The sequence below is a fragment of the Hevea brasiliensis genome, chromosome 13 (assembly GCF_030052815.1).
Source record: "Hevea brasiliensis isolate MT/VB/25A 57/8 chromosome 13, ASM3005281v1, whole genome shotgun sequence".
Taxonomy (NCBI): Eukaryota; Viridiplantae; Streptophyta; class Magnoliopsida; order Malpighiales; family Euphorbiaceae; genus Hevea; species Hevea brasiliensis.
Window position 1 is genome coordinate 81803014 of NC_079505.1, and position 67396 is coordinate 81870409.

Here is a 67396-nt window from a genome sequence, read left to right on the forward strand (position 1 = left end):
TTTTAAAATATAAAGGGAAGAGGAGTGCAATTGTAAGAATAATTTAGTTCAAATAAAAAAAAAATAAATTGATTTAATTTAGAAATTCAATTCAATTTATTTGAAAGCTTGTTTGATTTATTTTCATTTTAAAATTTTTAGCTTAATCGATTTATGTTTTAAGGATTAAGGTTTTTCCATATCTTAAAAAAAAAAACTCGCCACAACCAAGAGCCAAGCTCCTTTCCTTTCAAACGTCTACCTCACAAGACCATCATGAAAATCTTCTTCTTCCTTTTTTTTTTTTTTGTCACCTCTTTGTTCATTACCCAACCCTTCTCACGAAATCATCCCAGAAATCCTCTTTAGAGCACTAGTTAAAGCTCTAGACAACAAGGAGAAAGCCTAAGAGAAAGGAGACTGAGAGCAGACATGTTGCTCTGCCTCTCGATGCAACCCATTGCCACTATCACATGCAACCCTTGCAAGAACTGCCTCTCTATCCTTGTCTCTGAGCCTTTTTGTGTAAGCTGGATGATTGTATCGTTAAACATGATACTTTTTTGGATTGATTTATGCGTTTTTGCTGGATTATTATTTTTGAAAGTTTTTCTTATTTATTTCAGTTCTTTGGATTGAACAATTCTTTATTAATTGGATTTTTTTTAGATGATTGCTTGAAATTGTGTGTTCAATTATGTGTTAATGAAGATTATTATTATATTTTTTTACTAATGAAAATATTATTAAATATAATGATTATTCTTTTAACCACTTAAAAAATTTGGATATCATGTAATAACTCAGAGAGCACAACATTAAATATCTAATTAAGTACAAATTATTTTTATAATATTAAATTCAGTAAAATGAACGAGCCTTAACATGAAACGAAGGGACAAATTCAATAATCATCAATTTAAAATATACACATTATGAAACGTTATTAAATCCACAGAAAGTCCAAACTCACAGATGCAAAATAAAAATCAAAACCAGTGACATACAATACTAATCAAATCTATTCTAATTACAATAAATCTACCAATCAACAAACCATAAAAGAAAATCTCATATCATATTATTGTATGATTATAAACAAAAGAATTGGGAGGAGAAGAGAATGAATCCATTTAACGTTTGTGGGTAGTCTTATGATACTTGTCTTTGATCCAATGGAATCCGGTGATGGTACCTTCTTTGACCTTCTTCATACCAGTTGAAGCAACAGCTTTGGTTTTTCCAAGTCCTTCTCCAACCTTCTGCTTGTATTTGGCTGCGGAACTGGTGTTGTTGCTGCTCTTCCTGTTCTGGTAATCGTAAACAGGATCAGGGCCGTTGTCCCATTGATCAGCCCAAGATGTTTCGTAGGAGCTGCTCCCGTTCATTCTTTTTCAACAAGGTTTTGGCTATGGCAGATTAATTTCTGAACCAACGGAGAACGAGGAGGATTTGTTGAGAGAGATTTGATGACAGGTAGGTTTTTTGGAGGGAATCTGTGGAGGCAGAGGATGGCAATGGGATTACAATTTATTGGGTGTTATATTGGCGCCTGGAACCTTAATCTGGTCCAACTCGGCATACGTAGGGGTTGGAATTTTCGACTAATCAATTTTGACACTTTTGCATAACTATTATGAATTTTTTTTTTAATATAAAAAATTTAATGGACTTAAATACCCTTTGATTTTTTCAGATTATATGACCATTTGTCTTCTTATATTTTGTACCACTCTTTCGTAATGAAGCTGTTTTTTTTTTTTTAGTGAGAGGATTATTATGGTTATGTGGTAATAGATGACGAAAATTTAATAAAAAGAATAAAATATTTTTGCTTGGATTGAAGACTAAGTCCTAATTTAAAGAAACCATTATTTTGCTTTTTTTAATAAATAATATTCGAGGGATAGGTGGAGTTTGACATGATGAGTGGAATCAGCGAGCAAGGGCAGAAAGGTAAATAAAGAAGAACCGCGCGCCTAAACTTCTAGAAACATCGAAAATTAATAGTCAATTCTTTTGACAATTTAGGAGCCACCTGATTCGTTAGCGTAGCCCTCATGTCCTAGAAGCTTCATCTCCCCATATACACGTATTCATACTCTACGGCTACCTTTTCTAGAAGCCAGGCCAGAGGTAATATTAAAAAAAGAAAATAAAAAACTAGTGTATGAATTAGTCCGTAGACACGTGTATTGTGAATTAAACAATTATTTGCATATATTTTTTTTATATGATAATTCACTTTAGGTTTAATTAGCAGAAAATTCAATTTAAATTAGATGGAAGGACTTATTCATTGATAAAAGTAAATTAAAGATATTAATATCATATTTGATTTACCTGTTAGATATAATTGATACCCGATAGACACTCAAGTAAGTGAATTAAAATATTTGATAAGTTTAAAAAAATAAAGCTAGTAGCTGATAGGTAATTGATATGATATCCATTTTGTATCAACTCTATTTTTAGAGCTATTTCTCATCAGTCGATAGCTGATTTTATCTTATTTTTTATTTTGACCATATTATCTTTTTTTATTTAACTCAAAAATTAATATGATTAATACTTTTATTTTTTTTATTTATAATTTTAATATTTTAATTAATACATTTTAATTTTGTTAAAATATTTTTTTAGTAATAACATAAAATATAAAATATTTATGTATATCTAAAAACTTAAAATTAATTATAAATTTTTTCTTTATCAACAATAATAATTACTTTATTATTTTATCTATACTTTTAAAGTTATTTAATTATTTTTTAAAAATTTTAATTATTTTCTAAAAAATTTTAATTATTTTCTTATTTCAATAATAAAATAAATGATATAATATAATAGATTAATAATTATATATTTATTTTAATAATATAATAAATGATATAATATATTAATTTAATAATTATATATTTATTTTAACAATAAAATAAATAATATAATACAATAAATTTATAATTTTATATTTATTTTAATAATAAAATAAATTATATAAAATATAAATAGTAACAGTTAAATATAATTTTATTAAACACTTAATATAAATCAATCATCATCAGCTATCAGCTATCAATTATCGACTAACAGTAATAATTATAAGTAATAATTATAAGCTAACAGTTAGGGTTATTAGCTGTGTTCAACAATTAAACTAAACAACTCCTAATTAATTTATTTTATTAAATATAAAAATTAAAATATTAATAATGATAAAGTTTTTGGTCTCCATATTAAATTACACAGAAAATAAAAAAAGAATTGTTTATTATTTTTCCGAACAATGTGTAACTCTAGATACTTCCCATGCGGGAAAGTCAAGGATTTTGATTGTCCAGCACAGGGTGAGGCCCTTACTTCTTGATTGAAATTACTTGGAGAGGGAGATTTTCTTTTCTTCTCTCTCATTCGTTTACGTTTTTTATTATCGTTTTTGGATTAGCATATACATATATATGATTCTCATATACTTTGTTGTTCACATGGGTAATTGGATCAGATGCACCTTGTCAAAGTTCTTCCAGATAAAACTGAAGGGATGTGATTGTGAGGTCATCCAATGCCTCAGCCGTCACGTTAAACTGCTGTACATGCAATAATATAACGCAGACTTTGTGGCTCGTTCGTATTAAATTTCATAACATGGAAACTATCAGGGATATTTAATTTTATATCAGGCCTGCACAAGTACTTCTCTTGGAGCCAACGGGAAATAATCAGAGCATTTCCATTACTGCCCACTGGGAAGTTGAGGTCTATTAGGTTGGTACGCAAGGCTCTCCCGCTCATTGTGTCGGGCAAGTCGCTTTGCGCTTTCTAACCAAGGTGTCCTAAAAGAAACACCTCATGGCATGTTAAGAGTTTGTCCATGTCTTTGACAAGGTCCAACAACCCCATTGACATCATTTGACTGATAGGATTCAATGATATCTCCATGAACAGGTCATTGCATATTATGCTAAAGCCTGTCTTGTCAGTTCAACCAAAGTCACAGCTGCGAATACAGTAATGAACAAGAAAAGGGGATAAACCAAAACAAATCAGAAGATTGCCTAACAGGTAATAATTTGAGAATTAGACAAATTGCTAATATATCCGGTAAGAGCTTTTTAAAGTCTAAAATGCTAACCTAGAAGGATTGCTTCCCGATAGTTCCTCCCCACTTGCAATGAAAAATTCTAATGCACGTAAAACTTCAGAAGTTGAATACCACAGATGAGGATGATCATATGAATCGGGATTTTCTTTCAGGATTGTGCTTCTTGATACTGGTTTGCAATTGTGGCAATGACTCTTCTGCCGTACTGAGATAAAGAAAGGATCCAAATTAGGGACTGCTACAATTACATCCCTGTTTTTATCCTGCTACAATTGAAGTTACATAAAGTTTTTCACAGAAAAACACAACTTTGAAAATGGACTGGACACAAATGCAAGCAACCGAGTAACTGGATGGATAATTTTAATCCGCATCACTGCTGCATGATATTTATGCAACTGAACACTTCACATAGATAATGCAAAAAGGTGTTAAATGTAACATAATATGTAAATATCCTTAAAGAAGATGAGGGAAGTTATAAACAAGACAAGACATACATGAGATGTATACAATATGAATTTATAAAAAGGGCATCTAAATGCGCAAGACTTTCAGCATTGCAACTCTGCAATGGGTCAAATGTACACAAGCCTCTCCTGACCTTGCAAAGAGGCCGTTTATGTGGTTTTAAGCTATGACCTCCCAAATCTCAATTGAATTTCCATAAAGATGAGCAAGAAGTCCAGCTTATGCACATTTGTGGAAGTCCAAGAAATAAAAGGCAATAATTGCATGATAATTAACACTAAGAGTTCATTTATGTCATAACATGAGGAAAAAAATTTTGGTATTCAAGGGTAATGCCTTGTTGAATATAGATCCATCCATGCTTGGAAAAGGAGGAATTAGTGACAATTCCAGGTTTGATCTTCTATATCAATCGATTCATTGTTACATTCATTTTCAGAAAGAACAACTAAAAAGAGAAAAGAAGGAAAAGAATGATTATTGCACAATTGACATAAAAGAAGACACTCAGAAGGTGAATTAACATAGGTTGAATTTTCAACAAGCTCAGAGATACTAAAAAACCAGTATTTTTTTTTCTTTTTTTTGAGAAAATACTACCTGTTAAATGAAATGTTGTAGGACTAATCACTGACATTAACTATTACTGTTAGCAGGGTTTCAAACAATGGTATTGGTCATAGATTAAGCCTGAATCAGCTGTTGCTATGTAAAACTATGGTCTTTACAATATTGGCAAAATGACTCAAAATCAACATTGGACCAATAATTTAACAAAATATACGGTATATCAATAAAATGAACACCTAAACCTTATTTTGCTTAAAGGTTACCCTTCTAAGTAAAAAACGAGGTCCAATGTTTAGAAATTTTGGTGCCAGGGAAAGTTTTTTGGGTTAGGAAGAAAGAAAAGTGAGAGGAGCTGGTGGATGAGTTGTAGCAGGTGGTTGCCTAGAAAAGCAACATGAGTAAAACAAAAACCATAGTTAAAACTTCTATTGCGGTAACAGAAGCAAAATGGCCTGCAATGGCTGTTGTGGCCAATAAGGCCATTTTAATAATCAGCATGCTTCAAAAGTCATAGTCATGGATCAGTAAATATTGTTTTGCCCCCTTCAAATTCCCACTAATGGACAATACTTAATATCCTGGTGCTTAGTGATGCATTCAGTGGCAGAAAAAACTGGTCTTGGACCTTCTAAATAATAACAGGATCAGATTGCCTATAACTCAAACAAGAAGCTCAGAAACCTTATTTTTGAAACGTGCTGGCAACATTCACGGTTCAAGTCTAGTAATGAAATCCTTAAAAGTGTATACATGAAAGAAAAGTGAAAATGACAGTTTACAAGCTACACCACTGGAAAAGACATGGGATCAGATGATGACCTCCAAGTGACAAACAGAAGGACGCTTCTCAGTTCTCTCAATTGCATTTATATAATGTAAACATACATGAAGAAAATAGGAAAAGTTTTGGGCTCTAAGATTGCATTTATATAATGTAAACATACATGAAGAAAATAGGAAAAGTTTTGGGCTCTAAGAAAAAGCTTGACGTTACCTTGACATCAACTTTATTATGTTGAAATGCCATTTCAGACATGATATCATGGGCAACAGGATTCTGTTCTATACCTTCCATTGACATTCCAATACCAACCTTCAGAGAAGGAAATATATAGACTAAGAAAAATAATTGCATAAGATGTTAAGATAATTATTGTTATTAACTAGTACTAGTACTCAAACAATTAATTACTTTAGAAGAGAGAGAGAGAGATTTTTATGAAACATAACTAGTAATCCTGCTTATTTGGAGGCATCAGCATCAAAGACACCAGTGAAGGACATCTTTACACATTGTAAATAAGTAGATTCTACATACAGAATTAGAACTTCCCTATAGCTTTACTCTATGATATGACAGTCAAAATCTTATTCACACTCTCAGAAAGTGAAATTGAAGATTGCATCCGGCACACCACAAGGAAAATTGCAAGAGGAATCTGCCATTTTGGTCAGCAAATTATGTTTATAAAACCTTAACATGATTCTTAAGCATAGCTCCAAATCCAACATCAGTTCATTCCACATTCATGTGTGAATTTTAGTTTTCCCATTTATAAATTTGTCAACGATAGTTTTCAAATGGAAAGATAAAAGATATATAAGCACATTTACTGAAATCTAGCTTGTCATATAACATGATGGGGCCACAGGACCATCACAAACTTAATTAGACTTGAATTGAATCAAGCAAGGTTTGTGAGTCAGCTACCATTGTTGAGTTTTCAAGTGCACAAGCTTCAACAGGCCCACAAGCTATTGACTCTAAAACGTCCACACAACTCTACATTTCCAGCAAAGACGTGTAGCATACACCTGTGAAGCAAAGCACCAACGATGAGATAAGAAGATTCTGGTGAGAGCACGAGACAATATTTCGATAGCCGGCGAGAGAGAGAAGCAGTGTGAATAGTTGAAGAAAGGAGGAGAAGTGGAGATGGGTTTGTTTCTTCAATTTGGAATTTGAGGTCGACGTCGTTTTGTCTGCTGCGGCACTAGTGGCTGGCCTTGGTCAAGCCCGTCATGGGCCCAAACCTTTAATACATATTGGGCCGACCCTTGTCCTTTTTGACCCACAATAATGTGAATACTGAATAAAAATAAAGGTTAATTATTATATGTACTCGCAGAATTAAAATATAATATTTTTTCTCACAGAAAAGTGAGTTATTTCTATAAAATAGAAAGTGAGTCTCACATGATTGTAAGAGATAGTGCATATGCACCGGGTACACTTAATAATTTCTCAAGAATAAGATGTTAATTAAAATTATGAAATATGATTAGAGGATAAATTAATTCATCCACAATTCTTTGGATCTACTGTGACAGAAACATTAGTTCAGGCTTGATACCATAAAATTATTAGGGTGAAGGGCTATAGTAACAATGTGTTTGCCACACAATGAGAGAGGAAAGTTCTAAGATCTAACATTTCCATTCCCTCATATGTCAATACTACTAAAGAGAGAAGCTAGGCTACAAAAGCACACACGCCACGCCATTACTTCAATGGAGGAAATCTTCAAAGCTAATTGAACCAATAGTTATGTCATAATGGGACCACAAGACAAGATATATACATATGTATAGGGTAGTGCAAGTTGTAATAGCGGCCGATATTGTAATGGGTAGAGTGATGTAATGAGACATGTAGATGGCTACATTTGAATATCCTCACTAGCTAGTTAGCCTTTATGTTGCTTTCATTCGAATAGGTTTCTAATGCTTCCATTGAAATTTATTTGTCCCCTCATCACCTTCAACATTTAGTGTTAGGGTAAATCTGAATTTATTTTGATCAGATTAAATTAGATAATAAAAAATAAAGAAAATAAAAACATTACAAATTTACATAATTCGACGTAAATTTATATTTATGATAAAAAAAATTAAAATTTTCACTAATAAATGAAGCAAAATATAAGATATAAAAACTAATATAGAATAAACTAAGTCCTGAATTTACCACAAGAATCAAAACGAAAAATCTTTGAAAGAGCTAGTTTTATCATTTTATGATTCAAGTCAGCAAATATCTTAAAAAATTTGGAGCTTTAGGTGAAGCATATTTCAGTTTCGGAGAAAATTTGGTCAGTTGATAAGAATTTGGAGGGCAGACTTCACCGCCAACCTATTGATCTGTAAAGGAAGTTGTTTGTGGACCAAACACTGTTTGCCTAAGAAGCATGACAGGGATTAACCCATAAAAGAAATCCACCCTAAGGAGCGCACAAACTTACTTTATGCCTAACGATTGGACTTTATTTATTTATTTATTTTTCAATAAGATGATGGAGTGCACCAACTAAGCAAAGATTAAATAGATGCATCTTTTGTTAATTAATAAATATATATTATTTAAGATTCTATCTAATGATTGAAAGAATAAAACTAATTTGACAGGTTCGAACCTTCACTTCCTCAATTCCCTACTTAAAAAAATATGATTGAAAGAAAAATGAATGAAAGGGTATTTGAATTAGTAGTTGGAGCCCCTAATGGTCAGTCATTAACCCTCAACAATTCACAGTGCAAATCCAAGTATCCAACAAGGTGTCATCAGTTTCTTTGTTGGTGGTTGTGAAGTAGTTGGAGCCGTTAATGCCTTTATCTCGAGACAACTTCATAAAAAAAATTTAATCGTTTTGGGTACTTTCCATCATAATTTTAAGTTTAAATCCTAAGAAACTCGATAATCATGTGAAAATAGAGCATGGATGGTGAGAATTATATGGAAGACATGCTCATAGATACGCAGCATAGAATTGTATCATTTCAGTTCGCCGGCCTCCAGGTACAAAAATACCAACCAAAGGATATGGTGACAGAAGCATACCTTGCCTGCCCATTAATGTCTACTTTTAAGATTAGGTTCTCTCCTTTTATGTGTCCTCTGCTGCACATAAAGCAATCGAGTCTCCATCAATCGATTGGGTGTTGGAGAGATTACATATAGATAACATATGATATTGACCTGGTAAAAAAAGGAAGATTTTAGATAAATGAAGGTCTATGTATATTAAGATAATGAAGGTCTATGTATAATTTTGTCTGCTTTATCATCCGATCTAAAAGATGAAGTGGATGACTCATCCTGGAGATTGCATATGGAAGCAACCATGTGGATGCTTGCGACAGTACATAGAGGATTATTTCAATAGTGGTGGATCGAACCTTGCTTAGCCTAGCAATGAGGAATTGAGGATGAAACTTACATCACTATCCTTTCTTTTCTGATTTTGATGGATATATGAATCATTTCGCAAATTAAATACCTTCATAGATCTTTCAATGGAATTATCAAATTTTCTGTTCCCTGAAACAGTGCAATAACAAATAAATGCCTTCAGGCTGTGCAGAACCAACTCGAACAATCCACCCAGGTGTTATAAAGGTTAAGTGGGCCATTCTTGCTTCACTTTTTTGCTAAACATGCATTTTCTATTAATCTAATTGTCTCTTCTGTTGTAATAATAACTTAATCTCAGTAATTCTGTTCATTCTCTGTATAATTAACTCACTTCACCATCTTCTACTCATTCTCTTTCTCTCAGACGTTGGAACCATGCCATGCTACTCGATGTATGATTCCCAATCCCAGTCTAACCACCATCAATCAAACCTACCATCTCTTTGCTCACAGCTAAGTCTCCCGTCAATTCCTTCCCTCTCGTCCTCATCACAACGCCATCACCAACACTTTCTATCCAACACCCACCACCACTGCCTCGCCACTCTCAAGGGTCACACCACCTATGTATCCTCTCTCACCCTAACTGAAAAGTTCCTCTACAGCGGCTCCTCAGACAAAGAAATCCGAGCTTGGAAGCGAAACCATCTAGACTCGGAACTAAATCATGAAAACCAATGCAACAACATTGTAGCCGTGGGGAAAGGTGCAGTGAAGTCCCTAGTAGTTTTAGCTGATAAACTCTTTAGTGCACATCAAGACCACAAAATCCGAGCATGGAAAACCAGTAGCCAAGAACCTGATATACAGAAGTATACCCATTTAGCCACGCTACCCACACTTGGTGATCGAGCTTTAAATATTCTGTTACCAAAGAACCATATTCAGATTAGAAGGCACAAAACATGCACATGGGTTCATCACGTAGACACAGTCTCTGCACTTGCCTTGTCAAAGGACGAGTCTCTTCTCTATTCCGTTTCATGGGATAGGACACTCAAGGTATGGAGGACAAGTGACTTCAAATGTCTGGAGTCAATATCAAGTGCACATGATGACGCTATAAACGCTGTGGCAGCTTCAAGTGATGGGGATGTTTATACTGGATCAGCAGACAGAAAAATCAAGGTGTGGAGGAGGAGTTCAGGAGGGAAGAAGCATTCCCTAGTGGCTACATTAGAGAAACACAACTTAGGGATTAATGCCCTGGCACTAAGCACTGATGGATCTATTCTGTACTCCGGTGCTTGTGACCGATCAATATTGGTCTGGGAGAAGGACGATGGTGGTGGTGGAATGGTGGTTGTGGGTGCTCTCAGAGGGCATACACAGTCCATATTGTGCTTAGTAGTTGTGTCGGATTTGGTGTGCAGTGGTTCTGCGGACAAAACCATAAGAGTTTGGAGATGTGATGATAGGAGTTACTCTTGTTTGGCAGTTTTGGAAGGGCATAAAGGCCCTGTCAAGTGCTTGACAGCAACAATTGATGGACACAACCCATCTCATACATCGTACCTTATTTACAGTGGGAGTTTGGATTGTGATATCAAGGTGTGGCAGCTTAATGTCCCAACAGATCAATAGCAGAAACTTCTTCAACTATGCCTTGCTGTGGTTATCAAAGTGTGCTGTTCCCTGCTTTTTATTTTACTTTTTTTTTTCTTTCTCCTTTTCCTTTTAAGGTTCTTTGTAGTTGTTTCAAGATTAGAGTGTAAGAATTGCGACTAATGATCCAGAAACTCTTCAGAATTACCGAGGGTCTGTTTTATTTAATTGTTTGTCATATGACTTTTACCTTTTAAATATGGATTAAAATTTTTTTAATTTAGTCCACTAATTAAAAGACTTCATAATAACAACATTGTGATCCTTAAAGATACTAAAAAATAATTTAAAATAAGTTGTAGAATATTCAAATATCTTAATAGTTGAATTAAAAAAAAAATTGTTAAAAAAGATATAGCAATCCCCTTTTATTCTATTAAGTGGGAATTGTGAAGCATCGATTTAAAATACAAAATAACCATTAGCTGCTAAACTAATTTATTTTCTTTATTTAAAAAGTATGGTAGTCAATTAACCAATGTCTTTACTGATTTGCTTTAAAAAAAAAAAAAAAGTGTAATGGACCACTTTTTCAGAACACAGGAAACAAGTTGTCCCAACTCCTAACTTGTCATTTTGTTTTGTCTTTTAATAAAAGTTGCAATAAGTTGTTTGTTATTTGAAGTTGGTGTTGGAAGATAGTGCAATGGAAGCTTCCCTTGGAAAGATAAGAGAGGCATGGTACATCTCCCTTGTCTTACTTTTTGAGCATAAGCTTCCATGGCTCTTTCACTCCATATACTTCAATAAGATTGATATAAAAATTTTCCCTCAACATATTGCAAAATGTCTATCACGTTACATATGCATTTCTATACATTTGCTGATGTAACTAAAATAAAATAAATGCCAATATAGTACTTAGTGCATATAAAATTATTAATATAATTAAATTTATTCATTTTTTCCAAAAATATCTAATTGAATATGATGTAATGTATGTATGTATGTATCAACCAATTATATTGAATTAGCCACGCCTCCCCATGAAAGGTGTTCCTTAAAAAAATATTGTTGATTTATGGGACTCAATGTTATAGGACAGTAGAGTAGGGTCACAAGCTTACAATTTAAATATGAAACAATATGGTTTACAATAATTATTACATGCTTTTTCAGAAAAATGCCAACACATTTAACATTTAGCTAAAGTTGGATTAATAAGATCGTACCCATAAACCAAATCCAACTTTTTAATTTAAAGATGCACAGCCAAAGCAATATATGCTCAGCAACTCTCTTATTCAACATAAAGTTTTCTCCAATGGGGTTTAGGGCCAAAAGTAACCCATTAAAATAATAAGAAAACATAAAGCAAAAGAAAATGCTGTTGGCTACTTTCGCCACTTCCAAAACAGGACCAAAAAAATTGCATATCTATATACACACACATATATATACATATACAAACTGAAGAAATCTTTCTTTGAACAGTTGTCAAGATCTGGAATAATAAAAAAAAATTTACAAACCCCTTACCTTTTGCCGATTATTCTCAAAATTGAAAACCGTAGCAATGTATTGGGGGGGAGGGGGGGGGAATAATGGATTGAATATTATGTTTCTCCTATACATGTTTGGTGAAAGAAGAAATGATTGATAGAAAAAATTAAATAAAGGACATTAATAAGACCAGTCCCATTATTTGTAAGGCAGCCAAAAAGAGAGCAACGAAACAAAAATTAAAGAAACATGCATACCAGAAAAAGAGTATCGGTATGCTACCTTTCAACCAAACAAACATTTTAGATACTACATTATTGTGAAGGAAAAAGAAAACCCAAATATAATAATGCCCAAAAGATAAAATATTTACGTCTGAAGTTGCTTTCTTTTATATATAGCTTACTAATTTCACAACATCGTAGTTGCAGCTTGATTTTTTAGGGATCTACTTTGAACACATTCAGCTTGAGTGATGATATCATTGGAGCTTCAGCACTATGATCCATTCAACTAATGACAAGTGGAGAGGAAGTTAGGTAAAGGTAGGTAAAGGTCGTTTTTCCATGGCACCATTATTCTAACCTACTCTTTCCTCTGCTTCAATCAAAACCCATTCTTTTATACCACACAGAGAACATTAGGGTATGAGACTCATCTACTATAGTATAGACCTCTAAAAGATAATAAAAATTATCATTCTGTTTCATCTCCTACAAAATCCTACCTCTCTAAAACATGCTATCATGCGTGCATATGCCCCTACCACGTGAAATAGAAGAAACATCAAACAAATGCTTGAAGATTTTTAACCAACTATGAAATAATTGCAAGAAAGTAAACAACCTAAGGTCACAGACAATGACATTTAGCTCTGAATGTAAGGATGCAACAAGATTTTTTTTTTTTGCAAAAGGCGCTTTTAAACCCCTAACAATGATTTTTAGAATCAAATAAGTTATTATTAATTTAGTTGATCATTTTAAACCCCTGACAATTACTCTTAATATCAAATAAGCTCTTACCAATTTAGTTTATCCTTTTAAACCCTTACAATTACTTTTAAAATTAAATAAATTCTCATCAATTTAATTGATCCATTGAAATCCCGCTTTTACAAGCTCCCACTTGACATTTTCTATGCTCCATTAAACGTGAGCTTAGCATGCTCAGTGCTACTAAGTCATGCAGCGCCTGAAGCTCCTTTTCTATATTCAACATGGGGCATGCTGAAAAGTACTGAATTTAGTACTAAGCATGCTGAATGAAAATATCAGTGTATAACACCCATATTTTCCATCATTTTTTTCTATTAATGGAATAAAATCGCAAAAACAGAGAGAGTGAGAGAGCAATAAAGAATTTAACTCTTAGGTTATGTAATAAAAATGAACGTTAACTAAATATCCGTCCATCACGTGTAAGTCACGTGATAGAGATTATGCTTCTTTAACTCAAATGTTCAATATTTTGACTTTAAGAGTAATTATTAGAAGCTTAAATGAATAAACTAAATTGATAAGGGCTTATTTTACGCTAATAGTAATTGTTGGAAGTTTAAATGGATGAACAAGGGCTTATTTGACTTTAAGAGTAATTGTCAAGGGGTTTAAATGTATCAACTAAATTGACAAGTGCTTATTTGACTCTAAAAATAATTGTTAGGAGCTTAAAAAGTCTTTTTACCTTTTTTTTTTGCGAGATGCAACAAGATAATTAGAGCAATCAAATGTTCACATCAATGGCCAATATCGTCCAATGATGTCAAACATATATAATGTGTCTTAGAACCATGATATTAGAGAGAGAGTTTCGCTATTGAGTAATTTCTTGGTGTAAGTAAAAAATTTCCTTCGCTATTATACGACTTTAACTATAACCATGAGAGAGAGAGAGAGAGAGAGAGAGAGAGTATAAGACTTTAACTATATCTTAACATTAGTATTACTTACTCACAAGGTTACATCTAGTTTATCATGTAAAGCGAAATTATAAAGTAAATGAAAAATAAATATTATTTCGTAATGCATGGTTTTTATGGCTACATATACATATGCACATTTATGGCTCAGTGAGTAGCAATGTGATATACTAAAACTGGAGAATCAAAATGGTCATCAGTTTGAGTCACATTTTTCGCCTAGCAGATATTTCCACAAAGTATATATGAATTTATTGCCCACTGAAAAATGATCCTTCTAAATTCTTTAATAAATTCCAAATAATCACACTCAAGATTCTCATTCTTTCTTCCCTAAAGTGCATTGTTTTCCCCTGCTTAAGTTCTAGCTCGAGTATTTCATCTTTTATAGTTTATTAATCTGTATTGCTGAAAGCAAATGGCTCTTAAATCATTTCAGCACAGGGCAGCAATGTTCGTCTTTGATTTACACTTCATAACGAATAATTCACAAACTGAGTTGCATAACTTTTGATTATAATTCAGATACTCATTCCTAAATTCATAAACCAGTAGTTACAAAAAATAAAAAAAAAAATGAAAGTGACCAAGTATTTATCTTCTTATACAAACAAACGGTATTAACTTACAACCATTTGAGGATACACTCTTCCAAGCAAACAAAAACAAAATCAAAGAATAAAGACTGCACGACCAGTGCAAGTCAGCCACTGATCAAACATTAAGGTTCTACAACACTTTTACCTGCTTCACTGATTATGGTAAAAACTAATCTGAAAATAGAACATTCTATACAAACATTTTATGAGGGTGCAAGAGGCATAGTAGTTAGGGGGAAAAAAGATTGGGCACTACAATGGTAATTTTGCCGGAGTACCTGGATCACGTGGATACTTCCTTGGAGTGGGCTGATCTTTTACACATATGATGGCTGTACGCTGCCCATATGGGCTGTGTGATTCCACTGCATATGGTAAAGGTGTACTAATATCACTTCTATGAGGAGGCTTAAACATGATCAAAAGAAATGTCCACCGTAATGTTCCACGCAAGGTTGACATACATATCTCATTCTCTTTATGTTTTCTGCTCAATTTTCTGGTTCTTAGGTTGAAGGCATAAATTTTAACCAGGACAAAACAGCACTATGAGCTCCATCCAATGTTATACATGTTATAATGCAATAAGCTATCCAATTATGTGTTACAGTTGGTAAAATCTGATCAAAGCAGCAGCCTTTTCATTGTTTATAAATAAGAAAACAAAGATGGCATATTGGACAAACTCATAGACTAATACAAATAAGGAATTGTATTTGAGAAATGAAATAACTCATAGGAGTTCTTTCATCAAATGCATGAAGGACTAATATCTCAAAATCGATAATACAGGACGCATACCTGAGCAAAGTTGAAATATAGATGCGCCCATCAGTTGGATTGATTTTTCTGCATTTCGAACTTCCACCTGCCCACATTTAACATATAAAAAGATTACTGATAACTCATATTCATGAAAGATCTAGGGAAATTAAAAATATAAAAATAAATGGAATAGGCATTTTTTTTCTAGTAATTACATGAAGAATTTGCACAGACAATGATTGTAAAAATCATTATATTTCATCATACTAATTATGCACATTGCACAAGCCTTTTATTATAACCCGCCAAAGAATTTGTAGAAACCACTTTATTCTTCAGCTTTTAACAGTGATGAGTGAAATACTTATTCTATAATGAAATCCTTCCTACTGAAATTTAACTTCAAATACTAAACAAAAGAACATACAAGAATTTTCTGTGAAATGAACATCCCAACGTCTCTTTAGTCAATTATCTATGAATTTTTGAAAGGAACCAAATTCTCACATATTACTTTACTACATTTACTACAAATCTTATGGGGTTGATCTCACATATTCTATTCTTGCATTTTGGCGAATGGGATGAATCTTTAATACACTTGCTTTGTTTCAGATTGGTGACATCTCGTACAAGTGAATTCTTTGATTGATCCTAGTTCTTCCGTTCATCAACTCCTAAAACAGAAAACCCCAGTAAACAATAAATGCTACCTAAATACTTTCATCTTTCCATGAGACCATCCACAAGAATGACCAATGCTTTGTAATTTATAGCAATTGTCAATTTCTAAGTATCCTCTATCAAAGAGAGAACAGTAAAAAAAAATTCACTGGTTCCCACGACCAAACAGACATAAACAAAGAAACTAACAATTGTCAATTTTGTATGATTATATCTAAACAGGTTTTGTATGCATAACTGTGATGCTCTTTACAATAGAAAAAATTATTTTTCAGTAAATATAGCAATGAGGTAGGAGTTCCAAATCCAGAAAACATATACATACTTGGGGATCATGGCCCTTCGCGGCTACAAACAACCCACCTACTCGAACTAGAGGAAGACAATACTCCGCTAAAATTAGGGAGGAAAATCAACAGTAACAGTTATTTCCTTCGAAGAATTGCAGACATAAAAGAAATTAAGATATGTAGCTTATGGGAATTACCTAAAACTCTCATTTCCGCAACTGCTCTGGCAACTGCAACATCAAATTGCTCTCTAAAGGAATCATTCTGCCCTAAACTCTGTCCTACAACAAGCTTCATGGAATGAATAACTAGCAAATACCTCAATGCGATCTTTTTTCCCCCTTAGTATTAAGGGGATGAGTCTCTGAATGCCAAGCCAGTCCAGTCAAGGAGACTCAAACCTCATGTGTGTCTAGATTTTCAATAATGCACGTATACAATTATATACCTTATTAACGGTGGAATATGATCATTCAAACAATGCCTGCCAACAAACAAGGTCATGAAGTACTTAGGTAAGGAACAATACCTCTGCTCTACCCCTTACAACTTCAACATTTGACAACCCAGTAACGCTCACTGCATGCTCCAAGAAAACGCAACGCTTGTTCATGGACTCCAAAAGGGTTACTTTCCAACCTACCCTTCATTCAAAAATAAAATGCCATCACATAAAGCAAAGCGAACGAACCGACACATAAAAAAAGACAGAGGAAAAGAAGACTAAAATCACCAGGACAAGCAATAGCTAAAACCAGTCCAGGAAGCCCAGGACCAGTCCCAACATCAACAAGTTTGAGATTGTCAATCGAAGAGTTGCAATGCGAAACATAAGAATCACGAATAGGAGGTAGCATTGCAAGTGAGTCCTCTATATGCCTTTTCATGACTTCATTCACGTCCGTGACCGCAGTAAGATTCATTTTCTGCAACATTACAGCAATTATAAACTATACAACAGAAGAAAGAAATAAATAAGTGCTTTATGTCTTTTGTTGGATGGGAGGCAGGCAGAATAGACCTGGTTCCAATCGAGAAGAGCCTCAATGTAATGGTGAATCTGGTTTTTTTGGCGGGAAGTCAGGGTCTCGAAACAGGAAGAGTTATGAGATGATGTTGTAACTATCCTTTTTGCGTTGATTCTGCGAGGATAAAACGCGTTTGGTTGCGAGATCGGAAGGTGTTTGACAAATGTCCCAATAGAGAAAGGAAACGGGATATTAGCACTCCTGCAGAGGTAGAGCCTTACCATCATCTTTTTCCCCCGCGCCCGCGCGCTCTATTTCGCTGGACCGGTAATTATATTAAATGTACGTACGGCTCCAACCAATTAATAAAAGGATAAATGAAATTTATTAAATAAATAAAATTATCAATCACACTATTTTTTATTATTATTTAATAAATAAAATTTGGTTAGTATAATATTTACCTATGAATTTTTGCTAAAAAACATGAAAATTGTCATAAAATTGTTTTACCTTCTAATTTTTAAATGTCTTTTTTTTTATCACACTAACATATATTTAATTGGTTTATAAATTATAAATATCAATAAAAAAATATATATTACAATACAATACAAATATTTTACATTTATAATAATTTAGGACACTATACATTACTTAATAAAAGTTATATTAAGATATATTAATAATTTATATGGGATACAAAATAAAATCTCATCATATACATATACACATGATTGTATTAAGTATTAAAATATTAATTTTAATCAAATTAGATAAAATTAATCAACTAACTATAAATAAAATAAATTTATAAAATTTACAAATTTTTTATTTTTTTAATTATTAAAGTTATAATAGATCAACAATATATAAAGTAAAAATATTTTTATCACGTCATCAATAACATAAAAGTGCATATACGTTAGTAATAATATATTAAAAATAATATTCTTTTATGTTAATCACCACATCAACAACCTCAAATATCTAATTTTAATCAAGTTATAATAAATATTAAAATTTTAAATTAGGCTAAAATTAACAAAAAAAAAATTTGACTGTAATTGAAAAAACACATAAAGTCTTAAATTTTTTGGAATATTAGACCTTTATTATAATTAATAATAATTAGTTAATTTAAAAAAAAAATCAAATTATTGATAGAATCAAATTTGAAAAAATAAATTAGTTTAAATTAGACATAAAAATTTAAATTATAAATTTTTACAAATTTCGATGGTTAACTTATAATTTACGCTTTTAATAAAATTCCAAAATTTTTGGGAGATTATAGATGACTTTGCATTTCATGAATTTACTGTATAAATAATTCTTACTGAATGATAAAAATGAATCCATTCATGTGATTGACAAAATTAAAATAAAATAACATCCAAAATTTATATAAATGGTCCATTAAAATATCTTATAATTATTTTATTATTATTATTACAGTTTGTTTCCATAACCAAGAACATATAGGGACAGAATTATTTTGGTCAGGGGAGCCTAGTCCTAATATCCCAGCTTAGGCCCAGCCCATGGGGCTCAATGGCACTAGCGGTCTAAGCTCATCTTCTAATAATAAAGAGTTTTGGGCGGTGTCTGTGTACTCCTCCTTTCTAACTTGCAATGATGATATTAAGCAGATTTTTTGGAACCAAACAAGGAATAACATTATAAAATGTGACACTTTCCACTGTTATGTCATAGGAGCCACACCACCTTCTGCCCTTGGTGGGAGTCATTTGTAGAATTTGAAGTCTGATATGTGGGTCCTAAAACACCTTATCTTAAATTTATAGATAGATAATATGATAAATTATGTCTCCTATTATATAATTGATGTTAGGCCAATGAAAATTCATAAGTAACTCCATTACATTCACCCATCTTTAAAAATGTAAAAATAAAGTTTAAAATTTATTTTTTTTTATAAAAAATTTTAATATATTTATTGGAAATCGTATTAAGAGAATTATTTGTTTTTGTAGCACCCACCACCTCATATAATTTGTCAAGTCTTTTATACATAGACAAGGCAAAAATTTTGTATTTTAGTGAAAATTGAGGCAGCAGCATGCCATGAGAAAATGGCAAGAAGGTTCAAAAATGAGAAGGGGAAAAGAATTTGGTGCCACTCTATGCATATATGTGACCTAACAAGCATATAGATAAAGACTAGCAGACAGGAACACTGTGATCTTTTGATCTTTTGGGTTTAGACTTTGTTTGGTGCTTAAAAGATTTTTGAATCTCTGGAAATTTTTTTTTCTTTGTTCTAGAGTTTCTACTTTTCCATCTAACTATATACTTTTGTTTTCCCACAACAATTATTATTACTTTTTTTTATTTTTTATTTTTCTCCACTACTAATGTGAAGGAGAAAGTGGAATAAAAGGCTGGTTCGGGTGGGTGACTTTATCAGGGTCAAACATAAAGTGATGGCCTCACGGAACAAGTTGTGAGGGAAATTTTTATCTATACCTGAATCCTAATCTATATATTTTACTATGAGTTCATAATAAATTACATTTAAATTAAAAAAAATTCATATTTTAATAATTTTTCCCCCAAAGAGATTATATTTCCCTTTTCTCAAAAAAGTTAGGGTAAAACTTTGTCATGACGTGGTGGACTCATTAGACCAATTAAGACCAAGGTGAATTTTATTTTCAACAGAGATTTGGAATGTAATGTGAAATGATAAAAAAAAAATTACTATATATGTTATTATTATTATTATTATTTGTGGGAAATATATCAAATACATATGATAATTCTATTACGTACCTAGGCTTTCAAATCAGAAGAAGGACCGAGGAGACACAAATCAAAAAATGCTCAAATGGGAATCTTATGCTTTGCTGTAACCCTTACTTGATACTTCCAAAAGCAAAAAAGAAAAAGGCTATATGAAGCTAAGTGAAAAATTTTTCCTTGACAGAAAAGATTATTGCATTTGAGAAACAGCAACAAACATTTTTGTCCTCTTTCCTATATTCACCAGGCTTCTTTTCCAGGGAAAGCCATTGAATTAATGTACTCGATCCACCAGGCCACACTTTCTCCCTCGAAATACCACAAACTCTCCCTCCTCACCTCATGTGTGTTCTATCGTTTCTCTCACCCCTGTCAGTTCTGTTTTAATTCCTGAGTTCTATGATTCCATTTCCACTTTCATTCTTTTATATCTTATATTTATATAATCCCTGCTGCTTCCTGTCAAAATTCTCTTCTTTATCTAAACCCAATAAAGCTTGCTACTAGCATTTCCTTCTCTATTCCATATACAGTCACAAACAGCCTTTTACTGTAGAGAATCATCATTTTTTAATCAAGAAAAGGGAATTTTCTTGTGCATCTCCATTTCCTGCTTGCCTGGTGCAATCATTATTTAAGAAATGTTAATTATAGGGTAATTCACATGAAGCAAATTTCTTTAAATGTCAAATTGACTGTTTGGGTCTTCGCTATTGGAAGTTGCAGTCAATAACAAGAATTAAGTGATGCATCTGATTACTCTTTCCAGGAAATAATAAAATGGGTCCTTTCCTTTTAACAGAGAGAACAAGAGCTGGGGCATGAAAAAGCTATCACCGAGGGCTTCGTGATAATTCTCTCCACAGAGAGAGAGAGAGAGAGAGAGAGAGAGAGACGTCTCTCTCTCTTACTGAGGAAATGGCACGCAATACCTTGGATTTTTCTTCAACCTTTCAACCGCATCACCCTAAAGCAATCATCATGCCCTCCTCCTCCTCCTTGCCATTCACACAGACTATTCACCACCATCATCATTACCCCCTCACCTCCACTACCTCCAGCTTCTTTTTTCACAATCCAACTTCTTCACATCCCAAAACCAAAACAAGGGAAATCACAGAGAAGAAGAAGAAGAAGAAGAAAAGGAATAGAGGGTTTACTCATGAGAAAAAGCTAGCGTATTTAAGTTGAAGTAAAAGGGTCATCGAAGGATCCTACACCTAATCGGGGAATCAAGCGTCTCGGTCCGATCATTTGCTAGATCAAGCAAATCCACTAGAAGAATAATTAAAAAAACTGCTATTTGCCTACAAGGGTTTTTCTTTTCATTTTGATCATTTACTAAATATATATTAATTACTAGTTTGTTTTAATCTGTTTCAAGACCTTCCCGTGCTGCTTGGTGAAGTTAATCATTTACATGATTTTACTTCTTTAAAGAGAAGCTGTTGTTATGTGGGTATGTGTGTTTTCTATTTGAATATATCATTTCTCTCTCTTTCTATAATCTTGTTGTTTTGATTATTGCTCTTTTTTCATATTCGCGACATGTAATAATTGGCTTCATGTGGATTTCTTTCTGTTCTTGTTGAGACCATGGGAAATCATATACAGTTCAGAAGTTTCCTTTCTGAATGATAAAGGAATAAAACTTCATTACATTTCAAGCCCGTGCCAGGTACATATCTACAATGATGAAACTAGGGTTTGCTTTTCCATGCAGTAGAGTGTAGAAATTATAATTCTTATTCTCTCCTAGCTAGATATACCATATATCAAGTAGCTAGATCTTCATGAGATGATGTATGTATGTTTATCTGGTGACTAGATAGTACAAGTGTAATTCATACACACATACATGTTCAAGGGGAGCTATACATATATATATATATATATATATATATATATATATATATATATATATATCTTTGCATGTCTATGCCCTAAACTTGCATATGCATAGCATGGATTTATTATCTTTATATGCATGCTTTTCTTTCTGTTGATCTTTTACCAAGTAAATACATTTTTGTGTAAATAAACCTCACACTGATTTATTCTTTATTCATGTGTATATATATATATATATATACACACACACATTTCTAGCCATGCTGCATTTATATTTTTTCCTTGGAAACTTAACTTTATCATCATTTTGTTGGGTAGAGATGAAAAATGGATTTGAATTCATATTTAAATAATATACTCTAAATTTATAATTTTAATCAACTGAAAATTTTATAATTTTTATTAATTTTAATTTTCCATAAAAAATAAGGCAAAATTTTATTGGATTATTCAATTTTCTTCATCTTAATTAGCTCATAAGAACATATATCATTTGAATTAATGCATATGGGTCTCTTCTATCTAACTGGAACTTTGAATTGAAAAATCAACGCAGATACAGCCCTTGTCATGTGAAAAATGATATATTAACTAAAATTCTTTCTATATGTCAGACTAGAAAAAGGAAAAAAGAAAAAATCAAAAGGCTTCGCGTGCTTGGTGGTATCAATTTGTCAAAACTGCGACTTGTTTTTGAAGTTGGATGATCACATTGTACCTCTAGAAATTAAGTACGAACTAAAGCTTTTTTTTTTAATTAGCTGCATTTTTGGTCATTGCACCCCTTCATGTCTGTTAAGTGGACCATGAATCAATCATGAATTGTATTTATGATGAGATTCACATGTAAAATATGTATGATGAAATTTACATTTACATGATGAACTAGATATGGCAAAGTTTATATATATATAGAAACCAAAATCATACAGGAACAGTACCCTTCTGAGTTGTGGTAAGCTTCAATCCAATGTCACATCTATGACCTCCTTCAGTGTATAAATATGCAATTCAATCCCTCATTTACTGTAAATGCACCAAATGGGCAGCTCTGTGCTCCAATTACAGCTTGGAGATTCCAGTCTTTCTTGATTTGTTTCCGAAGATTTGGGTTCTGTCCTGAATAGATTTTGATCAAGAAGAAAATAAGCACTATTGTTCATGCACACTTTGACGCCCAGCCCTGATTCAGATGGACTGCCAATGACATCCAGTTCTCAATTAAGCATTTTGACTCAGCAAATCTGAAGCTTTAGTTAGCCCAAACAGATTCTGTCAAACTGGGCCTTTTTAGAAAACAGTAGAAAGACTTGGATTGAGCTTGTGAAAGCTTGGAAAAGTGATATAAGTAGCATTCACAACAAACTTCTTTGCATCAAAAGCCCAATTGTGCATTCAGTTCAAGGGTCAGCACTCAGCCACCTTGTTCAATTGTTTGCATCTAAATTAACCCATTTCCCTTCATAAGTTTGTGGATTTAGTACCAAGGTTTCCTCACAATTCCCAAACCAAGGACCACAACTATTAGCCCCGGCCTAGCCAGTTGTAAAATTGCCTTGTATAAACAACTACAAGGTCTTCATGTGCCAGGATTTATTTTCAGGGGCTATGTTCTAATCTGAAACTATGTGAAGAAGGGGGAATACCTATCTAATCTGCTGATGGACAGTAGTATATAGTTTCAAAATATTGGTGCTTTTCACAAGTTCAGGAGATTCCAAAATATTTTCTTTTCCTTGCAACATTCTACACGCAAGCTTACTTGGCATGATATGCATGTAAAATGTCAGAGGATTAATTGAAATGGGAGAGTCAGGACAAATTCACTTTAACTAAAAGGTAATCCCTCTTTTAATTCCACAAGCAATGCCCACTGATCCTGCATGGGCCATGGTGTAACAACCCAAAAATTTTAAATTTATAAATAAAAAAAAATATTATGTTATTAATATTATACATCTATTTGAATTGATTTTAAAATTAAAAATAATAATAATAATAAATAAATTAATAATAAATAAATTAATTAAAGTTAATTTAGTAAATAAGAATAAAATAATTAAAATTTTCTAGATTATATTTATTTTTATCATTATTAGAGTTTTATTAAACTTTAACATAATAAAATAATTTTGGACCTAATTATAAACCTCTAATAAGTTGAGGGACTAATAGTGTAATTAGAAGTTAAAAAAAAAAAAAATTGGCCCAAGCTTCACCACCCCCCCCCCCTTTTTTTTTTCTTTCTTTCTTTTCTCTTTCTTTCCTTCTCCCTCCCTCTCGCAGCCCCTCCACCCGACGCCCTTCTTCCCCAATTTCCCCTCCGTCCGGTGATCCCCAGTAGTCGGTGAAGCTTTAGTCGGCTTCGACGTGAATGAGCAACCACCAGTGGACAGGAAACAGTGGCAGATGGAGGCGGCGGCGATGAGAATTGAAGAGAGAGAGAGAGCGACGGCGAGGACTTCCAAGGCCATTTTCAGCCAGCTCCAGCGACCATTCGATGAGGGAAGGGTGGCGCTCGACTCCTGGGACCACGGGCTTCCCATCCCGACCGGCAGTGCTCCGTTCCATGGAGGTTTCCGACGAGTTTCGAAGAGAGAGAAAGAGGAGAGAGAAAATTTGGGTAGTGGGCTTTCCGGAAGGTTTCCGGCTGATCCGACCGTCAGATCGGAAATCTGAGGCCACCGATGGACTCAGGACGGCGAAATCTTTTAGATAGGACCGATCCCGCTCCGATCGAACACCGTTTGAAAAAGGCGATAATCGATCCAGATCACTTGGTGAGATTTTTGAACTTTTTCGATTCCCAAAATTTAAAAATAATTTTATGATAATTATTAATAAAATTTGAAATTTATTTAGGTGCAATCGGATTGAGGATAGCTCACCGACGCCGGGATCGTATTTTCAGCTAAATCCGACGGCCTGTCTTAGAAAGTGATCAATATTATAGTCAATCCTAGCATTTCCAAACGTTCTGAACGCTTTTCAGATGTCAGATTTGGCATAGGTAAACTCGAACTCTACATTGCTCAAATTTTGTCTTGTACTGGGTTAGAATAAAATTCATAAAATATTCGTGAATGATCAAAAAATTTTGATTCCTTTTGCAATAGCCTTATAATATTGTTAAAGATCGCGGGACAAAATTTTAGAATTTTTAAAGCTTGTTTGAGTGGATTTTTACAAAATGTCAATTATAGGGACTAAAACGTAATTTTTAAGATTGTGAGTATTAGCTGGTTTGGAAGGCCTAGGAGGGGCCATATAATGATGATGAGATATTGGTTGAGTTTAGAAGTGTTATTTGAACCATTTTTGCAGGTTGGGTAGATCCCAGGTATAGGGGAAACTCTATCGGATTTCCGGCATGAATTAGGTTGTCTGTTGTCTTTTTAGAGTTTTATTTTGACTTAGTACTAATAAATTTATAATATAATTATTTAGGTGATCGAGGTCAACTATTTTCCTCTATCCAGCAGCCACAATAGTTCTCAGTGTACGGTGAATCAAATACTAATTTTAATTATAATTTCGATATTATTATATGTTCAAGCATGCCCATGCATCACTTATAAATATGTATCTATGTAGTTAAATACTAAACACGTTTTATATTGCATTCATAATTGATGAAGTACCATGGATGTTGTTTGTGGTAATTTGGAATAGTGTGCGTGCGTTGGTGTTCGTGTGGTATGGTATTGGATATGGACAGGACGGGTAGACACGGCTTGAGAGACACTCGTTGGGACCCCGCATTTGGTTTATTAAGCGAAAGTCCGGCTTGAGAGACACTCGCTGATAGATGTTGGATTAAGAGAGCTGTATAGGGGATCAGCTCCCATATATGTACTATTTGAACAGTGTTGGGTGGGTGAGTGCTCCAAATTGCCTTTTTACTGCTATGATGTGGTTTGTATGAAAATTATGATGATGTTGCATTCCATTCCTTAGGATGCATTAGCTTTAGTTAGCTATAGAAATTGTGGTTAAAATTAGTATTTTACTCTCTGAGTCGAACGCTCACTCCTGTTCACCCTATTTTTTCAGGCTACAGGAGGAGACCTTTTTTAGAATAACCTGCTTCTTTCCTCGCAGGTTTAATATCAATTATTTATTTGTTTCATTATTTTCAAAATTTGAAATCTAGAACTCCGCATGTGTTGTAGTAGTATGGGCCCTATTAGGAATTCTGTTAATTTAAATTTTTGATATTAATAAATGAAAATTTTTATGACATACAAATAATTTGTAAATGATGTAATAGGGTTGAGCTGGGCTCCCCTAATTTTAGTTTCCAATAATTATTGGGTTAAGTTGGCCCAAAATAAAATTATAATAGTTTAATTTAAGTTATTTTATATGCATGTTGAGCCTAATTTGTGGGCCTAGTTATAGGTTTGGAAACAATAAGGCCCAGGTCCTAGTGCCGGTCCGGCCCATAGGTTGGGTCGTGACAAATGTGGTATCAGAGCTTAGACTTTAGATTCATGAAAAAATGTGCGCCCAGAGTTGTCACATGCTGAGTATAGGATTCTATTTCTTCTTTTTCTGTAACTCCTTGTTTCTAGCTTCTGCGTTATATCCCGGGTAATATAAGAGTGCTTTAGTTAGTATCTTGATTTTTGTGGAGTACATAGAGACGTGAAATAGATTTAGCTGATGTGTTTAGGTCTGTCATGGAAATACATACTCCAAGAAATGCTATGTTCCTATCAGTATGGGTCTAAGTGTTGTGCCTATCTAGTGCTAGGCACGAGTACATAAAGGTGAGTTTTGATGGTACAGTTGCCCTAGATAAGGGTGAGGATACCACTGCTGGCAATCGTCAGTGGATGACCCAGTCAGAGTAAGTTTATGATATCAGTAGATTCAAGAGAGATAAGAGATTGGGAGACCTAGTCTGTTAAGACGTATCGTAGTAACTATACAATGTTCTCGATATCTGCTCTGTAAGCTACAGATTACAGTACCGACATGGGATTATTGTGTAGAGCTGCACGCATCCCTGTGGTGCTCCATAATCAGAGTGTTTGCGAATGGCCTCTGTTTTGATACAATTATGCCAGAACAAAGTTCTATATCTGCAGAGGAGTTGGGAACTCCTGGTTAGGGATCTAGAGCTAGAATATCGAAAAGTCATAGTTGGGTGGTAACTAGAGTCAGTGAATCAGTTACCTTAGCATGAGCTAGAGTTACATCAAGAGTTGCCATCAGACCAGAGGTTTCAGATTAGTTGCAAAGTAAAGGTAACGCCTATAAAGTGAGACCATCTGGTCTTCGGTATGGAATTTTGGATGGTTTTTGCAGTACGACTGACGTTTTGCTTAGATCTTAGTGAGAATTGTATACCCTGTGTGTATCAGCAAGGTGTAAAGTACAACCCTACTACCTAGAGAAGGTCGAAACTGTGAATTGATGATTTACAGAGCTATGATATGATAAGAGAGTCATTAATTTTACATGGTTTTGGCAAGGGGGTAAATGTAGTACCTTTGTTGCAGTAAGTTAGGGTATAGTCCTATCTTTTCAGAAGGGATAGAAGGTTATTACTGATAATGATGACTTATGGAATAGTGTCCCAGATGGGACTGTTGCATGAGATAGAGAGTTGTTAGCTCAGGTGTTCTGGAGAGGGTACAAGTTCCATGTAGGAATCATAAGATGTAAGATCAAGATGTATGTAAGCCTTTAAATTGAATGACGAGTTTAGATACATAGTATTTTAAGTTTTAGCTAATTAAATGGATATGAGAAATTAGAGTTGCTACAGATCCCCTCCCTAAGGTAGTAGGGGGTAGTATATAGTCCAAAAGGGTAAGAACAGAGATCACGCAGGAGATGTATGACTGCTATTCTCTAAGTTCATTCTTAGCTTCTTAATGCTTAAGACAAAAGTATACTCCAAATAAAGTAAAAGAAAAAGGACAAAAGTCAGCATCGATAAATCATAGAATATGTATATATATATATATATATATATATATATAGAGAGAGAGAGAGAGAGAGAGAGAGAGAGAGAGAGAGAGAGAGATATGGAGTGAGGTTCAAATGCAGTAGGAGAAATAGTCTGAATGCCAGTAGAAGTCTAGCTAGGGTAGTTAGAGGATCAATTCTGAGTAACATTGAGGTATAGATGACGTGGTAGGGATAGTGGAAAGGTATAAGTTTCTGACATGACAATCAGGTTCAAAAAGAAAATAGAGCTAAAAATGGAAGAGTGAAAGTTCGGATTTGGGTAAGATAAAAAGAGTTGGGTAAAGAATAAACTGGAAAAACATATTAGGATAAGATTAGGAAGAATAGAGCCAAGATACCGAGGAGGTGAATGTGGTTCTAGGAAGGGTAAATGAGAAAAAAAAAAGGGATAGAGAGAGTAGAAAAGGATGGCATTAGGAGGAACATTGTCAAGTTATGGAACCCAGAAGTACAGGACTTAGAGTAGGTCATAATTGATGTAGTGTTAGGAGCCTAAACCTAGAGCTTAGAGGTATAGGATCTGGATTAAACCTTATTTGTTTTCTACCCCCAAGGTAGGATAATGGGGCAATGACATAAGAACCCTTTTGGTTGTTAACAGTATAATGGAAATTAGGTGAGGTGTGCGACCAAAGTAGGTAGTAGCTGACGAACGTGCTGTGGTAACTTGAATTGTATTGTTAGATAAAGAAGCAAGATCAGTAGGAGTAAGCTGGATAAAAGTCAACATAAGGGATTTAAATATGCAAGATGAGGGATAATGTCACAGAGGCTTGATGTTAAAATTTAGAATGGTGAGACTTAGAGTCTAAAATTGGAGTTAGACAGATATTTTCAGTGTAATCGATAGGATAATTATGTAAAAAAAAAGAGTAAAAATAAATAAATAAATAATAGTATGATAATATGTAGCAGAACGCTAGTAAAGGTCAGAATAGGACAAGGTAAGTATAGGTGTAATTATAAGATATTGAGAAGTACATGGATTAGAGGAGTGATTATTGGTAAGATTGGAGTATATCTAAAAGAATCTGTGAGTGCTTTTATCTTATAGAATATAACCAAGTATAAGGAGCATTGGACAAATATTTATAAGTATGGAAAATAAACGAAGAGTAAAAAGGAAATAGTAAATTCTAAGATGATGTGTCAAGCAGGACAACAGTATAACAAATGGTAGATACAACTGATATCTTGTAATAAAGCACAATAATTACAAAGAAATAATGAAACTAAAAGGGAGACTAAGGGGTATGAGCTAAATCTTGTTTATCAAACAATGGTATACCATAAATGGTGGGAGAACATTTCTCCTTCTTTCCAAATTAGCTCGTGTTTCGATTATAGGAGATTATGTTAAGAAGAGAGGTCGTGTCAAAGTGACCCAATTAATTAAAAATTTGATGGGCGTTAGTACATATCCAATCTTTTGAGGCGAAAATGACGATAATGGAGTACCTAATGTTAAGTATGAAAGAATGATCAGAGAGGTGACAGGAGTTAAATCGAGCTAGTTACCAGGGCTTACAACCCTTTTGAACTATAAGCTGGAGGAAGTGTTATTTGCTAATGAGTTACAATGAATGAAACTGCTGTTGATGGGTAAATTGAGGCTGAAGTTGGAAAGCTATGGGCATCATATGTGATTATATTAAGGAGAATGAACATGTGAAGTATCTTATTCGGAATTAAGGCACGGCACATATTTCCCACAACCGTGTTAGTTCAGATGAAACTTATAATTTTTAGGGCTCCTATCCATCCAGGATGAGCAATTTCCTACTAAGGCTAGTAGGGAATGATAATGTTCTGATAGTTAGGTTGGGAAAGGGGATACAAAAGAATTTTCTATGGTTAATTACAAGTGTTACATAATGTGAAGAATGTGCTGGTAGGAGTCAATCGTAAGGTTAGAATTCTCGAAGTAATGGAACTAGTAATCAAGATAAGACTAAGAAAAAAAAAGTTAAAGTTGATGATAGGATGAACATCCTTGAAGGAAAAGGTGTAAGGGTGAGACAGGACTAAGATTAAAGAATAAGTACAGCAGGTTGAAAAGATATCAACAATAGCAAAAATATGAAAAAGGAAGTAGATAAGATCCAAAGGACAGGAAGAAAGCTCGGTAGAGCTAGTTATAATGATGAGGATAAGAAGGAATAGGTATGCTAGGAACACACTAAGAGATGTTTGAAACAAGTTATTATGAGATGATAGATTAAAGGAGTAGTGGAGCCTCAACCTAAGCGTCAATGTGTCAGGAAGTACGTCACATAATAAGAAGCTTTAGGAAGGAGTCAGGATATTCCCATTCCAGAGGACGAGTGAGAAATGATAAAGTCACATGGACTGGGTTGTCAGGGAATATAAACACTTTTGTCATATAAGAGAAGAGACCCAGTTCGCTTTCCAATGTTGATAAATGGTACACTTAGCCCTTGGAGGGAACTCTACCTAACTAGTTACATAAGATGGACAGAGGTTGGTCGAAGTACCTTAGTAATGACACAAATAGATTGGAAATTTGAAGTATCATGAAAATAAGAAGATGCATAGGTACTAACCATTGAGGTCAAAGGACAAGTAAAGATTTAGAATAAGATGCCTGTGATAGGTACTATAGGAAACATCTTATAGAACATTAGGATAAGGAACATAAGTCATGTCCTTGGAAAGCAGAAGGTTGAGGGGTAAGCACCAAGGTTGATTTGTAACACCCTAGGCAAATCCCACATCGGCAAAACACAGGAGAGATGCTGGGTTTATAAATTGGCGGTTCGTAACCCCTAGTAACGCGTTTTAAAACCGTGAGGGCTTCGACCCAGAGCGGACAATATCACTAGTGGGTCGAGCCATTACATTTGTGGTATCAGAGTCGCTCCGCGTGCAACCTTGGGCAATGGTGGGGCAAACCTCAGCGAGGACGCTGAGTCCCATAAGGGGGGTGGATTGTAACACCCTAGGCAAATCCCACATCGGCAAAACACGGGAGAGATGCTGGGTTTATAAGTTGGCGGTTCGTAACCCCTAGTGACACGTTTTAAAACCGTGAGGGCTTCGACCCAGAGCGAATAATATCACTGGTGGGCCGGGCCATTACATTTGATTATAACACCCTAGGCAAATCCCACATCGGCAAAACACGGGAGAGATGCTGGGTTTATAAGTTGGCGGTTCGTAACCCCTAGTGACGCATTTTAAAACTGTGAGGGCTTTGGCCCAGAGTGGACAATATCACTAGTGGGTCAGGCCATTACATTTGTGGTATCAGAGCCGCTCCGCGTGCAACCTTAGGCGATGGCGGAGCAAACCTCAGCGAGGACGCTGAGTCCCATAAGGGGGGTGGATTGTAACACCCTAGGCAAATCCCACATCGGCAAAACACGGGAGAGATGCTGGGTTTATAAGTTGGCGGTTTGTAACCCCTAGTGACGCGTTTTAAAACTGTGAGGGCTTCGGCCCAGAGCGGACAATATCACTAGTAGGCCGGGCCATTACATATGTGGTATCAGAGCCGCTCCGCGTGCAACCTTGGGCGATGGTGGGGCAAACCTCAGCGAGGACGCTGAGTCCCATAAGGGGGGTGGATTGTAACACCCTAGGCAAATCTCACATCGGCAAAACACGGGAGAGATTCTGGGTTTATAAGTTTTCGGTTCGTAACCCCTAGTTGTCACACCTTACCCCTCTGTAAGGCATAACATGATCCCGTAGAATATCTAATGAACTACCGCACTTCACCTACCGATAACTCATTAAGTACTCTACAAGGGATTTTAAAACAATTTTCTTATTTTTGATAAGTGGTGAGCATTTCTAATAAGTATTTAAAACATGTAATTAAGTTGAAAGCTAGTTGGAAATTTTGGCCCATTTTATTTTTCCGCAAACTTTATAAAAATTTTGACAGAGTTCCCTCTGTACTTTGAGAAAATAGTTCTTCAAATACCTGTAAAAAGCACTTCTAAAAATTTTTCTCAACAACTACTTCAATTTCATACTCAATCTCAATCAATTTCTCAACACATTTATCAACTTTCAAATTTCAAATCCACTATCCAATGATCATCAAAATACTAGCAATCCATTTCATTCAAATTAAATAAAATAGTTCCATTCATATTTCATTAGAAACAAAACAATTTAGATAAATCATTACAAAATTTACATTAAGAGAATTTCAAACTACAATATATAGTACAACTTTATACAAGTTTTATACAAACTGCTCAAGACCCATTTTTACATGTCCATACATTTATGTGCAATATATATACATCAAAAGAAATATTTACAGTTAGGGTATAAATTATACCCGAAGACTTTAAGCTGATAGCTCCTCACACCTCAGCAGCTCAGTCTGCTGCTCCTCTAGTCTCTGTATCTGCGACAGCAATAGAAGCTATCGCTGAGTACTAGGACTCAGTGGTGCACAACATACTAAAATAATCTTTATGCAGAATATAATCACATTTATTCAAAAATTTGACTAAACATGAGCATTAAACAGAAAACATGAATTATGAAATTTTAATGCAAATCAAGTTCATTTCGAAGTATCAAAACACATTTCATAAAACCCACAGTTAGATCATGCCATTCGAAACAAATAGAATCTCAATAGCCAGAGGCTAAAGAGAAATCACATCACAAGGCTAGCTAGCTCAAATATATGGATATCCATTCACATCCTCTTCTACTGGCACACCTCAACACTTCTCCAGAGAAGGAATCAAAATTCAAAACTAATTACCCCCACTAGTCGTGCTAGTGAGGTGTTCAAATATATGGTCATGACACTGTGGTTTCAAAACTTATTTTAACATTTTGCTAAACATTGTCATTTCAATATGCATAATAACTTTCAACAATTTAAGTCAAATATCATAAGAATGCCATCATCCAATATTTCATATTATTCAAAACAGTATGCGAAAGATGATTATAAAAAGTATACGTTGTGCACAAACCTCAAGCGAGTCGCCTCTTGGCCTTGACTCGGTTCCTCGGGTTCTTTCCCGGTATTCTTTTTAACTGAAACACACAATTTTACAGCGTTTCAGTACCATAACTTAGCATAAATCCAAAAATAAATTTAACTTCACTTTTACCTAGCTCAAACGTGCTAAATTCGACGTTCTTGAAATTTTGTGTTTCGGGTTACTATTCACTGCACTATTCAAGTCAAATTATTGACTTTCTAAGGCTTAATAGGTATGGGAATTCCAACTTCACCCACATACCACATTTTGGTCACTAAACTTGTTGGTTTTGGTCATTTTCTCAAAACTTAGGTCTTTTAGGCAAAATTGCTAATTTTCAGTTTTGGCGTCCCTAATTGTACTGTTTCATTGGTCAGTTTACTGTTGGAATTTGCCAAAAATTTCTTCATAGAAAATGTTCCTTATTGTCTTAAGTTTATTCTCCTTTTTTAATCATCCCAATTGGAGTTTTGTAGCTCAAGTTATAAGCAAATAATGTTTACTGTTCATGCTGCAGAATTTGGTTCTGCAGATTTATTGCTCCAACTTCGTTCAGCAATTTGATCAAGTTAAGTCCATAATTTGGTCTAATTTTCTTCATATGAAATGTTCTACCATGTCTTAGGTTTCCATCGGTTCAAGAATTGCCTAAATCGGAGTTTTCTAGAGAGAGTTATAGCCATTGAAACTTATCGTTCATATGGCAATCTAGCTCAGATTCAGGTCACCAACTTTGTGCAGTAATTTGATTAAGTTAATGGCATAATTTGGGTTGGTATTCTTCATGAAAGTTTTAGATCTATATCTCATCTAACCCCTGGTAAAATTTCAGGTCATTTTGACCTGCCTAGCTCGAGTTATGACCAAATGAACAAACACTGTTCATTTGGTCATCTTGAGGCACTGTGATTTTCCGACTTCTACCACTTTGTTCACTAGGTTTTAGTCACTTTTTGGGCAGGCTTCCTAAATGAAAATTGTGTCATTTAGTGCCTCTTTTCATCCCCAATTGGTCCCATATCCATTGGACTTATAAAATTTCATTTTTGGTCCCTCAAAGGAGGTTTTGGTCATGCTGCCAGCACATGACCTTATCCAATCCGAATTGGCTTTTAATTCCAACACTTCTAACACATTTAATTAGGTCACAAATGACCATTTCTCACTTTACATTAGGTCAAAAACACCATTTACAAGTTTTTCACATTTTTGGTCTCTAAACCCTAGGTCCAAAACCCTAAGTTTGTCCAATCTTCACAATTCATGTAATCTAATTATACAATTCACATATCTAACATCTACTCACCAAGATTTCATGTTTAACCTAACTAAATACCATCAAAACCTTAAGGTTCCATGGCTGCCTCATTCTCTCTTCCCTTATTTAAGCATGATTTCCTTTATTTCTAATGCAATTTCATCACACATAAACTTAAATTCATGAATTCAATAAAAATCTAAATTTAAAATTGCACTTACCTCAATTTGTAGATTTTCTAATTCTTCAATTCTCCAAGTTTTTTTTTCCTTCTTGCTCCCAAAGTGTTTATCTAGGTCTAGGGGTAAGATTTACTTAAGGACTTTAGTGGAATTTATGGTTAAATTGTGGTGTATGAAGCTTGAGAATAAGCTTCCATGGAGTTTTAACCATGGAGAGGGAGATAGAAATGGGAGACGTTCTTTGAGAAGAAGAAGGACTTTTGATTTTTTTTTCTTTTCTTTTCTTTTATTTATCCTTATGGAAGACTCAAAAATCCCAATTAAATAAATATTTTAAGTATTTTTTTTATGGCATCATGCATGAGGTCATGCATGAGGTCATCACCTTTTTACTTTTCCATTTTCTTTTTTTTTTTCTATTTATTTTTCTATTACTTCTTTAATTTAATTCTCGACTCTGAAATTTTTTATTTGACAGTTAAGTCAGGAGTCAGCTCTCGGGGTCAATTGACCAAATTGCCCCTCGCCGGTTTATCCCGGTTTGCAATTAATTCCATATTTCTTCTGACTCCCTGACCTAATTATTTGACTGGCTTAACAGTTCTTTTTCTTGATTTTCTCTTTTCCACTGTGTTCATAAGGGTCCTAAGGACCGCAGAGTCACTTTTTACGGTTTGAAATTTGAGTTTAAAACGACTTTGCAGTCATTCCTGAGAAGGTCACCCATCGCTGTGACTCTCGGCTCATTTAACTTCTTCTGTTCTGTTTTTCTTATTTATACTTAACTAATTGAACATTACTAATTATTTGTGTTTGTGGCTTATCTAGTTGTCTTAAGTGTGGTTCTAATCCCCTTAATTGTTCGGACCGACACCGGTCACCGGAACAGTGAAATCTACCAGGCTATGCAAATGGGGGTGTTACAATTCTCCCCCCCTTAAAATAAATTTCGTCTCGAAATTTTTCCTGGTACTAATCTCTGAATAGCTGTGGGTTTTGTCTCCTCATGTCCTCCTCTCGTTCCCAAGTAGACTCCTGGCCCGAATGATGGCTCCACAGCACTTTTACCAACGGTATCTGCTTGTTCCGTAGCTGCTTCACCTTATAAGCCAGAATCACTATGGGTTCTTCCTCATATGTGAGGTCTGGATTCACTTCAATTTCCTCTACTGGTAGTACATGAGATGGGTCTGATCGATACCTCCTCAACATAGAAACATGGAAAACATTATGTATCTTTTCCAACTCTGGAGGTAATGCCAACCGATATGCCAAAGGACCCACTCTTTCCAGAACCTCATATGGCCCGATAAAACGAGGACTCAGTTTTCCCTTTTTGCCGAATCTCATAATTCTCTTCCAAGGAGAAACTTTGAGGAAAACTTTCTCACCCACTGCATACTCAATATCCCTTCTCTTCAGATCAATGTAGGACTTCTGACGGTCTGATGCAGTCTTAAGTCGATCTCTGATCGCCCTGATCTTCTCATCAGTCTGCTGAACAATTTCGGTTCCAATCATCTTTCTTTCGCCCATGTCATCCCAACACAACGGGGTTCTACATTTTCTGCCATACAAAGCTTCATATGGAGGCATCCCAATGCTTGATTGGTAGCTGTTGTTGTAAGCAAACTCAATCAAAGGCAAGCGTATATCCCAACTGCCCTCAAATTTAATCACACAAGCCCGTAGCATGTCCTCCAAGATTTGAATTACCCTCTCGGACTGGCCATCTGTCTGTGAGTGGAATGCAGTACTGAAGTTCAATCTAGTTCCTAGGGCTCTCTGAAAACTACCCCAGAATCTAGAAGTGAACCTAGGATCTCTGTCTGATACAATGGATACTGGCACTCCATGCAGTCTCACAATTTCATCAATGTATAACTTGGCCAATCTTTCTAAACTGTAATCCATCCGGACTGGCAGAAAATGAGCGGATTTAGTCAGTCTGTCAATAATGACCCAAACTGCATCATGACTCTTCTGTGTCCTCGGAAGTCCCATCACAAAATCCATCGTTATTCTCTCCCATTTCCATTCTGGTACTGGTAGTGGATGTAATAACCTGGCGGGTACTTGATGTTCTGCCTTCACTTGTTGACAAGTTAGGCATTTAGAAATAAACTCTGCCACATCTCTTTTCATACCCATCCACCAGTAATGCTCCTTTAGGCCTCTATACATTTTTGTGCCACCAGGGTGCATGGCAAAAGGAGACTCATGTGCTTCCTTCAAAATGATCTTCCTCAATTCAACATCATTAGGAACACATATTCTGCCCTGGTGTAGCAATGAGACCATCATCTCTCGATTGAGAATTCGGTTTCTTGCCACGGACTTCTTCCAACGACCGATAGTTACGATCATTACGAGCGACCATTCTAATCGATCAATCAACACCGTTTGTACATGCCATGCAACCGCTGTCGCCCATCATCATTAATCTCGGCTGGCATGTAATGATCTCAACTCATGTACCAAAGACAAAGGAGTAACGTAGACTTGCCATAGTCTTGCGACTTAAGGCGTCGACCACAACATTAGCTTTCACGGTGATAGTCTATCAGACAATCATAGTCTTTTATCAACTCTAACCATCTCCTCTGTCTCAAATTCAGCTCTTTCTGGGTGCCCAAATACTTTAAACTCTTATGATCTGTGTAGATGTAACACTTTTCCCCATACAAATAGTGCCTCCAGATCTTAAGAGCAAACACAATAGCTGCAAGCTCCAAATCATGTGTCGGATAATTCCTCTCATGCGGTTTCAGCTGGCGTGATGCATAGGCAATGACATTTCGATCTTGCATCAATACACAACCTAACCCATTGTGAGAAGCATCACTATATACTGTATATTCTTTACCCGGAGTAGGTAAAGTCAGGACTGGAGCTTCAGTCAAACATCTCTTCAATTCATCAAAACTCTGCTGGCATTTATCCGTCCACTGAAATTTCACATCTTTTCTAAGCAGCTTGGTCAATGGAGATGCCAACATGGAGAATCCCTTCACAAATCTACGGTAGTATCCAGCTAAACCCAGAAACTACGAATCTCTGTGACATTTCTGGGTGGCCTCTAATTAAGGACAGCTTTTATCTTACTTGGATCTACCTTGATGCCCTCTTCTGATACTATGTGCCCCAAAAAGGATATCTCCTTCAGCCAAAATTCACACTTCGACAATTTGGCATATAGTTGTTTCTCCCTCAAAGTCTGCAGTACAATCCGCAGATGTCTATCATGCTCTTCTGCATTCCTCGAATAGACCAATATATCATCAATGAATACCACAACAAACTGGTCGAGGTATGGTCTGAAGATAGTGTTCATCAGATCCATAAAAGCAGCTGGAGCATTAGTTAACCTGAATGGCATAACCAAAAACTCATAATGGCCATAACGGGTTCTGAAGGCAGTTTTGGCAATACTCTGCTCTTATACTTTCAACTGATAATAACCTGATCTCAAGTCAATTTTGGAGAACATAGTTGCACCCCTCAACTGATCAAACAAGTCATCAATGCGGGGCAATGGATATCTGTTCTTTATTATCACCTTATTCAATTGCCGATAATCAATGCATAACCGGAGAGTGCCATCCTTCTTCTTTACAAACAATACTGGCGCTCCCCAAGGTGACACACTAGGGCAGATAAAGCCCTTGTCAAGCAGTTCTTGCAACTGCACTTTCAACTCTTTCAATTCTGCAGGTGCCATTCTATATGGCGTTATGGAGATTGGATCCACACCAGGCATAACATCAATCTCAAACTGCACCTCTCTTTCTGGAGGTAATCCTGGCAATTCATCAGGAAACACATCCGGAAAGTCACATACAGTAGGGATGTCCCTCAATGCTGGACTACCCACTTGGGTGTCTATCACATGTGCCAAGTACGTCTCACACCCTTTCCTAATCATTTTTCTGGCCAATGCAGCTGAAATGATGTTTGATGGCAGTAAATGCCTCTCCCCATGTATTGCCACATCACCGTACAAAGGGAGACCAAAAGTGATTGTCTTCAGTCTACAGTCAATCATGGCATGATGCCTGGCTAACCAATCCATGCCCAAGATGATATCATACTCTCTGAAGGGCATTTCAATTAAGTCTGATAGGAAAACATGTCTTTGGATCACCAAAGGACAGTCTCTATAGATTTTGTTGACCCGGACCTCTTGTCCTAACGGACTAGTTACTAGCACTTCAAAACCCATTAGCACACATGGAATAGCAAGTGAACTGACTATGCTAGCACTAACATATGAATGGGTTGAACCCGGATCAAACAATACAAATACTTCTTAATCAGAGATAGAGAATGTACCAGCTACCACATCAGAAGTCTCAGCCTCTTCTCGCTGTCTCATTGTGTAGATTCTGGTTGAAGCACTTCCTTGTCCCGACTGACCAACTGTGCCCTGATTGCCTGAAGCAATGCCTCTACCTCTGCCTCTTCCTCTGCCAACTGACTGTGAACCTCTGGGAGCAGGACTCTGAATAGATCCCTCGGCAGTAGTAGGAGCTGGACCAAATCTCAGAGCACTAGTACAGTCTTTAGCTATATGGCCCTTGCCTCCACAGTTAAAGCAGGCTCCAGTGGCCCAATAACACTCCCCCCCATGAATCTTGCCACAAGTCTCACAGGGGCAGGCAGAATGTGAACCCCTGCTCGACTGCTGACCAGACCTAGGGGGTCTCTGTCCAGAAAATCTGCCTCTACCAAATCTTCCACCTCTACCCCTGCTGGGTCCACTAAACTTCTTTTTCTTTCCAGAGGTCCCACCAGAACTAGGCTCTACCGACTTTTCCCCTTTGTCTTTTTCTGATTTCTCAGCTTTCTCTGATTTTTCTTTCACTGGGATTGCTTCTGATTCTATTCTTTCCAATTTAAGTGCTTGAGACATGAGCTCTGAGAAATTGCTATGTCGAAATCTCACAATTTGCATCCTTATGCTAGGCTTTAAACCCGTCTCAAATCTCTTGCACCTTGCCTTGCTGGTAGTAAGGAGACTCCCCGCATAGTGACTCAGGCTGGAGAACTCCCTCTCATACTCTGCCACTGATCGGTTCCCTTGTTTCAAACTCAAAAATTCTTACAGTTTCTTATCAACATATGCATCTGGGATGTATTTCTATCTGAATTCTCTGATGAAGTCATCTCAGGTCAGCACTAGTGGTTCAGCCAAGCTGTGGGGGATGGTTTTCCACCAATCATATGCATCCCCTTGCAGTAGCGACACAGAATACTCAAACTTTAACTCATCTTGGCAGTGCAGCTTCTTAAATACTCTGTCCATTCTTTCAAGCCATTGCTCTGCCTCTAAAGGGTCCATCAGACTTTGAATTCTGCAGATCCCATACTTCAATAACTTGTCATACTGTCTGGCTGGAGGCAATGGTTGTGCCACAGGTGGTTGTGGTGGAGTTTGAACAGGCATACCCCCAGCCATTTGTTGAAACATTGCCGCCATTTGCTGTGCAAACTATGTAGGAAACTGCGGCATTTGCGGGGCTGGTGCCACTGACCCACTGACATTTGCTAAAGCTGGGGCTTCCTCTTGTGCCTCAGCTTCAACAGACTGCTCAACTGAGCGATCCCCTTCTTCCATTTAAAGCCGAAGTTAGGGTATCTCCTGAACAAGTAACACATGGAGATTTCCCTCTGTTAGTTCATATTCATGATGTAATGCACTGTATGTAACAAAAATGGACATTGAGCAGTTGTACTTAACAAAGAAAAGACACAAATTCACAATTTAAAACATACTTCAAAATTTGCTCTGATACCACTAAAACATGTCACACCTTACCCCTCTGTAAGGCATAACATGATCCCGTAGAATACCTAATGAACTACCGCACTTCACCTACCGATAACTCATTAAGTACCCTACAAGAGATTTTAAAACAATTTTCTTATTTTTGATAAGTGGTGAGCATTTCTAATAAGTATTTAAAACATGTAATTAAGTTGAAAGCTAGTTGGAAATTTTGGCCCATTTTATTTTTCCGCAAACTTTATAAAAATTTTGACAGAGTTCCCTCTGTACTTTGAGAAAACAGTTCTTCAAATACCTGTAAAAAGCACTTCTAAAAATTTTTCTCAACAACTGCTTCAATTTCATACTCAATCTCAATCAATTTCTCAACACATTTATCAACTTTCAAATTTCAAATCCACTATCCAATGATCATCAAAATACTAGCAATCCATTTCATTCAAATTAAATAAAATAGTTCCATTCATATTTCATTAGAAACAAAACAATTTAGATACATCATTACAAAATTTACATTAAGAGAATTTCAAACTACAATATATAGTACAACTTTATACAAGTTTTATACAAACTGCTCAAGATCCATTTTTACATGTCCATACATTTATGTGCAATATATATACATCAAAAGAAATATTTACAGTTAGGGTATAAATTATACCCGAAAACTTTAAGTTGATAACTCCTCACACCTCAGCAGCTCAGTCTGCTGCTCCTCTAGTCTCTGTATCTGCGACAGCAATAGAAGCTATCGCTGAGTACTAGGACTCAGTGGTGCACAACATACTAAAATAATCTTTATGCAGAATATAATCATATTTATTCAAAAATTTGACTAAACATGAGCATTAAACACAAAACATGAATTATGAAATTTTAATGCAAATCAAGTTCATTTCAAAGTATCAAAACACATTTCATAAAACCCACAGTTAGATCATGCCATTCGAAACAAATAGAATCTTAATAGCCAGAGGCTAAAGAGAAATCACATCACAAGGCTAGCTAGCTCAAATATATGGATATCCATTCACATCCTCTTCTACTGGCACACCTCAACACTTCTCCAGAGAAGGAATCAAAATTCAAAACTAATTACCCCCACTAGTCGTGCTAGTAAGGTGTTCAAATATGGTCATGACACTGTGGTTTCAAAACTTATTTTAACATTTTGCTAAACATTGTCATTTCAATATACATAATAACTTTCAACAATTTAAGTCAAATATCATAAGAATGCCATCATCCAATATTTCATATTATTCAAAACAGTATGCGAAAGATGATTATAAAAAGTATACGTTGTGCACAAACCTCAAGCGAGTCGCCTCTTGGCCTTGACTCGGTTCCTCAGGTTCTTTCTCGGTATTCTTTTCAACTGAAACACACAATTTTACAGCGTTTCAGTACCATAACTTAGCATAAATCCAAAAATAAATTTAACTTTACTTTTACCTAGCTCAAACGTGCTAAATTCGACGTTCTTGAAATTTTGTATTTCGGGTTACTATTCACTGCACTATTCAAGTCAAATTATTGACTTTCTAAGGCTTAATAGGTATGGGAATTCTAACTTCACCCACATACCACATTTTGGTCACTAAACTTGTTGGTTTTGGTCATTTTCTCAAAACTTAGGTCTTTTAGGCAAAATTGCTAATTTTCAGTTTTGGTGTCCCTAATTGTACTGTTTCATTGGTCAGTTTACTGTTAGAATTTGGCAAAAATTTCTTCATAGAAAATGTTCCTTATTATCTTAAGTTTATTCTCCTTTTTGAATCACCACAATTGGAGTTTTGTAGCTCAAGTTATAAGCAAATAATGTTTACTGTTCATGCTGCAGAATTTGGTTGTGCAGATTTGTTGCTCCAACTTCGTTCAGCAATTTGATCAAGTTAAGTCCATAATTTGGTCTAATTTTCTTCATATGAAATGTTCTACCATGTCTTAGGTTTCCATCGGTTCAAGAATCGCCTAAATCGGAGTTTTCTAGAGAGAGTTATAGCCATTGAAACTTTACTGTTCATATGGCAATCTGCAGTTCTGCAGATTCAGGTCACCAAATTTGTGCAGTAATTTGATTGGGTTAATGGCATAATTTGGGTTGGTATTATTCATAAAAGTTTTAGATCTATATCTCATCTAACCCCTGGTAAAATTTCAAGTCATTTTGACCTGCCTAGCTCGAGTTATGACCAAATGAACAAACACTGTTCATTTGGTCAGTTTGTGCAGAGGCAACCTGCGATTTTCCGACTTCGGCCACTTTGTTAACTAGGTTTTAGTCACTTTTTGGGCAGGCTTCCTAAATGAAAATTGTGTCATTTAGTGCCTCTTTTCATCCTCAATTGGTCCCATATCCATTGGACTTGTAAAATTTCATTTTTGGTCCCTCAAAGGAGGTTTTGGTCATGCTGCCAGCACATGACCTTATCCAATCTGAATTGGCTTTTAATTCCAACACTTCTAACACATTTAATTAGGTCACAAATGACCATTTCTCACTTTACATTAGGTCAAAAACACCATTTACAAGTTTTTCACATTTTTGGTCTCTAAACCCTAGGTCCAAAACCCTAAGTTTGTCCAATCTTTACAATTCATGTAATCTAATTATACAATTCACATATCTAACATCTACTCACCAAGATTTCATGTTTAACCTAACTAAATACCATCAAAACCTTAAGGTTCCATGGCTGCCTCATTCTCTCTTCCCTTATTTAAGCATGATTTCCTTTATTTTTAATGCAATTTCATCACACATAAACTTAAATTCATGAATTCAATAAAAATCTAAATTTGAAATTGCACTTACCTCAATTTGTAGATTTTCTAATTCTTCAATTCTCCAAGTTTTCTTTTCCTTCTTGCTCCCAAAGTGTTTATCTAGGTCTAGGGGTAAGATTTACTTAAGGACTTTAGGGGAATTTATGGTTAAATTGTGGTGTATGAAGCTTGAGAATAAGCTTCCATGGAGTTTTAACCATGGAGAGGGAGAGAGAAATGGGAGACGTCCTTTGAGAAGAAGAAGGACTTTTGATTTTTTTTTCTTTTCTTTTCTTTTATTTATCCTTATGGAAGACTCAAAAATCCCAATTAAATAAATATTTTAAGTATTTTTTTTATGGCATCATGCATGAGGTCATGCATGATGTCATCACCTTTTGACTTTTCCATTTTCTTTTTTTTTTCTATTTATTTTTCTATTACTTCTTTAATTTAATTCTCGACTCTGAAATTTTCTTTTCTTCAATTTTATTTGACAGTTAAGTCAGGAGTCAGCTCTCGGGGTCAATTGACCAAATTGCCCCTCGCCGGTTCATCCCGGTTTGCAATTAATTCCATATTTCTTCTGACTCCCTGACCTAATTATTTGACTGGCTTAACAGTTCTTTTTCATGATTTTCTCTTTTCCACTGTGTTCATAAGGGTCCTAAGGACCGCAGCGTCACTTTTTACGGTTTGAAATTTGAGTTTAAAACGACTTCGCAGTCATTCCCGAGAAGGTCACCCATCGCTGTGACTCTCGGCTCGTTTAACTTCTTCTGTTCTGTTTTTCTTATTTATACTTAACTAATTGAACATTACTAATTATTTGTGTTTGTGGCTTATCTAGTTGTCTTAAGTGTGGTTCTAATCCCCTTAATTGTCCGGACCGACACCGGTCACCGGAACAGTGAAATCTACCAGGCTATGCAAATGGGGGTGTTACACTAGTGACGCGTTTTAAAACCGTGAGGGCTTCGGCCCAGAGCGGACAATATCACTAGTGGGCCGGGCCATTACATTTTTGGTATCAGAGCTGCTCCACGTGCAACCTTGGGCGATGGTGGGGCAAACCTCAGCGAGGACGCTGAGTCCCATAAGGGGGGTGGATTGTAACACCCTAGGCAAATCCCACATCGACAAAACACGGGAGAGATGCTGAGTTTATAAGTTGGCGGTTCGTAACCCCAAGTGACGCGTTTTAAAACCGTGAGGGCTTCGGCCCAGAGCGGACACTAGTGGGCCGAGCCATTACATTTGTGGTATTAGAGCCGCTCCGCGTGCAAACTTGGGCGATGGTGGGGCAAACCTCAGCGAGGACGCTGAGTCCCATAAGGGGGGTGGATTGTAACACCCTAGGCAAATCCCACATCGACAAAACACGGGAGAGATGCTGAGTTTATAAGTTGGCGGTTCGTAACCCCTAGTAACGCGTTTTAAAACCGTGAGGGCTTCGGCCCAGAGCGGACAATATCACTAGTGGGCCAGGCCATTACATTTGTGGTATCAGAGCCGCTCCGCGTGCAACCTTGGGCGATGGTGGGGCAAACCTCAGCGAGGACACTGAGTCCCATAAGAGGGGTGGATTGTAACACCCTAGGCAAATCCCACATCGGCAAAACACCGGAGAGATGCTGGGTTTATAAGTTGGCGGTTCGTAACCCCTAGTGACGCGTTTTAAAACCGTAAGGGCTTCGGCCCAGAGCGGACAATATCACTACTGGGCGTTTATTATTTTCTATTTTCTATTTCTATTATTAATAGAAAATAGAAAACAATAAAGGATTTCCATTCTTTTTTAATGTTTTGAACTAATCAATATTAAATCGAACTCCTTTCTTTTGCTTTTATCTTTTATCATATGTAGAATAAAGAATTCTTTTGCCTACTGAATTCTAAAAACAGTACTTTTTTCTTTTTATTTGCAAAAAAAGAAAAAAGAGATGTAATGGCCCGGCCCACTAGTGATATTGTCCGCTCTGGGCCGAAGCCCTCACGGTTTTAAAACGCGTCACTAGGGGTTACGAATCGCCAACTTATAAACCCAGCATCTCTCCCGTGTTTTGCCGATGTGGGATTTGCCTAGGGTGTTACAATCCACCCCCCTTATGGGACTCAGTGTCCTCGCTGAGGTTTGCCCCACCATCGCCCAAGGTTGCACGCGGAGCGGCTCTGATACCACAAATGTAATGGCCCAGTCCACTAGTGATATTGTCCGCTCTGGGCCGAAGCCCTCACGGTTTTAAAACGCGTGACTAGGGGTTACGAACCTCCAACTTATAAACCCAGCATCTCTCCCGTGTTTTGCCGATGTGGGATTTGCCTAGGGTGTTACAATCCACCCCCTTATGGGACTCAGCATCCTCGCTGAGGTTTGCCCCACCATCGCCCAAGGTTGCACGCGGAGCGGCTCTGATACCTCAAATGTAATGGCCCGGCTCACTAGTGATATTGTCCGCTCTGGGCCGAAGCCCTCACGGTTTTAAAACGCGTCACTAGGGGTTACGAACCGCCAACTTATAAACCCAGCATCTCTCCCGTGTTTTGCCGATGTGGGATTTGCCTAGGGTGTTACATGATTAAAGTTAAGAAACATCAAGTCAAGTACAGAGAGAGATATAGTGAATACTTGAGATGTCAGAAAAATGGTCAATGAATAGTTAAGAGATAAGAGCATCTCTAGTAAAAGATGATGACAATTAGGGCACTACGGTAAAAATCAGAGAGCAGTAGAATGTCATCTATAATATATAAAGAGTTTGAAGAATAAGATATTTTACTAATCTTTGCTTAGCTGAAGGAGTAAATGCTCGTACCTATCCCAATAGCCCTCTTTCCTTATCCCTTGTTTATTTGAAAATTCGAGGACGAATTTTTCTTAAGGGGGGAAGAATGTAACAACCCAAAAATTTTAAATTTATAAATAAAATAAAAAGGAAATATTATGTTATTAATATTATACATCTATTTGAATTGATTTTAAAATAAAAGAAGATAATAATAATAAATTAATTAATTAAAGTTAATTTAGTAAATGAGAATAAAATAATTAAATTTTCCTAGATTATATTTATTTTTATCATTACTAGAGTTTTATTAAACTTTAACATAATAAAATAATTTTAGACCTAATTGTAAACCTCTAAGAAGTTGAGGGACTAATAGTATAATTAGAAGTTAAAAAAAAAAAATTGGCCCAATCACATGCAACCAGCTCCCCCCCCCCCCTCTTTTTTTTCTTTCTTTCTTTTCTCTTTCTTTCCTTCTCCCTCCCTCTCGCAACCCCTCCACCCGACGCCCTTCTTCCCCAATTTCCCCTCCGTCCGGTGATCCCCAGTAGTCGGTGAAGCTTTAGTCGGCTTCGGCGTGACTGGGCGACCACCAGTGGACAGGAAACGGCGGCAAACGGAGGCAGCGGCAATGAGAATTGAAGACGGAGAGAGAGCGACGGCGAGGACTTCCGAGGCCATTTTCAGCCACCGTTCGACGAGGGAAGGGTGGCGCTCGATTCCTGGGACCACAGGCTTCCTATCCTGACTGCCAGTGCTCCGTTCCATGGAGGTTTCTGACTAGTTTCGAATATAGAGAAAGAGGAGAGAGAAAATTTGGGTAGTGGGCTTTTCAGCAAGTTTCTGGCTGATCCGACCATCGGATCGAAATCCGAGGCCACCGATGGACTCAGAACGGCGAAATCTTTGAGATAGGACCAGTCCCGCTCCGATCGGACACCGTTTGAAAAAGGCGATAATCGGACGGTTCAAATCGCTTGGTGAGATTTTCGAACTTTTTCGATTCCCAAAATTTAAAAATAATTTTATGATAATTATTAATAAAATTTGAAATTTATTTAGGTGCAATCGGATTGAGGATAGCTCACCGGCGCCGGGATCGCATTTTCAGCTAGATCCGGCTGCCCGACGGCTCGTCTCAGAAAGTGGTCGATATTATAGTCAATCCTAGCATTTTCAGACGTTCTGGATACTTTTCAGGTATCAGATTTGACATTGGTAAACTCGAACTCTACATTGCTCAATTTTTGTCTTGTACTGGGTTAGAATAAAATTCATAAAATATTCGTGAATGATAAAAAAATTTTGATTCCTTTTGCAATAGCCTTATAATATTGCTAAGGACCGCAGGGCAAAATTTTAGAATTTTTAGAGCTTATTTGAGTGGATTTTTACAAAATATCAATTATAGGGACTAAAACGTAATTTTTAAGATTGTGAGTATTAGCTGGTTTGGAGGGCCCAAGAGGGGCCATATAATGATGATGAGATATTGGTTGAGTTTAGAAGTGTTATTTGAACCATTTTTGCAGGTTGGATAGGTTCCAGGTATAGGGAAAACTCTACCGGATTTCCGGCATAAATTAGGCTGTCTGTTATCTCTTTAGAGTTTTATTTTGACTTAGTACTAATAAATTTATAACATAATTATTTAGGTGATCGAGGTCAGCTATTTTCCTCTATCCAGCAACCACAATAGTCCTCGGTGTACGGTGAGTAAAATATTAATTTTAATTATAATTTCGATATTATTATATGTTCAAGCATGCTCATGCATTACTTATAAATATGTATCTATGTAGTTAAATACTAAATACGTTTTATATTGCATTCATAATTAATGAAGTGCCATGGATGTTGTTTGTAGTAATTGTGCGTTGGCGTGCGTATGGTATGGTATTGGATATGGACAGGACGGGTAGACACGGCTTGAGAGACACTCGCTGGGACCCGGTCCTTTATGAATAAGTCAGGTAGACATGGCTTGAGAGACATTCGCTGGGACCCCGCATCTGGTTTATTAAGCGAAAGTCTGGCTTGAGAGACACTCGCTGGCAGAGGTTGGATTAAGAGAGTTGTATAGGGGATCAGCTCCCATATATGTACTGTTTGAACAGTGTTAGGTGGGTGAGTGCTCCAAATTGCCTTTTTACTGCTATGATGTGATTTGTATGAAAATTATGATGATGTTGCATTCCATTCCTTATGATGCATTAGCTTTAGTTAGCTATAGAAATTATGGTTAAAATTAGTATTTTACTCTCTGAGTCGAACGCTCACTCCTGTTCACCCTATTTTTTCAGTGTACAGGAGGAGAACTTTTTCAGAATAACCTGCTTCTTTCCTCGCAGGTTTAATATCAATTATTTATTTGTTTCATTATTTTCAAAATTTGAAATCTAGAACTCCGCATGTGTTGTAGTAGTATGGGCCCTATTAGGAATTCTGTTAATTTAAATTTTTGATATTAATAAATGAAAATTTTTATGACATATAGATAATTTGTAAATGATGTAATAGGGTTGAGCTGAGCTCCCCTAATTTTAGTTTCTAATAATTATTGGGTTAAGTTGGCACGAAATAAAATTATAATAGTTTAATTTAAATTATTTTATATGAATGTTGAGCTTAATTTGTGGGCCTGGTTATGGGTTTGAAAACAATAAGGCTTACTACGGGCTTCGGGAGCTTTATGCCGATCCAGATCCTAGTGTCGGTCCGGCCTATAGGTTGGGTCGTGACAAATAGAACAAAAAAAGCAGCCATTTCCCTTCATAAGTTTGTGGATTTAGTAACAAGGTTTCCTCACAATTCCCAAACCAAGGACCACAACTATTAGCCCTGGCCTAGCCAGTTGTAAAATTGCCTTGTATAAACAACTACAAGGTCTTCATGTGCCAGGATTTATTTTCAGGGGCTATGTTCTAATCTGAAACTATGTGAAGAAGGGGGAATACCTATCTAATCTGCTGATGGACAGTAGTATATAGTTTCAAAATATTGGTGCTTTTCACAAGTTCAGGAGATTCCAAAATATTTTCTTTTCCTTGCAACATTCTACACACAAGCTTACTTGGCATGATATGCATGTAAAATGTCAGAGGATTAATTGAAATGGGAGAGTCAGGACAAATTCACTTTAACTAAAAGGTAATCCCTCTTTTAATTCCACAAGCAATGCCCACTCACTGATCCTGCATGGGCCAATGGAATGAAAAAAGCAGCAAAAATAAAGAGTATTTTGCAACTAAAAGCAAGAAACTGCAATGCATTATAAAGAACGAAGCAATTAGTGTGAATTTCATGTGAAAACAAAGAGAGGTGAATACATGTTGTATGGATTGATTTGGTCAAGTTAAATTAAGACCCTCGATTACTGCACTTAATTTAAACAAAATTATAGTACTTATCTAGATATGCATATGCAAGCTTGCTTACATAAGATTAGCATATTAAAGGGTGGAGAGTTTTGACAAATTGGCATGATAACGATGCTACCTAATACTTAAGTGGCATATTGATAACTCCATTTCTGAAGATTGGCATCAAAGAATCGCCTTACATAGGTGAATACTTGGTTTTGGTTTGGTTTACTCATTTGTCTCCAGACTCAGAAGCAATGTTCAGTTAGGTATATAAAATATTCGAAATTAATGTAAACAAGAAATATATAGATTTAACATTAATAAATGATTTCAAAATGCTCTTAAATATATATTAAGATTGAGTCTTATTTATTATAATTTTATTTTTTTAATAGATAGACACATAAATTAATAACAGAATAGACCACTGATTAAAATTATGACATTTTTAATAAAGTATTATTTTTATATAATCTACATATACATTTTTAGCAAGGTCTAACTTTTGGGTACACAATTAATACTATATTGTATCACTTTATGTATAGAAATATTTTAAGTTTTAACTTTTATTCAAGTTTTTTTTATGTATGATATGAAATAATTTTTTTATTTTAAATAAATATAAAAATACGTAAAATGTATGTAATAATACAGCTGTCCGATTAAAACAGAAACAACAATCATGAAAATAAAAAATTATAAAAATTTATTTTAGGTATAAAATGTTGGTAAAGGTAAATAGCTTTCGATTTTAATTAAAAATTCAATTGAATCGATTTTTTTTTTTAATTTGATTTGGTTATTATTTAAAAAATTATTTCTATAATTTAATTAATTTAGTTGAAAAATTAACCTAACCGAATCAATATTCATACAATATTGATCAAAATTTGGTGTTGACCAAGTGACAGTGTAGAGGTCACACTGCGCTGCCAAACCAAGATACGCTCCGTAACTATTCCTAGCCAGTGCATGGTTTGGAGAGCAAAATTCAAAGGTCAAAAGGGAAACAGTACTTGTATGAGCATTGGAGGACAAGAATAAGAAATCATATATCTAATGTCAATCTTTCCCTTTTTTATTATTACTTATTTTTTTAATATATATATATATATTTTTTTTCTAGACATAGGCAACCATTCAAGCCAAGAAAACTCGGTATTGAGAAAGCAGCTATATTAATTTGCTTCTTTTATTTATGCATCAACTATACATTTTTTAATCCCTCCAATTAATGATTGAATTTTTATCTTATAATATAAGAAAAAAAATTTTTAAACTTTAAAAAAAAAATCAAATTTAATGAGATTCTCTCACTAGAATATCTGCTTAGTCCTATTGCCATTAATTAATCTTATGCATTACTTTCGACAAAAGATTATCAGGTATGTTTCCTGGCATGCGCGTCAATAATCATTCAATGATTTATTTCTAAGAAAATCTTAAATTTATAAAAGAGAAATTGTGAATAAAATAATTAAAATTAATAAAAAAGTGGTAATTAGTTAAATTATAAATTTCTTAAATTTGTTAAAATTTTCGTATTAATTAATTTATTTTTAATTTGAAATAATTATATTTTTTAAATGTTATTTTATTAATAAAATAAAATTTTTATCTAAATTGAATATATTATTATAAATTAAAAGTTAAATAATTAAAATAATCTCAGTTTCTAATTTATATTAAATATTAAATTAAAAATATAAATTATTGTTAAATATTAATGGTTAAATTATAATTTAGCTTATTACTAATAAATAAATAACTTTCAGCTGTTATTTTTTTTAACATAAATTCCATTAGATGAAATTAAAATTACAAGGAACAAAAATTTCCCCCAAACTCAGGCGACGAAATTGGGATAACTTGAACCCATCTTCTTCAATAACCGATACCATCTCTTCTTTGTCTAACAATTATTTTCCACCGGCCACTAACACTGTATTTGAATTGAGCACAGTATGATTTATTAATATATTATAATATATTATACTATATTGTATTGTATAGTTTTTATTGTTAACATATTTAGAAAGATGACATTATACATAATATTTTAATAACATTTTCTTATTTTGATTATATCGTATGGTATGGCATAATAAATATGAAGATTACTAAAATACCCTTATTGCCATTTTAATATATAAAGAGTTGTTTAAACTTCACTTGCACTTATTGAAAAACGATTCATTTTTTCAAAAATCAAAGAGTTTAGTGTTGATTATCAATTGATAAAATAAACGAAATAGTCTAAGTATACAAAATGAATTCACTTACCAACAAATAAGAAAATAGATTATAGAGCGAAGTAATAAAAGAATTAAAAAGCTAAACTCAACAATCAAACAGAAACAAAAAAAGGATAATAACCAATAAAAACTCATACTTGTAATGAGTTTAGACTATACTCATACCTAAATTTGGTGGCTAGAGCAAGAGTAAAGATGGATATTGAAGCGTAATTACAAACTAACCAAAACTTGAGAATGAGCTATGAAGGACCTGTGATGTGAAAGACGATGGAGAATTGTCGTATTTTGGAGATTGAAGATTTTTTGTTGAAGAGGGAGACTGAAGATGAGGGATAAGAAACGTTTATAAATAGTTTATAATTAGAATTTATAAATTGTGTAAGTATGAAATTGGAATGTAAAAACTTTAAATCATTTAAAATCATCAATTTGGTAGTTTGAAAAATATATAGTAAAATCATGATTAAAGAACCATCACTTTATAATAAAAAACAACTATTATCCATGAACAATCTTTATAAATAATTAGCATTACTATACCATACATTATGAAACTATGGGAACCATCATCCAAACAAAGAGTAAGATGAGACTGCATAAATCAATGAGCAAGGGATAAACAACAACATAAGCATTACATAGTACTTAACCATTACTCAACCAAAGTCTTCCTAGCTCAACACTATCAAAGCCATAGAAAATAGAAAGAAATTTGCAACAAAAACACCATAAAAACAAGGACTTAGATTAGTGCCAACAAATTGAGATCAAGGCTTTGTAAAATAGGTCTTTATTTGCCCGGAAGGAAAGGTTGATCTCGAAACCATTCCTCCAATTGCTAACCTATTTGCTTCTAAGAGTATTAAACCAACTTACAAAAGAGACCCATTGCAACATGCAACCGCCTCATTGAAACACAAAACTCAAATCAAAAGCCTCATCTACAAAGGGGGAATTACAACTACATTGCTGGATACGGAGAAAACTAAGAAATTAAAGGGAAACAACTAACTAAAAAAAAGCATAAATAAAAATAAATTTGAAGGAGGGTCCATAATCAAATGGTCGGACCTCCCTTAAACTAAAATCGGAAACCGAACTTTTTAGGGAGAGGAGAGAGAATTTGCGGCTGAGTCAAAACAAGAATGGATATTGACTGGTCAATTTTGTGAAACATAAACAGCGTAATTTAAAAATAAAAAAAAAACAACGTTAATAATGAGACTCTAGACAGCTAGACTGACCAGTTCGCAGTTTTCTTAGCCAGAAACCAGAGAGAAGGTCAGTTCTGTAAATAACAAACTCAATTTGGTTTTTAATAAATATTCAACAAAAGAAAAGTAGCTGCTTTCCTTAGCTGAGCAAAACTAAAAACCAGTTCTTCTCCCTCCCTGCTACTCTTATTCTCGCAGAAAAATAGTCAAAATCTTCCAATCCTTCAGACCCAGTCTTCTTCCTCCTAATAAAACCCGCACTTCAACGCTTCCTGCAGCAATTCCTCTGTGTTACTTCTTCAAGCTATGGGTGGTAATGGCAAACACAGATGGAAAATCTCCTTCTACCATCGCTCCAAATCCAACCACAAACCTGCTAATCCTCCAAAAGAGTTCGTTTGCCCCATTTCTGGATCCTTAATGTCCGACCCGGTTGTTGTCTCCTCCGGTCAGACCTTCGAGCGCGTTTCTGTCCAGGTTTGCCGTGACCTGGGTTTCGCTCCTCCCCTCGACGATGACTCGATTCCGGATTTCACTACTGTAATTCCTAATTTAGCCATCAAATCGACGATTCTCAGCTGGTGCAATACTTCTAGCTATGAACGCCCTGGCCCGCCGGATTACAGCTCTGTCGAAAAAGTCGTCCGTACGAAGATGGCGGAATCCAGAAGTTTGAACCCCGAGATTAGGGTCTCCGAGAGCGAGTTGCTGAATGCTGTGGCGGAGAATCCTCCAGTTCTATTCTCGCACGCCGCAACCGAGTTTGGTCACCGAGTCAATCATTTCTACTCGAGCTCCTCCGAGGAATCCGTGATCGTCAATAACGAGAACGCGAGTCCGTTTACTCCGTTACCTCTCGCGACTCGGCCGGCTTGTTACACTTCGTCTTCTAACTCATCATCGGAAATTACAGAAGCTGAAACCCTAACCCTAATGCAAAATACCAATTCCGCTGACTCCAGTTCCAATTCCTCACTCGCTGAAGAGAAAGAGATTTTGGCTAAGCTTAAAAGCCCTGAAGTACACGAACAAGAAGAAGCGGTGATTTCGCTGAGGAAGCTCACTAGAGCTCGAGAGGAACTGAGAATTTCTCTCTCTACTCCCCGATTACTCACAGCTCTCCGTTCCTCGATTGCTTCGAGATACTGTGTCGTGCAAACGAACGCCATCGCTTCACTGGTGAATCTGTCGCTGGAGAAAGCAAACAAAGTTAAAATCGTACGGTCAGGATTCGTTCCTCTGTTGATTGATGTGTTGAAAGCAGGATCCAGTGAACCGCAGGAGCACGCTGCCGGTGCACTCTTCAGTTTGGCTTTAGAAGACGAGAACAAGATGGCAATTGGGGTTTTGGGCGCGTTACAACCATTGATGCACGCTCTGAGGTCTGAGAGTGAGCGAACTCGTCATGACTCAGCTTTGGCATTGTATCATCTGAGTCTAATACAGAGTAACCGGGTCAAGCTGGTGAAACTCGGCGCTGTGCCTACACTGCTGGGCATGCTGAAAGCGGGTGACTTGGCCAGTAGGCTGTTGCTAATTTTATGCAATTTAGCTGTTTGCAATGAAGGGAGATCGGCAATGCTGGACGGAAATGCGGTGGCGATATTGGTGGGGATGTTGAGAGAGGGAAGCAAGCGGGTGGACTCTGAAGCTACTCGGGAGAATTGCGTGGCGGCATTGTTCGCTTTGAGTCATGGGAGCTTGAGATTTAAAGGGCTAGCAAAGGAGGCGAGAGCAGTGGAGGTGTTGAGGGAGATAGAAGAGAGAGGGAACGAGAGAGCGAGAGAGAAAGCCAAGAAAATTTTGCAGATGATGAGAGGGAGAGACGAGGACGATGAGGAAGCTGATTGGGAAGATGTATTGGAATCGGGTGGACTCAGCCGGAGTCGATACCAGGTTGGTGGCGGGGCGAGAAATGGGAATTGCCCAAACTCGTCAAATTTCTGATTGTAAAAAGTTTGTAATTATTCATGGGAGAAGAAAACATGGGGTTTTCACTTTTCATTTTGAAGGTGTAAAGAACTGAGGATATGGAATGTTTGTGGGCCTTTTTTCCCCTGATTTAAAATTTTTGTGTTAATTGATTGTAAGTAGGGTTTTTAAGATTATGAAATGCGGAGGTGTATATAAAAACAGATTTTTGGAAGAGTGATTAAAGAATTTGGATATAGTTAGAGCAATGTGCATTAGTGGAGTTGGATTACTTTCTGTTGCCTTGGTCCTGATTTTGTCAATGGGTTTCGATTTGATGCTGCAGAATTGCCCCTACTCCTTCCTTTCACTTTTGTCATTTGTTTCTCTTGGGATGCTATCCACGCATACAAATTTTGGATAATTGCAATTAATATCCAAAAGTAAGGATTAGACATGCATGACTGGATTTGTTAAGACAGTGTTCCCTTGATTTTTGGTGGTAATTAAGTAGTGCATTCTTATTATGGGGTAGGAAGGATCGAGGATTTTGTCATTTTCGTTTTTATTGATTTAAGTTTAGACTCGATTTGCAGACCTTGTGTGCTAGTTTTTCTAAAAGCTGAGCACAAACCCACCCTTCCCACTTCAACTAATTTGAACAAGTGGTAACTAAAATCAAACAACGGACATTCAATTCCTATAATTATCAGTCTAAAAGAAGGGAAAAAAAAAAGGGTACCTACTGTAAGATCACATGTGTTTTTGTCTAGAATCTTATAAACATGAAAAAACAATTAATGATAATCAATTGAATAATAAATTTTAAATAATGAAAAGAAGTTTTGCTATAATTTTTTTTTTCAAAAAAAAATCATCAATATAATTGTTACAAAAAAAAAAAAAAACAAATAGTTCTAATGTTTCTTTCTCTACCCAATTTATAAAGGATATAACTGTATAAAGTTCATCATTGTTTGGGGTCACAAACACTACCTGCCATGGATGCCATAATTCTTATGTTCAGTCTTTCACTCATCTGGCAGCTGAGAAAGTTCCCCAGGCCAGGGGAAGAATAAACACACAAGAAAACCAGCCTCCATGATGAGTTGGGGGTAGCTCGTCTTGCCTTCATTTAACATATTGCGGAACCTAAACAAAACCCAGCAACTATTTGCAGGACTTCATAACATCCATTTGCATATTTCACCAACATCTGCAGATAATTCATACATGCTCAAAGTAGTCATGCCCTCATCTCCCATCCATATCTGATAGGGACATCCCATTTACTGTATAACTTTCCATCTGATTTTTAATTGAATTTGCTGTTACAGTGCTGCTTCCCATATAAAATGCTGGCTGTTTTGGCAATGGCAGCTCTTGAACCTCGCTTGTTAACATAGATAAAACATCTGACATGGTTGGCCTATTCATTGGACTCTGTTCTACACATAGCAACCCCACGTTGATGCATTTCAAAACTTCATCTTTAGGAGCTGAATTTGTTAATGTTGGCTCCACTATTTCTAATGCATTGCCTTGCCATTGCTCCCATACCTGACTCAAAATCATGATCATGTGAGAAACAAAGGCACAATTGTTTGTTAAATAATAAAGACAAACTTCAATTTGAGGATTAAAATACTCACATAGCCTACGAGATTAAGCGGACGATCATGGTCATAAACGTTCTGATTCTTTCTACCGCAGACAATTTCCAATAGTAGGACTCCAAAACTATAAACATCAGATTTAGTGGAGAAAATGCCTTCCATGATATATTCTGGAGACATATAGCCACTGGTACAAGTTCATAAAAATAGGATTAATTTTGATATGTTCATAGAATTATACTAATCTCTGCAACTTTTGAAAACAGAAACTCGTAGCAGTAGGCCATTAGCCTTTGCGCATACCGTGTTCCAACAACTGTGCAGGTGTTTGCTTCAGATTCATTGGCCTTGAAAATTCTTGCCATGCCGAAATCAGAAATTTTTGGGTTCATTTCCTCGTCAAGTAAAATATTACTAGCTTTCAAATCTCTATGGATTATTCTCAGCCTGGAATACTTATGGAGGTAAAGTAGACCTTGAGCTATTCCTTCAATGATGTTAAACCGCTTGTTCCAATCTAATACTTTCCTTCTTGATTCATCTGTTAATGGAAACACCAGTGACATTATATATCTTGAAGAAAATAGGTATAAACTTGCTAATTGATACATAAACTTAAACGATAGAGGGGAAATACCGACCACCAAAGATGAAAAAGTCCAAGCTTTTATTTGGCATGTACTCGTAGACCAACATTTTCTCTTCCCCTTGGATGCAGAAACCCAGGAGCCGCACAAGATTCATGTGTTGCAGTTTAGCTATGAGAATAAGCTCATTTTTGAACTCTTCTAGCCCTTGTCCTGATCTATTTGACAGTCTCTTTACTGCTATTTCCTGTCCCTCAGTTAATCTCCCCTAAGCATTCATGAACCATACAATTTATTGCTTATGTTTAGCAGAATATAACATCTAATGATTAGTCTAAGTTTTACCTTGTAAACAGGTCCAAAACCACCTTGTCCCAGTTTGTTGTCGAATGAAAAGCCATTGGTAGCAGCCTTGATTGTTGCAACACTATATATGCATAAATTGTTTCCCCTGTTTCCACCATTTTCAAGCTCATCTACATCCCTTACTCTATCGTATGTCATCAGCTCCTTGAGAAATTTCTCTGTTGCAATTCGTGTCATCAAAGAAATACAAAATAACATTCAATTAAGTGCAAATAGTAAATAGTGATCTTGAAAATTTTCGTCTGGATTTTACTTGTTTGGGGAATAATATTAATACCTTCCAGTCTAATTCTTCTCCACCTGAAGTACAGAAACATGCTCATTAACATAGCGATTATTGCAAGCATTATAGCAATTACGATCCATATCCATGTCTTATCCGCTGCATCCGTTATCAAATAAAGATTAATTTCTGCCGCTTCAAGTGAACCAAAATCCTCAAATTAAATAGAAAAGAAAAAAAAAATTCAGGGATATTACTTACATTTATGCGGAGGACCCGGAATAATTATAAAATAGCTTAATTCACCTCCTCTCAAATCTGTGTTATAGAAAGATCCACTAAACAATGCGCAGTAGGTGCCCGAATGCTTGAATCCAGTACAAGAACAATTGTTCCAGCATAAGTCTTGGCAGTCAATGAAGCTGGTATTGTTATCAGAGCGTCTAGGCTGAGGCTCCCTGAAGCTACCAGCTCTTACAGCAAATTTATCCCCATCTATCCTGCACTTTGGTCCTTCCCATTTCCTGCAGCCAGATTCTGTGCTATTCCCATCACAAGCCTCAGAAAACAAAGTGAAAGGCCTCCATCCTCCATCTTGTATGTTCCCCTGATAATCTAGAAACCACTCGGAAATGTTCCTTCGGTATTCAGGTGTCCATTCATCGACGTAGAGCGTGTAGAGAAGGTACTCTTCATCCGGGTTTGAAAAACTGGTGAAGTTATAGTTTTGATTGAACGAATCCAAAGAAAGGAAATTTTCAAATCTATTATCAGGAGTCAACACCCCGCTAGTCCAAAATACAACTCCTCGGCGCCTCACGATCACCTGGCGTTCCTTGGGGTCCCATTCAAGAGTGAAACCTCCAGGAGTTGGGATATCTTCAGCTAGCCACGAGGTAAGTGACCAGTTCCTTCCTGTCTTGTGGTTGATGCCCAATTTCATACCAGGCAAAAGGGTGTCCGTGGGATAATCGAAGCTTTGCCACAATATCTGCCCACCAGAGTTTGCTTCGGCCAACACAAAATTTCCATTATCATGTAATTTGGCAGTTACGTTTCTGCTGGAGTTATTGTAACCGGAGTATAATTCAACCGGCTTTCTACCTTCATGTACAATTGTCAAGCTCCCAGTTCCATTATCAATGGTGAGAAGTCCTGTATTTTCCAGGATAGGTGTGTTTCTGTTAGCTAACCAGACAGGGTGTTTTGGTGAGTTACTTTGGTCAGTGTAATTTATGACCAAGTAGCGGCCGGAGAATCCTAATGTGAAGAGCCCGTTTCTGGAAATAAGGCGATGGGTGGAATTGAAGATGTCACCGGGGTTAAGTGTATCGTTTGTTAAAGAGTGAGAGACAAAAAACAAGGAGAAGACGAGCAGCAAGTTTTTGTAGATGAGGGTGAATTTGGAAGCCATTGGTGATTGCCCTGAAGCTGAAGAGCCAGCAAAACTTATGCCTCCAAGCATTTTCCTAATTTTAATACTCAAGCAGAGAAGCCTTTGCGGTCAATAATTTTGCAATGAGTGATAATGTTAATTAAATAAATTTTATTTTATAAAAATAATTTATAGTAAAAATACTCATAATTAATTGATTATTTAAATTTTTAGTGAAAAATCCATTAACCATACTATTTGATTATTTTTTTCTTTTAAAAAAATTATACAACTAATTTTAAAATATTATTTTTTGAAAATATTTCTTTATTGAAAGATTTATGTTATTGATTTCTATTTTAATAATTATAAATTAATATTTTTAGAATATTAAGATAATTAATTAACTAACTTATATGAAAAATCATATATATATATATTCAAATGAAATTAATACATATACATTTTAAATTTTAAATACAATTGTGTTTCATTTATTTTAGAACTGATGTGTAAATTTAAATATAAACATTCTCGTATAAGTTAAAATTATTATTTATTAAAGTTAATTTAAATTAAAAATAAATAATATAATTCCAAACAACAAAATTGACTAAGTAATAAAATTGACTAAGTAAAAAAAAATTAAATAATCCCAAACAACAAAAAATAAAATTATAAATCTATATAAAATATAAAAATCTTCGCCACATCTATTTTATTTAAAATTCTAAGTTCTAGTCAGTTTATAAATAAAATTTTATTTAGTTAGGGATTACTTCTTAAAATAAAATAAAATTACAGTAAAAAAATTATAAATAACTATAAAATATTAAAATTTAAGTGAAATTATTCTTTAATATTTTTATTTATTCAAAAATTCATTTTTATTTGTAGTTATATATATATATATATATATATATATATATAATATAATATAATATAATATAATTTAAATTCAATTAAAATAGGAGTTTTTCAATAATGAAATTTATAAATAAAAAATAGCATTTATTCTATATAAAGTTAGGACTCGAAAGTATTATAGAATTTTTTTTTATATATTACTTCTATTATTAATTAATTTTTTATATAAAATATTAATGATTAAATTATTTAATTTCAAAATTAAATAAATTAAGTTATAGGTTTAATCAAATTTTAAAAATTAAATTATTAATAAAATAAAATCATAAAAATTAAGTTATTTTAATATTAAAAATAAAGTTAAGAGTATTTTTATTTTTTTAAATTAATAATATATTAATTAAAATTTTAACAATAGTGATTAATTTATAAATTTATTAAAATATTAAAAATTAAATTATTAGATTTAATTAAATTTAAAAATTAAATTATAATTTATCGTATTATTTTATATAAAATATAATATTTTTTATAATATTAATTTAAAATATGTTAAAATTACTCCATAAATTATCCATTCGCAATTGTGGACCACATTCTTAATTTTAATGCCCCAAGTAATTGAAGTTTGACTCTCAGATAGAGATGTTGTCACGACCCAAAATTTTGAACCGTGATCGGCGCATAATTTAAGTATTCTTAAATCATGCAAGCCTTATCAGAGTATCTTGAATGAATATATATTGTCACTTACTAATCCCAAAAATAGACAAAATCCAAATAAACAAAATGCTGAATAAACATCATAAATATCCCATAGGTAAACTGCGGAGTCTCTACAGATTTCAAATAAAAACTTAAACTGTTCAATAAACTAAACTAATTATTAGCCCGAGAAAGTATGAATTCGGGCATACCATGAGAACGAATCAAATTTGTCCCTCTCCAAAAAATGGACTGAATATTGGATCACCGCGAATTCTACCGATTCAAACAAATAATGCAGAGAAAACGCGTGGTTTGAGCTAGATGCTCGATGAATGATAATTATAGCACACAACGGAATAGGAACAGCAGACGCTTGATTAATTTTACCATAAAAGTTCTATTCAATAAAATCATGCTCATGCTGTCAAAATCATTAATAAAATAATTTCATAAAACATATATATAAAATAAAGTCATTCAATAAAAATTTTATGGTACATGCACTGCAGGTGATGATACCCCACATCACCAAAGGCCAGATGGTAAGCGCGCTACCAGATATCAGATACTTTCCTCCTCCTTCACAGATATCAATGCATATGATACTAATGCAAACCATAAACTGCAATGATGCATGACTCAACAATGCAACCTAATACCGTGATAGTCCATACGGCGGGGCCAGATAACAGAAACAGATACTGGGCACAGGTACCAATTCAAAACAGAAAACCAATTTGTACAAATCAATCAAAATCAATAAAAAATTTCAGATAGCAAATAATAACTGATAGTGCAATTCCAATAGTGTATTTCAATAGTTTCAGAGAGTCAATAAAATCAAATCAATATCAAATCAATTCAATAAAATCAAATCAATCTCAAATCAATTCAATAAAATCAAATCAATCTCAAATTAATTCAATAAAATTAAATCAATCTCAAATCAATTCAGTAACACATCGATAAATTTTATAGTCAAATATCAATCAATATAAATACATTAAAGGCCTGTTCCCGGAATCCTAATGGGTCTAATGCAGAGATAGTTGGCAAAATCAATTATTTAATCAAAATCGAAATAAAATTTAATAATAAAATAAAACTATAGAAAATCACATATAAAATCATTGTTAAAATATTGATTTAAAATTTCATTTAATAACAAACTTAATGCTAAGAAATTTTAAAAGGGACAAAAACGGTGCCATGTACTATAATTACCACTCACCTGGAACCTCCAAAATAATAGCTAGATAAAAGAGAGACAATTTCAACTGACAGAATGAATATTTGAATCTCCTACATATCCAAAATATAAAAGAAAAATATTAAATAATAATAAAATAAAATAATTTTAATATATATATATATATATATATATATATATATATATATATATATATATATATATATATATTTTGCGGATTGGATTTGTGGTGGAGGACGGGATGAGGTGCGTGTGGATGTACAGTGGATTTGTGGTGGAAGACGGGATGAGGTGCATGTGGATGTACAGTTTTATATATATATATATATATATATATATATATATATATATATATATATATATATAATCGTGAACAGGACAAGGTGAACGGGACGTGATGAGAGGCTATATATATATAATAATAATAATAATAATAATAATCAATTATTATCCAACAGCAATTATGATCAATACAATTCAATACTAATGATCAAAGAAATAAATTTATAGGGTAGTTGTAACAAATCAATGAAAGAAAATAAAATTAAATTCACCCATTATTGAATAAAGAATAAGAATTTTTACCTTGAAAACAGAATCGAACGTGATGCATAGAGAAGTAAAAATTTTAGAGATTCTCTGTTGAGAGTATTTGATAGAAAAAGGAGGTGACAAACAGGTTTTGAGAGCAAAGTTTAGCAGAAGAGATGATTAGGGTATATATATATTTCAAGAGTTCTATTAGGCGTAGAATGGAATTAGAGTTATTATTGAACTGGGTTGTTCAGATTGCAGATATATATTTAATTTCAAAAATAATATATATATATATATCTGAAAATAAATAAGCAGACCATCTAATAAAATATATATATATTTTTTATAAATATATTAAATTATTGTTAGCTAATTAAAATAAAATAATAATAAATAATAAATGTATATGGGTTTTCACATACTTCCCCCCTTAAAAAAATTCGGTCCCCGAATTTGAATAGACAAAATTCTAACCTGAAGAATCAAATAAATGAGGATATTTGGCTCGCATTTCAGATTCTGCCTCCCATGTGGCCTCACTACTTGAGTGATTATGCCACAAAACTTTGACCAAAGCCACTTCCTTAGACCGGAGTTTCCTAATTTGTCGATCTAAAATCTTTACTGGTTGCTCCTCATATGACATATCATCCCTAAATTGCATGGTTTGAGGTTGTAAAACATGAGATGGATCTGGTACATACTTCCTAAGCATCGTAATATGGAAAACTGGATGTACATGTGCAAAACCAGGTGGAAGGGCTAAACGGTAAGCAACTGCTCCAATTCTCTCCAAATTTTCAAATGGACCAACAAAACGAGGGCTAAGCCTCCCTTTCTTCCCAAACCTCATGATTCCTTTCATAGGGGAAACTCTCAGAAATACATGATCACCAATCATAAATTCTACATCTTTACGCTTAGGGTCAGCATAACTTCTCTGTCGACTTTGAGCAGTCAAAAGTCGATCACGAATTAGTCGAACCTTCTCTGAAGTTAATTGTATCAATTCTGGTCTAGTAAGCCTTCTTTCTCCAACTTCATCCCAACAAACCGGTGACCTACACTTTCGACCATATAATGCCTCATATGGAGCCATCTCTTTACTTGCCTGATAACTGTTATTATAAGCAAACTCCACTAAAGGCAAATGATGATCCCAACAGCCACCAAAATCCATAACGCATGCACGAAGCATGTCCTCTAATGTCTGTATGGTCCTTTCTCGATCGCCCATCCGTCTGAGGGTGAAAAGCAGTACTAAAGTCTACTCGTGTTCCTAAAGCTTCTTGGAATTTCTTCCAAAATCGAGAAGTAAACTGAGTACCACGATCAGAGATAATGGAAACTGGAACTCCATGAAGACTAACAATCTTGTTTATATACAACTGTGCAAGTTTAGCAAAGTCATATGTAGTCTTCACGGGAAGGAAATGAGCAGATTTTGTCAATCTGTCCACTATCACCCATTTTGCATTGTAACCACCTCGTGTACTAGGTAAACCCACAATAAAGTCCATGGCAATATGCTCCCACTTCCACTCGGAAATAGGCAATGGCTGAAGTAACCCAGATGGTCTCTGATGTTCTGCCTTAACCTGCTGACAAGTCAAACATTTAGCAACAAAGTCTGCAATATCCCTCTTCATGCCATCCCACCAATAATGCTCCCTTAAATCACGGTACATCTTAGTTGAACCTGGGTGTACTGTGTAAGCAGAATGGTGTGCCTCCTACATGATTTCTCTTCTCAACTCGTCAACATTGGGGACACAAAGTCTAGTGCCATAACGAAGAACTCCATCATCATTCAACATGAATCCTTGAGCTTGGTCCTGATGAATACTATCTATAATCTCACACAGCTGAGAATCCCTCTTTTGAGCAGCCTTAATTCGATCAATCAAGATAGGCCTAACTCGAAAATGTGCTAAGAATGATCCAGCTATGATTTCAAACTCTACTCCCTGATCTAGCAACTCATGTAATTCACCAATCAGAGGCCTCATCTTGGTAGATATATGGGCTAAACTACCAGAAGACTTCCTGCTTAGAGCATCAGCCACTACATTAGCTTTTCCAGGATGATATCAGATAGTGCAATCATAATCCTTCAGCAATTCTACCCATCTCCTTTGCCTAAGATTAAGATCACGTTGGTCAAAGATGTATTTAAGACTTTTGTGGTCAGTGAAGATTTCACAAGTCTCACCATACAGATAGTGCCTCCAGATTTTCAAAGCAAAAATTACTGCAGCCATTTCCAAATCATGAGTTGGATAATTCTGCTCGTGCCTTTTCAACTGACGAGAAGCATATGCAATAACCCGTCCATGCTGCATCAAAACACATCCTAAACCAATCCTAGAAGCATCACAATATACTACATAACTCCCTGATCCAGATGGAAGGGCTAACACTGGTGCTGTAGTTAAACGAGTCTTAAGCTCCTGAAAACTTTTCTCACAAGCCTCAGACCACTGAAATTTCACATTCTTCTGTGTCAATTTAGTCAAAGGTGCTGCAATACGAGAGAAGTCTTGAACAAACCGTCTATAATACCCTGCTAAACCCAAGAAACTACGAATCTCTGACACAGTTGTGGGTCTAGGCCAATGAAGCACTGCTTCAACTTTTTTCTTATCAACGCACACCCCATCCTTAGATACTGTATGGCCTAGGAAAGCCACACTATCTAACCAAAACTCACATTTTGAGAACTTGGCATATAGCTTGTGTTCTCGTAAGGTCTGAAGGACAATTCTCAAATGCTGTTCATGCTCCTCCTTACTCTTTGAGTACACTAGAATGTCATCGATGAATACTATAACAAATTGATCTAAGAAAGGCTTGAAAACTCTGTTCATGAGATCCATAAAAGCGGCCGGAGCATTGGTAAGACCAAAAGACATTACAAGAAATTCATAGTGTCCATACCTAGTCCTAAAGGCTGTCTTAAGTATGTCTTCTTTCTTGACCCTCAATTGATGATACCCAGATCGAAGATCAATCTTGGAAAAATACTTTGCACCTTGAAGTTGGTCAAACAGGTCATCTATGCGTGGAAGAGGATACTTATTACGCACAGTTACCTTATTCAATTGCCTATAATCAATGCACATTCTCAAAGACCCATCCTTCTTCCGTACAAATAACACAGGAGCACCCCATGGAGAAACACTAGGGCGAATAAACCCCTTATCTAGTAGGTCCTATAGCTGCTCCTTCAACTCCTTAAGTTCTACGGGTGCCATACGATAAGGTGGCATAGATATGGGCTCAGTTCCAGGAACTAAATCTATACCAAACTCTACCTCTCGCTCCGGGGGTAAACCTGATAAATCTTCTGGAAACACATCAGGAAACTCCTTAACCACTGCAACATTCTCCAAACCTGCACCTTCTACCTGAACATCTCTAACATAAGCTAGATACCCTTTACACCTCTTTCGCAATAATCGTCTAGCACTCACTACGGAGATAAGATTACTAGAGGCTATACTGCGATCTCCCTGAAATTGAAATTCTGTCTCCCCAGGAATTTTAAAAAGTACAACTTTATTATGACAATCCAATGAAATGTGATAAGTGGCTAACCAATCTATGCCTAAAATCACATCAAACTCAAATATATCCAAAGAAACAAGATCTGCAGCTAATTCCCTATCTCCAATGTGAACTGTACATCCCCTATACACCATATCAGTGTCTATTGCATCCCCCATAGGTGTTGATACAGATAAAGGATACTCTATCAAAGTAGGTGGTGTACTAAATATCATGGAAAAGTATGGGGAAATAAAGGAATGGTTGTGCCCCAGTCTTAGCCATAAGCGTCTATTCAGATGTCTGATTAATAGTTTGAGGTGGTACCTTCCTTGTTGGATCAAGGTTTGCACCATTAAGACCCTTAGCCCTAGCTCTCCTCTTACGTTTAACAGACTCAGGCACCTATTTATTTTAATAAACAAGTATTAAATCTGAAAATGTGAGCCAAATTAAGACAGGTGAAAAAGTACGAAGGACGCAGACATCTAAAGCAATGATAAACTGAAAAGACGTTAAGGATCCTATGCTCCGCAAGTTTACTAGACCTCAACCGAGCTCTGATACCAATTTTGTCACGACCCAAAATTTTGAACCGTGACCGGCGCATAATTTAAGTATTCTTAAATCATGCAAGCCTTATCAGAGTATCTTGAATGAATATATATTGTCACTTACTAATCCCAAAAATAGACAAAATCCAAATAAACAAAATGCTGAATAAACATCATAAATATCCCATAGGTAAACTGCGGAGTCTCTACAGATTTCAAATAAAAACTTAAACTGTTCAATAAACTAAACTAATTATTAGCCCGAGAAAGTATGAATTCGGGCATACCATGAGAACGAATCAAATTTGTCCCTCTCCAGAAAATGGACTGAATATTGGATCAGCTGCAGAATTCTACTGATCTGAAACAAATAACAGACAGAGAAAACGTGGTTTGAGCTAGATGCTCAGTGAATGATAATTATAGCACACAACGGAATAGTAACAGGCAGACGCTTGATTAATTTCACAATAAATTTTCTATTCAATAAAATCATGCTCATGCTGTCAAAATCATTAATAAAATAATTTCATAAAACATATATATAAAATAAATTCATTCAATAAAAATTTTATGGTACAGTGCACCAGGGTGATGATACCCCACATCACCAAAGGCCAGATGGTAAGCGCTACGGATATCAGATACTTTCCTCCTCCTTCACAGATATCAATGCATATGATACTAATGCAAACCATAAACTGCAATGATGCATGACTCAACAATGCAACCTAATACCGTGATAGTCCATACGGCGGGGCCAGATAACAGAAACAGATACTGGGCACAGGTGTAACACCCCTGATTTTTTATATATTATTATTGGGCTTCGTGTAGGTATCCTCAATTCGCGGAAATTCGACAGTTGTCCGGATCTGTGAATTTCCGCCGCATGCATCTACCAAAAAGTCTCCGAATTGGGCCGAGGTTTTGGCTAGCCCCCCATTGTCAGACGTCCCGAGCGCGTCCCCGAAGTCGGAATCGGCAAAGGTAAACCCGAACCTAGTTTTTACGTAATTTTCTAGTGCTTAAATAGGATTAAAAATCCATAAAATATTCGTGGTAGCTTAGAAAATTACGATTCTTTTTGCAATAGCTTA

The 67396-nt window shown here is 35.3% G+C and overlaps 6 protein-coding genes and 1 long non-coding RNA gene across 9 annotated transcripts; 3 read left to right on the forward strand and 4 right to left on the reverse strand.

Annotated features, from left to right (window-relative positions):
• Positions 1–869: 869 nt before the first annotated feature.
• On the reverse strand, positions 870–1504 carry LOC110658065 (uncharacterized). The gene has a single exon (XM_021815539.2). The coding sequence runs from the start codon at positions 1365–1367 to the stop codon at positions 1113–1115; it is 255 nt and encodes an 84-aa protein (XP_021671231.1). The 5' UTR covers positions 1368–1504; the 3' UTR covers positions 870–1112.
• Positions 1505–3321: 1817 nt separating this feature from the next.
• Positions 3322–7052, reverse strand: LOC110658104 (alpha-N-acetylglucosaminidase-like). The gene is made up of 3 exons (XM_058132492.1): positions 6834–7052; positions 6117–6215; positions 3322–4344 (listed from the first exon to the last, which is right to left on the reverse strand). Exons 1-3 carry the CDS (start codon positions 6834–6836, stop codon positions 4099–4101), a joined length of 348 nt encoding a protein of 115 aa, XP_057988475.1. The 5' UTR covers positions 6837–7052; the 3' UTR covers positions 3322–4098.
• Positions 7053–8621: 1569 nt separating this feature from the next.
• Positions 8622–11066, forward strand: LOC110658064 (protein JINGUBANG). Its single transcript, XM_021815538.2, has 2 exons — positions 8622–9518; positions 9679–11066. The coding sequence occupies exon 2, from the start codon at positions 9690–9692 to the stop codon at positions 10896–10898; it is 1209 nt and encodes a 402-aa protein (XP_021671230.2). The 5' UTR covers positions 8622–9518; positions 9679–9689; the 3' UTR covers positions 10899–11066.
• Positions 11067–14866: 3800 nt separating this feature from the next.
• LOC110658103 (uncharacterized) lies at positions 14867–17985 on the reverse strand. 3 transcript variants are annotated; one of them, XM_021815589.2, is made up of 8 exons: positions 17871–17985; positions 17643–17763; positions 17355–17547; positions 17151–17260; positions 16819–16897; positions 16657–16724; positions 15684–15750; positions 14867–15247 (listed from the first exon to the last, which is right to left on the reverse strand). In XM_021815589.2, the coding sequence occupies exons 3-8, from the start codon at positions 17542–17544 to the stop codon at positions 15135–15137; spliced, it is 627 nt and encodes a 208-aa protein (XP_021671281.2). In that variant the 5' UTR covers positions 17545–17547; positions 17643–17763; positions 17871–17985; the 3' UTR covers positions 14867–15134. The 3 variants fall into 3 exon arrangements, with proteins under 3 accessions (XP_021671281.2, XP_021671279.2, XP_021671280.2); XM_021815587.2 differs by having other exon boundaries at positions 17643–17890; XM_021815588.2 differs by lacking the exons at positions 16657–16724; positions 16819–16897 and having other exon boundaries at positions 17643–17890.
• A 2455-nt stretch (positions 17986–20440) lies between these two features.
• On the forward strand, positions 20441–23096 carry LOC110658102 (uncharacterized). Its single transcript, XR_002495511.2, has 2 exons — positions 20441–22033; positions 22821–23096. It is a non-coding gene; the product is annotated as an uncharacterized LOC110658102 (long non-coding RNA).
• A 29705-nt stretch (positions 23097–52801) lies between these two features.
• Positions 52802–54942, forward strand: LOC110648922 (U-box domain-containing protein 38). The gene has a single exon (XM_058132494.1). The coding sequence runs from the start codon at positions 53103–53105 to the stop codon at positions 54741–54743; it is 1641 nt and encodes a 546-aa protein (XP_057988477.1). The 5' UTR covers positions 52802–53102; the 3' UTR covers positions 54744–54942.
• A 588-nt stretch (positions 54943–55530) lies between these two features.
• Positions 55531–59002, reverse strand: LOC110648921 (G-type lectin S-receptor-like serine/threonine-protein kinase CES101). Its single transcript, XM_058132493.1, has 7 exons — positions 57761–59002; positions 57554–57658; positions 57256–57434; positions 56965–57178; positions 56627–56864; positions 56360–56510; positions 55531–56267 (listed from the first exon to the last, which is right to left on the reverse strand). The coding sequence occupies exons 1-7, from the start codon at positions 58962–58964 to the stop codon at positions 55962–55964; spliced, it is 2397 nt and encodes a 798-aa protein (XP_057988476.1). The 5' UTR covers positions 58965–59002; the 3' UTR covers positions 55531–55961.
• Between the last annotated feature and the right edge of the window lie 8394 nt (positions 59003–67396).

Excerpts from the sequence above, each read along its gene's own strand:
- LOC110658065 (XM_021815539.2), bottom strand. The coding sequence starts at position 1,367 with ATGAACGGGAGCAGCTCCTACGAAACATCTTGGGCTGATCAATGGGAC.
- LOC110658104 (XM_058132492.1), bottom strand. Across the intron at positions 4,345-6,116 it reads ATAATAAAGTTGATGTCAAG|GATAAAAACAGGGATGTAAT; the intron begins GTAACGTCAAGC and ends CAATTGTAGCAG.
- LOC110658064 (XM_021815538.2), top strand. The coding sequence starts at position 9,690 with ATGCCATGCTACTCGATGTATGATTCCCAATCCCAGTCTAACCACCAT.
- LOC110658103 (XM_021815587.2), bottom strand. The coding sequence starts at position 17,876 with ATGATGGTAAGGCTCTACCTCTGCAGGAGTGCTAATATCCCGTTTCCT. Across the intron at positions 16,898-17,150 it reads TTGTAAGGGGTAGAGCAGAG|AGTTTAGGGCAGAATGATTC; the intron begins GTATTGTTCCTT and ends GTTGTAGGACAG. Across the intron at positions 16,725-16,818 it reads TGCGGAAATGAGAGTTTTAG|CGGAGTATTGTCTTCCTCTA; the intron begins GTAATTCCCATA and ends CCCTAATTTTAG.
- LOC110648922 (XM_058132494.1), top strand. The coding sequence starts at position 53,103 with ATGGGTGGTAATGGCAAACACAGATGGAAAATCTCCTTCTACCATCGC.
- LOC110648921 (XM_058132493.1), bottom strand. The coding sequence starts at position 58,964 with ATGCTTGGAGGCATAAGTTTTGCTGGCTCTTCAGCTTCAGGGCAATCA. Across the intron at positions 57,435-57,553 it reads GAGAAGAATTAGACTGGAAG|AGAAATTTCTCAAGGAGCTG; the intron begins GTATTAATATTA and ends GAATTGCAACAG. Across the intron at positions 56,511-56,626 it reads TGCACAGTTGTTGGAACACG|TGGCTATATGTCTCCAGAAT; the intron begins GTATGCGCAAAG and ends AACTTGTACCAG.